Source organism: Malurus melanocephalus, unplaced genomic scaffold (assembly GCF_030028575.1).
Source record: "Malurus melanocephalus ecotype Western Australia unplaced genomic scaffold, MMel_1.1 scaffold_229, whole genome shotgun sequence".
Classification (NCBI taxonomy): domain Eukaryota; kingdom Metazoa; phylum Chordata; class Aves; order Passeriformes; family Maluridae; genus Malurus; species Malurus melanocephalus.
In genome coordinates, this window is record NW_026623461.1 from 675,271 (window position 1) to 747,359 (window position 72,089).

The 72,089-nt window shown below is 38.1% G+C and overlaps 1 protein-coding gene across 3 annotated transcripts; it reads left to right on the top strand.

Moving 5' to 3' along the window:
- Nucleotides 1-10,155: 10,155 nt before the first annotated feature.
- Nucleotides 10,156-54,770, top strand: NDFIP2 (Nedd4 family interacting protein 2). Of its 3 annotated transcripts, none has more exons than XM_057374575.1 (9): nucleotides 10,156-10,318; nucleotides 28,248-28,404; nucleotides 29,845-29,972; nucleotides 33,712-33,771; nucleotides 36,855-36,942; nucleotides 44,765-44,889; nucleotides 47,883-47,949; nucleotides 51,264-51,369; nucleotides 52,163-53,063. In XM_057374575.1, the coding sequence occupies exons 1-8, from the start codon at nucleotides 10,283-10,285 to the stop codon at nucleotides 51,365-51,367; spliced, it is 765 nt and encodes a 254-aa protein (XP_057230558.1). In that variant the 5' UTR covers nucleotides 10,156-10,282; the 3' UTR covers nucleotides 51,368-51,369; nucleotides 52,163-53,063. The 3 variants fall into 3 exon arrangements, with proteins under 3 accessions (XP_057230558.1, XP_057230557.1, XP_057230559.1); XM_057374574.1 differs by lacking the exon at nucleotides 52,163-53,063 and adding an exon at nucleotides 53,223-54,770 and having other exon boundaries at nucleotides 10,157-10,318; XM_057374576.1 differs by lacking the exons at nucleotides 33,712-33,771; nucleotides 52,163-53,063 and adding an exon at nucleotides 53,223-54,770 and having other exon boundaries at nucleotides 10,159-10,318.
- Nucleotides 54,771-72,089: the final 17,319 nt, after the last annotated feature.

Below are 72,089 nucleotides of genomic sequence, written 5' to 3' on the forward strand. Positions count from 1 at the left end.
CTTTTCCTACTCATGCTGTTGGGAAATAAGCCAGTCACTAACTACTGCTGCCATCAACTGACTAACTCATTGCCATTTTGGCCTTAGTAATTTGTTTTTGTGTAGGCAGCATTTTTTTTCCTGATAGAGGTATTTAATCTAAGTCTTTCCAATATGAAAGCTCTTATAGACAGCCTGTGAGATGATGATCACATTAACCCGTTCTAATGGGGTTTACAAATAGGGGCACTAAATATAATCATRTGCTTTTAGTGGCAACAATATTACTAGTGAAATGAAGTAACAATTTGATCTATTGGACATACTAATTTGACAGCCAGATTTGGACAGAATAGCCTCTTTATCTTAAAAAAATAGAGGATACTGGCACTGGTTTCCTGAATTACTTCACTATTATTCTCTCTGACATATAAATCACTACATTTTTCACTAATACATGTCAGGTATAATGTTTAGAAACAGCAGAGTAACAAGTTATAYCAAAGACCCCTACTGCTTTGTCCTTCGTTAAATGTGAACTTTGTAYGCTGGTGATAAGCAGCCTTCTCAGAACTAGCAGAGGTTAATCCCATGACAGATCCCTAAACTTCCATGACAAAAATATTCCCTACTTAAGTACTAACTTTCAGAAAAAAAAAAAAAAATTAAAAAAAAGCCTGAAAAGCTGTATTTTTAACCCTCTTAGCTCTGGTCTTATGGGCATCTGGTTCAGATGGAGTTTAGTGTCTYCTAGTTCATTCAGACATCTGGTGCTAAAAATATGCACGCCTTGGTATGATTCCATTTTTTTTTTTCCGCATCCATTGGCTTCTTATGCCAAAAAATATATGAGGAGTTTATATGAAAGGAACTTCCCTCCTAGTGCTTACTCAGAGTTATGACTGTATCTCCAAAAACTGCTGAAGGAGGAAGAAAATTGAGGTTGTATAAAAGCATTGCAACTAGACTGAATSGCACAAAAAAAGCCCCACAAACATTTAGATCAGCATCCTCTCCATGCCACCAATCAGAATTACACATTCGACAGTGATTTTACATCGAGTTTCCTGGAGTTTCACTCATCCTTGTCTAAAGTTAGCAGAGAAGCCCTTCTTATAGCCAACAGAGAGAACAGAGTTAATGTTCTCCAGCTGAAACAGAKTCTCCATCTTGAGAGACACCCAAAGTTTGACTGGACAAGGCCTGAACAACCTGACCTTACAGGGCCCACTTTGAGCAGAATTGGCTTAGCTGACCTAGAGTCAATAGAGTTGGTAGTTGCATCAAGTTTTAAAAATCTGGGCCCACAAACTAGGTTCTCCATAAMCTTAATACTAATTTGTTGCATTTGAATTACAGCTTAGATCACCCTTGCCAATTTGGTACGATACAACTTAACACAGTTTATGTGTGTCACATACATTGAATGTAGGACTGGGAATTTACTGCTAGTCTAATTAAAGTTTTTATAGTCTAATCRAAGAAGTTTTATTAGTCTGAACTCAATGATACTATCAGTTATAATTCCAATTATCCAAACATTATGGCTCATCCCTGTAATCATACAGTGAAAATCAAAATACTCAAACTTCACAGTAATTGTCCTTTTCTCTCGAATGACACTCACCTTTCCACCATCACTCTGGTGACACAGAGTTCCTGTCCTAAGGTTGATGGCTTCTGTCTGGGGAGGGGCATGTCATGGCAAGATATCCATGGAAGAGGTGTGATGTGGGGGGCTTCTTACTTCTCTTTACTGAAAATACAATGCTGGTACTAATGGTTTCCTCCTCCTCATTCTTGGGTCTTCTTAGTGTCCTTATGATGTACTTCCTACATAATTTGCTTGCTCCTTATTAATTGGTTCATAATTCCATATTACATCAAAATCTACTATGTGCAGTATGTTTTGCATATATCAGATCCTTTTTTTTCTCCTTTTTTTTGTCACCCCTAAATTGTTTTACCCATTTGCCAAGGTTGTATTCCTTTGGCAGCCAGTAACTGGTTGTTCCCAAGTTGTTTACAACCAAGGACCTCTGTTATCATCCTCTATCTCCAGTGTTAAGGCTCCAGTTATCATCCTATGCCTGTACTTCTCAACCCTGTATTTTTATTMCAGCATCATACATAGATCACTAGAGAAAGAAAAACTACATCTTGTATCTACTGCCTATAAAAATTTATATTGCAATAAGCAATATACCTTGCAAAGTACATATTGCAATAAGCCATATACCATTCACAAAGTACAAAGCTGAGCAAAGGCTGAAACAAATCAGGTAGCAGTCACCTGGTTATCAGACAACTGCTGTTACAGCTCAACAAACTAACCTCAACCTTCAGGCATGTCAAGAAAAGTCCAGATAAATCCTGATATGTCTTAATAATTGTGTTGTCAGCTTAAAAAAGAGCCTGTAGCCTGCCACTTGTGTTGGTACTGTATGTTCTGGGCTGTAAGGCTGAAGAATYTGGACAGATAAGTCAGCTCAYCCTGAAACAGATGCCTCCATTTGAGGCACCCAGTCCTGCCTCTAGTGTCCTGAAAATGTTCTGAATCCTGGTGATGCTTCCATTGGTCTTCAAGGAGAGTGAATTATTAACATTTACTTTACCTATTTCTGATAGTGCTACGATGAAATAATGTTTCTAACAGTCATCCTGAAGGGCACATGCTGGGCAAAACTGTTTTGAAATGCAAATAAGATGATCTTATCTCAGATGCTTTACTTCAGCAAGAGCTCATAAATCAGAACAGCTGGTATATTCCACAYTTGAAACCAGGTTTTCTATCACTCATAAGTCCTATGTCCCAATGAGCCCAAAAAATACCACRCTTCCTTCATAACTGGGACATCCGTCATAGAGTGTGAGTTGTTGGGACCAGCATATTCTACCAAGTGGACATTTGTGTGCTGAGCTGAACAAAATTCTGTGTTCCTTGTTGACATCAGTGTTGAAGTCCTGTTCCTGTAGTACTTCCTGACTTCTCACTACAGCTGCTACATGCAGATTCACTTTTACTGGGATTCTGGCACAACTCCAGTTGGAAATACCAGAAAAAAATGCTGTAAAACACTATGGGTCCCATTCAGCTCACAAGTCCTGGCTTTGTTTCTATTGAAGCATGGTATGTTAAATATCAAAGGCTAGGGAATTTGGTATAATGCATGCCTGAGTYTGTCCCTCAAATGGAGCTGGGATATGGTCAAGGGAAACTTGACCTAGGAAAGCAGTCTTAGATCTCTACATACTGGGAGCAAAGGCCTATTTCTTAGTTCTAGTCAAACTCTCTCAAAGTATCAGCCAGCATCATAGGCAATTTGGTTTTTCCCATTTCTTGCTTTCCCATTTTTCAGTGATGCCCAAAGACAGGACCAGGAGCATGTATCTGAGAATGAGATGGATTGCATCATGAAAGTGCCTGTTTTTCTCAACTCTCGATGAAAAATACCAAGATATTTTGATCTGATGCAGACATCTGTGACAGAAACATCTAAATTTAGGTGAGCTAACTTCTCTATAGTAGAATAAATCAGGGCAACATTGCTGACAAATATTTCAAGATGAGTGTTCCTCCTTTCAATTAGCTGAACTCACATGGGTATATGCAGGACCAAACTCTTAATGAACTTCTTGGTTTAGAGCAATTCTGCACACTCCCAGCAGCATTTAAGACTTTCAAGCATAGCACTGCCTTCTTTGCCTCAAAACTGACAGTCATGCTGAAATATCATSCCTGAAAGCTACCTATACATACTACACATGGAACAAAAGCTAGCTTCAGTGGAAATCTCCACTRAAGATTATTTCTCAAAATTTGTTTTTCCTTTCTGCTGCTGCAGCCCTAGGTCAGCTTGAATGTTGATGGACACTTCCACTCAGAGTCACCAAACTAGATACTTTTTTCCAGAAACCTACATACTTTTCAAAACAAAAGTAGTCAAAAGACCTGAGCAATTTTTATGTGTTTGTATATTACTGGTTCCTGAGCAATAAAATGGATAAAATTTAGGCAACTGCCTCTATTTGAAATAGCACAGTGTATTCTGACAGTGGGATACAATGTTGTTTGACTGTTAGCTTTCTGGACCAGTGAAAAAGAACATTTTTCTCCATGTTTAGCAAATTATCTGTTGAGGTAAGTRGTCATTTTCACATGCTACCTAAGCTCGTGTCGTTAGCTAATAGCTAATAAAATCAAYGTACATCAGAAATCCTCTGAAAGTCATTTGAAGAGTCATTTGAAGCAAGACACAGAATGCTTACTCAACAGGAAACTCGAGGCATGGGGCCTTAGCCAGAATTTAGGCTGAGTTAGCATTGTAGCTGGCTAGGTCTGGTAGATGATCTGGTGGTTAACAACATTTCTGTTATATTCTGCTCTATTTCTGTTTGTATTCTGAATTATGTTCAAAGGAGACCAAGCTGGCATTACAAGGAGCCACYGTAACAACTTAACAGCTCTGTAATCACTGTGTGGTTTTTAATGCAGTGTCATTACAAATGCAGAATAAAAGGGGGATTCCTAATCAAAGATATTCATAATTTATGCAGAGCTTTATTTTTTGTAGCAGAAAATCAACTTGGGCATAAAGCCTGTTCAAGAGCTGTAAATATGAGAAACATACACAATGATAAACAGACTGAAAGTTATTTAGGAAATAARCCACTACCAGTTCTGTGCTGGGCAGTATCACAACACGTCTGATTTGAATGATCAGCATCATTTGGATACTGAAAAGATAATTTTCATTTTATAGMTTTTTCAAACAGATTTTTATATTGYGTTATAAGTGTTARGAGAAATGCCAACACCTCAAATCTACTGACCTAGCAATAAATTATTCCTTGTGTTCCGATAGGACAGAGACCATGCTTTGCAGTTAAMACTCCACAGCAACAGTGGCACTATAAGAGCATAGAGTTATTTATGTGTCTCTTGCTTGGTCTTTCCTCTTCTAGCTGTATAACAAAATGATTTTCAGTTAACATCAAGGCCTTAACTGATTAGATTTTGTTTTGTATACAGAAGTAGCTTTAAGTGGAATAGATTAACAAATGTTTGAATAATTTTTTTCCCAAGGAATACATGCTAAAACTGTTTTCTGCTTCATCGTGCCTTATTGATGTTACTAAAATGACAAGTATTGCCATGATCAGAATGCAAATATCTTGTCCAAATAATACTTCATAACAGAATTGAATTTCTTCTCACAGCATCCATCTGTATTGACTTTCAATGCACTAAGCCTACAGATATCTGTTTTTTCTACCATTTCCTCCATTTCTCTCCCAACACATCTCAAAGGCTTGGGGATGGTTTTCTTGATCTCTGTTTTCCATCTGGAGGTATTTTCTCACATATTTCCCACATTCTTTCAGTTTGGTATATATTTACATTTTTTCCTCTGTATTTCAACTTTACTCTCACTAATTTTATTGACTAACTGATTTTTGCACATTCCATTCAACCTCACTTGCTAAATGAAAACTTCAAAGCCATAGGGGGATTTTTTTGTTTGTTAAACATTGTGTATTTACATAACAGCACATGTTGGCAACTATCAACAGCAGGTTTTTAACATTAGACCTGTAGCTGAAAACACACTGAAAAACGAGGCCATATAAATTTTAAAAAATTCTGTTTACTTCTTGGCTTTTGACATTTGTGGTGTGTTAAGTTAGTGTTCACCATCAGTGTTCATTATACACAAATATTTAAACCATATTTCATTACAAGGGATTTAAAAAAATAGATATAAACTCACAGATTTTTAAGAGACAAACTMGTTTTAAAGAGAACTGGTACACACATGTGATTCTTCTGCTTTAAACTGTTTCCTCTCAAAGTAGCTGTRTCTCTCCAAAACGGTGGAACTTCACAGGTCCTTTTTACTCAATGTTAGACCCTCCTCTGTCACTTGTGTGAAACACCAGCAGCCTTTGCATTCACTCTTCAGTCTCAATGTGTCACATTATGTGGAAATATGACTTTTTAGAATCCACCCTGAGCAACAAGCACATGCTGCCTCAGCCTTTATTTATGGACTCTGTACCATTTCCTCTAGACTCATAGCTTACTGCACACAACTGGCTAAGCAATCATCTTGCAGTGGCAGCTCACTATGCTCTTTTTTTTTTCCTGCAAAACCACTGAGCTGGACTGAAGAAGCTRTACTGCTGCTAATGTGAGCATTGGCTCCCTGAAGCACAGCTATGTCTTTTTGAAAGATGATGTTCCTTCAGTTCCGTGGTCTCCTGCTTTAACTGTGCTTGCAGTCAGCAAAGGTAATAAATGTAAGCTGTRAGGGAGACAACAGAGGTGTAGGATCTAAACCATGTTAGCACCTTAGACAAAGTACAGCTGTGCAATGGACAGCTCTGAGGAGATTGTCAGAATATACCTGAGCTAGTTCAAAACTGTTACTGTGACTTCGCAGGAAATAGCTGTGGCAGTAAGRAGATCCTTGCAGACTGCAAAATCTGTCCTAGACCAAGGCAAATATTTGAGATGTTTCCCAACCTGAGCTTTGTGTTGCAGCAATGACTTTTAAACCTGGTTCAGACATATCTGTATGGTATTTGGACATATCCAAAGACCTGATTTGCAAGACTATACACATGTATATATGCACTGAACACAGATAATGACAATGCAAMTGAAAATCTGTTTGGCGATGAATTTGGCGATGAAATCTTAAAGGTAGCCCAATGTTCCTGCTACTGATGGCTCTGCCATTGCCTATGTTGCCTAAAAATGAAAAGACGAAGAAAACCGAGCCAAACTCCTGCTGTTTCTTCCTAGGAAATTCAGTCTCAGTAGTTTGTTTAAGCCAACTTCCTGATCAAAGTAACTATCCAAGCCCATACAGAGATCACAGATTTTGTGCAGTTTATGCAACCAKGAACATAGAATTAAAACCAAATATTTTACTAAAAGAGTTTGAAAACACAGAGGGAAATAAATAGAGTCAATAAATTCACAGCTTGCTTTAGGGTCAGTCCATGAGTAAATTAGGTACATTAATTTAATTAGAGTTAAATTTGGAAGAAAAATATTTCTTTCTCACTGACATTAGCTCTATTAGAKATTTAAAAACACATACTAAAATGTAAAGCAAAGCTACAAATACCTAGAATTTTACTTTGCTTCCCAAGTTTTGAATAAAAATGTACAGCTTTTATTTTTAAATTCTWTATATGGTACAGCAAGTAAAATATTATAGTAACTGCTATATTTACTTCAAATAGTACMAAATTATAGAATAATATAAACATGCAGTATTTGGTTTATGTAATTTTATTACAATAAAATTTACTTAGTTCTGAAATCTACCTACTCTGTAACTTCAATAAGAAACCTTAGAAATTTGAATAGGTTTTTACAGGTGAAGAAATATAAAGATAAATATTGCGCTTTCTTACTTGCTGGCCATTGACTGAATAATGAATGAAAAACAATCAGTCCTGTACTGCTTGCCTTTGTGCAATTATGTTCAGGCTTGTCTGAATTCAGAYGCCATCCTTCAAGACAACTTTTCGCAGAACTAGGCTTGTAAGAGCCGTTATTACCAACAAGATACTTTTCTTGGCTTGTTTTCGTGGTGGAACAAAGTTTAAACTGTTGCAAACTTACTGACTAACAGCAATTAATTGTTTTTTTTTCCTAAAAAAAAGAAACCTGAAGCAATACTTCTTTTAAATTTAAATTTGAAACTATTTTGATTACATGCTGTTCAGAAAACGATTTCTGTTTCTTTAAATACAGTTCTTTGACAAAAACCAATGTTCTGCAGGACCCAACAGTTCCAACCATTACTGTCATTGTAGGCCTTTAAGGTTTAAGAAAGGTCAGACTAAAACAGTAGAACTTAAAACTAGCATTCTAGTGTTTTAGTCAACAGGACAGTTTAGAGTTTTTTTTTTTAGAAGAAAACGCTCTGGAGTGAATGTTTCCTCTAAAGAAAAGTTTCAGCAATCCCTTCCCACCAATACAAAATGAATTTTCTGGATGAAAGTGAAACCACCCCCCTCCTTTTATTTAACAAATAAGGTGCCTGCAGGGCACGGAAAACAGCTAATAACTGGTAGATATTGAACCTTCTGAAAATAAAAAGATTTGAAACACATGCATAATCTTCTTTTTTCAGCCTTTTATTAGTACAATGACATAAGTTCCTATCCAGTTACACAGCTTTTAAAAAAATTATGTTCCAGAAAGAATACAAACCAAAAGAAGGGCATATTTAAAGCCTAAATTACTCACATGGCCTCTCTGATATAAGTCWAATAAGTACATCAATATTCCCAAAGTAAAAGAAGTTTGGTCTCTCTATATAAGCTCTATAGCCGATCCAAAATTTGTCCCTAGGCATGAAACTCCCTCTTCACACACAACTGTAGTATCTCTGTTGAGTCTGCTGCTTCCTCTTTTCCCAAGCACTATGGAATATTTTCCAGTTTTCCTATTAAATACACCTAGGTTCTTGCCTACTGTCTTTTCTTCCCTTAAAAGACATGATTTGCACCAGTTCAGAAGTGAAGGTTTCATCTTAATAAGTGCTTGTTCAATTGTATTCCAAGATTTGCATGCTCGAATTCCATTTGGCAGCTATTAACTAGTTGGAGTTTCTAGGACAGGGTATTGCAAAGCTGAGATACAATGCTTAAAAAGCCATGAAGAGCAGGTGACAACTTCCTGGGCTGAGACGTTGCATGCAACACTCCAGAAAAAGTTTACTTTAGACATAATTGTTGCTAATGATACAGAAGATGATAGAAGTTAAACTATGGTCCAATTTCCATGTTCCATGAAATCTAGAAATTTAATTAAGAGATTTTGGTAACTGAAAGACACTTCAATATCCTGTACAAACTTCCTTAAACTCAAGATGACCTCTACGAATAACTGTTGCTCATGTTAAGAGAATAATATGAATCTATTTCTAACCTATATTTCTCTGCCATCTTTGTTTCCCAACTGCCAGGGCTTTTGATGTGCAGCAGAGTTGTACAAGGAACAAAATAAATGCAACAAACAGAACAGGCCTGAACTTTCCAAACGTGTTTTCTTTTCATTTGGATAGCTTTAGTAACTGCTGTATTAGCCAGGTATGGGCTACAAGCAAAGTCCCAGGCACACACACAAAGTCTCACGCTTCCACCTCCTCCTCCCTTACAATCCTGCCTATCTTCACTCCCACCCCATCTAGAAACCTAACTCCAGTAATGGAGCTGGCTCTCCACTTCCCTGCCTTCCCACACGCACATACTGGCACTTCACTGCCGCCAGTCCTCACCCGGCTCACCAGCGATGACTGCCTGCACAAAAACACTAATCCTGCTGCTCAGGTCAGCAGGTAGTTATGTGAACGTTATATAGCAGGTAGTTATATGGCCTGAGCTGCGGGATAAAGTTCTGCGTGCCGGCCATTAGTGATAGCGAGAAGGCACTTTTGTGAGAGCATTTGCCTTGCAGATCAGCTACACAGCAGCACATGCAAACACTCCTYTCCGCTGCAGGCAAGAGCTGCATCTGTGGCTGTTTGAAGTTGCTGCGCATCACAGTTACACATCTGGCAGCTCGGGAACCTAGAAATGAGTCAGCTTCATCCGATACACCTTTATGGGCGCAGGCGTTTTTAACTGGTTTTACACCAGGAGGTCATAAACATCTGAACATTGAGTTTTAGGAGGAGGAGAGAAGAGGAAAATCACGACATTTTCTTGTAATGGAACGGTGCTTTGCCCTCACAGGAACAGCAGGCAAACGGGCTCAGGACTCTGAATTCCTTCAGGCAGATGCCTATACAAAATCGCTCTCCAGGTCCCCAAGATGTCTTCTGTGCCACATAGTACTTCTTGCTCCGCGGTCATCAGCAGCGATAAATACCTAGGCAAGGYCCTGGGCTTGAATGTAGCAGCCTCACACAACAGAGCTGCAGCGAGWAGAGCGGGGAAAGACGAGGAAGAAGAGCCGCTCTCGGCACCCCSGGTAGCAGCGGCCTGAGCGGAGCGCGGCCGGAGCAGCACCGGGGGCGGAGAGCGCACCGCCCAGCCCCGGGCACAGGGAACGCGGCTCCCGGCGGGGCGGGGCCTGGGCCGGCTGCGACACCGCGGGGGCGGGCGGGGGGCGGCCGCAGCGGGGCAGAGCCGGGCCGGGGCGGCGCCGGGCGAACGGGCGGGGGAAGGAAGGAAGGAAGGGAGGGAGGAAGAAGAAGAAGGGAAGGAGGGAGCGAGCGACGCGGCGCCAGGTCGGAGGAGCTGCGGCCGCGCCCGTGCGTGTCGGCGGGCGGCCAGGATGGATCACCACCAGCCCGTCAGCCGCTACCAAGTGGTGAGTGCGGCTCCCCAGCGAGGCCCCGCTCGCCTCCCCCCGCCCCCTCGGGCCGGCGCGGCGGGGCACGGTGTGACCGGGGCGCCCTTCCCCCCGCCCCGGCCCGCGGCTCTCCTGCGCGGGGTCTGGCAGGAATCGGGATCGGCACCGGGACCAAGCGTGGCCCGTCCCACGGAGGGGCTCGGACAGCCGGGCCTTGCTCGGGCGGCTGGGGCTGCCCCCCTCGGCCCCCCGGCGGCCCCGGCCTCGGAGCGGGCGGCTGTCCGGCCTGCTCGGGAAGCCACCTTTGCCCGCCTTGCTCTGCCCTCCCCGGGCTCCCGCGGCGGCCTGTCCCGGCCCGGGGTCGGCGGGTTTTCCCGGGCGCCTCCCCCTGCCGGGAGGGGGTGGYGGCTCCTGGGAGAGCGTGGCCGAGGCTGGAGAGCGGGGCGCGCCGGGGAAGGAAGGGGCAGGGGGCCTTGTCTCTGCTAAGTACGTGCCGCGGAGCGAATCTCTGAAACCGTGTGATTTCTAGTAGCYCCTGGCTGGCTGGCTCAGGGATACAGTGCAAGGCCTCTATGAAGATTAGAGGGAGGGAGGGAAGTGTAAAACGCAGGGAGGAGATTGACCTTCAGTCTCAGTTGTGTGTGTGTGTATGCACATGCACGAGCACACTCTCTCAAGAACAGTCTGCAGTTTTGTGGGTCCCTGAGATATATTTTTCTTTCCGTCCTGAACTTAACCACAGAAGTAGTTACTTAGAATACAAAGATTTTCATCCTGCCCGAATTGATGGTCTTGTTTGTTTCTCGCCGTCATTAGTTTAATGTCAGTTACATAAATCTTGCAGTCATTAGCTTMATGTCAATTATACAAAATATATAAGCTTTGCTGATTATTTGGTGCAAAAATGACTTAGGTGCAGTCAGTCTCCTTGAAAGTTTCAATTTTATCTTTAAGTTCCTTGTACTCTGAGGCTTTGCTAAGAATGTTAAGATAAGGAAGTCTGAAATCTTTGTTACTGTCTGTGATTCAAATTTCTACTGCAGTCTTCTAGCTAAATCCTGAATTACTTATCTTAGTGTTCSTGTTTTACAGCTTGACTGGTGAAAAGAATGTCTACAGAAGTAATCAAACTTATTTCTGTGCATATGTAAACACTGGCACATATTCAGATTGTTTCTAGGTTATGATTTAAGGCAAAACAATAGGAAACGCTTATTGTATTTGAAATATGTATTTTGATAGGCTTACAGCATTTTAAGTTTTTGTACGCTTTTGGACACTGAGATGCAGGGATTGTCATAGAGCTGATGAGCACACCACGCACCATGTGACGTATGCCTTCAGGATGGCAGTTGGTTGCCAGCTGCTTTAAGGGCCATCGCTTTCTAGCGCACTTCTTTCCTTGCATTGTGCTTCTGCAATTTGAAATGAGTGGAAGTCGTAAAGTCATTCCTTCTTTGCAACAGAGAAGGAAAATGCTGGCACAACATTCTCACGAGAGCCTACMAACACTGTCTTCCCCGAGGCCTGAGGTAACCTGGGAATGTTTTAAAAGGCCTTGAAAGCATATGTTATTAAAGGTCAGGCAGATAGAAGGGAAACTTTAATTCAGACAAGTACAAAAAACACATGAAGAAATAATTTTTCTCTGTGATATTTTTATCTTCTGCTTGTTAGGAACTYCCAGTGGTGGTGCTGATGCCCAGCTTTGGGTAACCACTCTTTGGCGTGGTTACCAAAAAGGGCTTATCCTAGTATTTGACTGCATGAGTTGGCCTCCTCAGTTCACTGTGTATATTAAACTGTGTGTCATTTGTTGTAAATCAGTCTGATGTGTTCCAGTGTTTTAAGTACAGCCTTACTGATTACTGTCCCATAGGAAGGAGTGTATTAGTTTAGTTTCTTTGTTATATCTGACTGCTAGAGATTGAGATTTTTGTAATGTTGTTTACTTACTGTTTTGGGTCAGAGAAAGGAAGGAACAAGGCAATTGCAGATATACTTAATTAGGAGCTGATTATTCAAGCATGTGATCTTAAGTGTTGTGATGTATTTGCTTACATAATGACTGTGATAGGTACTAAGCAATAGATCATTGCAGATTTTATGGTTGTGTCCTAGTTTTTAAAGACAAAATACAGGAAAAAAATTACTTAATGTGGCTAATATCACATTTTATGAATGTTTTATGCAATTAGTTTTATGAAATCTGGTCAGTTCTGCAGTATTCACTATATTTTTTTCTTTTTTTTTTCCTTTCTCCCATGATTATTAATAAACACTTCCTGCTTGTACCCATTCTGCCTTYACTTCTAGCTGATCTGTTTGACTCTATTCAGGGCAAGTTCTCTTCTAAATAGGAAGATTTCTAGGTGTATGTTATTATCAAAAGAATTATTGACTTATGTTTCTGTTCCTGGCAGTAGCATTTCAGTGAAGTTGAAGGAGCTGTCTTTCTCTTTTTATTTATAGTTTCTTCAAGTAAGCTAAACRGAAGTACTTTTGATTGGCAGGCAATTTAGTTTTGACTTTAAGCACAAAAAGCCAATTTTTATAACTGACTTCTTATGAAACAGAAAATGTCTGATCRTGAAGCTAACCCTCAGCTTTTCTTATTTTTATCTCTGTTGGAAATATCTCTAAAGCTTCATTCTGCATCTTGTTCTTCTTTGTGTGTCTGCATTTTATTTACAAAGCAACTTACAAGTGTTCAAACCGGGCAGCTGTTAAAAGCTGGTACTTGGAATTGCAGCAGAGTAAGTGTTGTGAGCAAAGAGCAGGCAGTACGTCAGCATTACGTAACTATCTGCCGCGGGCATGTGGGACTTGTATTGCTCTCTGCCCCTCCTGTTTTGTCTCTCTTGCAGGGCAAAGAGACAAATAATTGATGGGCAAGAATTTGTCATGCTTCCCTGCAGGAGTATGACATTAGAAGTAAATTAGCCAACCTTTGTTGTCTTGCTTTACTTCCTTTTTTTCTTTTCCTTAGTCATTTGCATGACTGCATTCCTACTGGTAAATGTGTCTTAAATTTTATATTTGACATTCTTTGCAGGTATAGTCAGTGCAGCTGTATAATTTACTTGCTGTTCTAATTTTTCTGTTTCTTCCCCTATTCTCTTTGTTGGATAAGGCATCCTCTTTAGGAAAACTACAATAAAAATTCATCAGTAATCATTCTTCTGATTTTTACCTTCTAGCTCTTTGTTATCTGACCCTAATAGTATTACTGTCTGAAACGTTTCCTCCTAGTCCAGCCTGTTTTCAGAAAAAGTGATTGGAATAATGCTTTGTGAATCTGTACTGAAACAAAAGGAAATGTAGCTGTTTTCTGCAACACATAAAACTGAGAGAGCAACTAAGCATTAAAGATTSAGATTGCCTTTTTGACTTAGAAATGTATTTTTCCAGATAACTGAGTCATGAGGGAAGACTTCGTGTGCATATGAGTGATTTAGGCATGGAAATTGTATTGAAGGCTTCAGGATTTGCAAGCTGTACTGCTCAAAGATTATAATAACCGGTCTTTCTTGATTAAAGTTTTGGGTAACCAGTTTGGGGTCAGGTAGTCTTGAGTGTTTGACTTAGGGTTTGGTCAGAGCTAAATAGGTAAGTGGTAAAGTGCATAGGTARCAATGCGGATGGAGCCAAAGGCAGCTGGCTGCACAGATGTCAGTTCAGCTGTTACTGAACTTGCCATGCTACTATAGCACTTGGGTTTGGTGGGGTTTGTAAGTGATGTGTGAGGCAAGACTCTGAGATGGCAGCCTGATGTTGTATAGCACTACAAAATTATGGTTTCTGAATGGGATGTTAATCTTGTATGAGTGTAAACTGCGTGTTTTTTATAAATGGAGCTAAGAGATGAAAATTTGTACTTGTAAGCACTACAGCACAGCACAAGCTCAGCTTTTGTATCTGTGTTTATTTCTGTATCTTTAACTCCCTTGTCGCTGGCTCCTTACTCTCACAAGATTACTGGGGTTTTACCTTGAGCTAAGGTTTTTCGCTTGATTAAAGTCATCTTTGTAGCTCTTCTGAAAGTCAACCTACGCAGGAAATGTGAACAAAGAAAAATGTCCTCCTTCTTACTTTCTTTTAAGGGGACTGAGCCTAACAGTGATTGGCAAATAAATGCCCAAGTATGGGTTATTCTGTGCTTTGGTATAAGACCACTAGCTTATCTCAGTATATCTACTGTATTTTCTCCAGTGTTTTTTATCTTAGGAAAACTCTTACRTAATTGGTGTTATTGAACAGCTCAAGCTAGCTTGTGTTAGGGAAATTCTGTCGCTTTCCACAGATACGGGGTGATGTCGTAACTGGAAGATAAAATACTGCATCTAGAGGACTATGTTTATAATACTGAAAAGTACTGAGGGGAGATGCATTAGGTGATAAGTCTTACAGTTATTTGCTTGTGACAGTTGCACTGATATTTTCAGTGATAAGAGCTTCAATCATTGAGGATACAATTTTTCATTTCACTGACTTTTTGCACATGGCACACCTAGTATAGACTTTTAATAGCTTAGAAAAGCCAATGAGGATATCCTGAAATTAGGCAAATGACACTTTCAGACAATGATCTGTCCTTGCATCTTAGTTGTTTTTTGGAATGTAATAATAGACATTTAAAATTTTTGATTTATTTTTGTGACACCTGTGATAGATTTCTCTATTAAACAGTAGGGGGATTTTTTTTAAGGAATAGCTTTAATATTTTTGTAAACATTTTTTCCCTGTTTTTAATGAAGAATCCTGCCACAAGCAGGAAGAAAAGAAAAAAGGAGAAAAATGATAGAGGTAGACATTTGCAGACACAGTAGGGATACAGTAGGGACTACATTTTACTCTTTTTTTTTTTGCTTTTTAGTTAAGTTTCTAAATACTTTCTCATTTTATAGGAACAAGGAAATAAACTTCAAATCTCTCTGTATGTTGCTCCAAAGTAAAATTGGTGAGGTACTAGACAGGTGCAATACTTTTTGTGTAAATTTAAAGCATGGTGGTTTAACTGTGTATTGCATGTGCTGTCTGATATTTGAATCACTTTTGGAGGGCTACACCCTGCTCTGCAGATTCATAGGAGGAAACACTGGCTTACTGGTACGCCAGGAATATCAGTGGTTGCAGTAGTTTTCTGGGTTTTTATGTGGGCAGTTTCCTTTCTTTTTGGTGTGGGCACAGAATGACCTAAGCTGTTCTGCACACAAATTGGCTTAGTTTTATAGGGCACCAGTTTTACCATACTGGACCAAAAAAAAAAAAAAAAAAAAAAAAAAAAGTTACTCCAATCGGGTTTTTCACCAAAGGTCTTTGTAGACCAAAATCTAAGGTTGGATCTGTGCAAATGTAGTACAGGCGGAGAGGTTGGCAATGACACTGGCTTTCTAGTGGCAACAAGATCTTGGTGTGGCTGATCCTGTCTTGTGAAACTGGGGGATTTTTAGGTTCTTGAAAGATRCATGAAGCCCAAAGAAAGAGGCACCTACCTGATTTGTGCAGTGAYATGAAATCACGTAGTGTAAAAAGGCAGCTTCAGGCTGTGGCATGCTTGTCACATCTAGTAAGTCTTCTAATCCTTTTAGGAAAGTTCAGTAACATGAATAAAACTACTTCAAATAACAGGGTTCTGAGCAGGAGTTGGTTGTGTTGTGGCCAAACTAAATGTTCTTTCCATCTTACTTTAAAAAGAAGAAACTGTAAGCCTTTTATCAGCTTGTTTGTCTGAAAAATGTGGTAGGGACTACATCAGGATAATCTCAGAAATCAAGCACGATGTTAATACAGTGTTAGTAGCACGATGTTAGTAGCAGTCTTCTAGATAGGGAAAATGAGTCACTTTTGAAAAATGGCTAATTATAGTCATATTTTGAAACTTTCTTCCCGGTGACAGTGTTGACAAAATAAGGAAGATGTGGCAACCAGTAATGTCATCACACCTAACTTTGTGAGAACTCAGTGTTCAGTTTGCAGTCATAGATTTGAGTATTTGCTAAAGTTTCATAGACTCAAATCTTCTAGATTTCTAGCTATTTTGGAGAGAGGAATGAACAAAAGGATATATACCAGTACACCCAAATCAGGGAAGCCATTTTCAAAGGAAGAAGAAAAGTAATCCTAAGCAATGGAGTAAAAAAAAAGAAAAGAAATTGGCAACTTGTTAGGTTGGAGAGGCACTGCCAACTTTTCCTACTGAAATTGAGCTACTACAGAGCCAAGACCTGTGGGTTTGAGCTGCCTCAGGCTTAGGTCTCCCACTTCCTGGGCAAGTACTRTCACAAGTAGCTGGTTTTAGTGAATCAGGCACCCCCTTCTCCAGCTGTGCTTTTTAATGAGAATGACTAACTTTTTCTGGTTTGTGCTTAAGCCTTGTCAGGCATAGCCCGCACTCAGAGCATGTCTAATTTACAGCGAAAGTGAAAAATTTATTTCCACTTTAACATTTAACTGTTTATTCCACTGAAGTATTGTTTCCATTATCGCAGGCTAAGCTAGTCKAAAACTGAAGTAGTCTGACTTTCTCCTCAACCACTCCATAGATGAAACATTATTACATCGTCCCCCCCAACCTCATCCATGGCTGTGCCTCCAGCTGTGTTTGGAATGTGCAGAACAATTTAGAAAAAAAAATCCTCTGAACTTTGAGTGGTGTAGACACAATAAAATCTGGTCAATAAGAGGTGTATTGCTTTATTTTTGTTTGTAAACCCATGTTTCTTTTTCTTTAGTTACTGGATGCTTGGCAGAGGTTTGTCAACTTCTTGTAAATTGTGGATTTCCCGTTTAAAAAAAAAGAAATAAAAAGTTGGTCTCCTCACTATTGCAGGGTAACTTAACATATTCACAAAAATGGTTTGTCCATTTTAGCTTTGAACAATATTTACCTGTTGGAAGTAATCCTATTAATGTTCACTGCTTCTTCTTTTAGGGGAGGTTAGAATCATGTCCTTGGAAAAGATATATATGTAGCTTGAGTTACTGAACATGCATTTGCTTTTCCCTGATTAATCTGAAAAGGTTATGTAGAGCAGCCTTGAGGAAGGGTTACTGACAAGAGAATACTTACAGTAGCAGTTGTTTCCTTACTGCAGGAAATAAGTTTACAGTTCTTTTAATGTGGCCCAAGCTCATGGTTAAGCATTGCTTTGGTAATTGTTAGTGTAATTAACACTTGTCATCTTTGAGGATTAAGTGATGCCTTTGGTAAGATGTAAAACAATTGGGATAGGCGTCTTGGGTGATACTGAGGCCAATTGTTCATTTTGATCATGGTACTTATGAGTCAATTGTCATATTTTGAAATTTAGCAGGAACAGTCCTGAAGATATTTTTCAAGGGATGTACTGAAACATTAAGGCTTTTAATTGAATCTCCAGAGTCRTGGTCATAAAATTGAGTTGCATCAAATACATGGAATAAATAGTTAGGAAAATGGTTGCACAAGCTGTTTGCTCTTTAAAATYTGTTCCAAATTCTAGAATGAGTATGTAATTCAAATAAATGAGCTGGCCACTAAAGCCTTGCAGTGCAGGGCCACAGCTGATGTTGAGCAGTGTGGCTTATGTTCCTTTCTTATGTGCCTCAATGTCTGCTACTTTTTTTCTTCTTTTTTTCCCCTCCTTTAAATACTTTCTATGACTTAGTGATTGCACTCCTTTTACAATGTTCTGCTGTCTTCTAAAGATGTGAACATCCTGAACTACTGCTTTTTGTTTTGTTTAGCTGCCTTATAATCAACCAACCTGCTGGAAAGTGCCTGTGTTCAGATGTTTGCATCACCTCTCTGGCAACTGAGAGGTCCAGAGAATTGTCCTTTGTGCCACATACTTTGTAGGGTTGTTTTAAAATGCTCAGTCAGCCCTCTTTAACAGTAGGGTTGAAAAAATTACATACTATCTGTTGAGACATAAACATGCTTCTTTTAAATGAAGGACCTTGAATGTTTATYAGTGTTGTGTGAGTYGCAAATCAAAATGAAAATCTTTTCAGTAGAGCTATTCTTGCAATTCACAATGTGTTCAGGTGGTGTTGTGTATGTGTGTGTTAATTGCATTTCCAATTACTAAGAAAATGAGTTTTACTGATAAAGTCAAGCATGATTGACGCACTAATAAGACTAGAGTTTGCTCTTATTGATTAGTAGTATTCTCTGATTTATTATTTCATTTTGGGCTACTGAGTCATATTATTGAGTAGGAAACTGTTCTGCTTGCCTGGTTTTATYTAAGTACACATGAAATAAAATTCCTGGGTTGTCAATAAACTTGAGGCTTTTWAAGTTTTTTTGTAGTTCTCTGAAGATTTTTCAATGACACTTATGCATGGTACAGGAGACACAAACTTGAGCCATTTTTTCCTGACTTCTTTCAAATAAGGGCCTTAAGGTAAAACTGCRTGCTGCTTTTGCAGTTCAGGTTCCATAACACATCTCCAGGAAAAAAAGTCCTCTTCATCTTTGTTACTCCCTTGTAAAACACACTTATCATTTTAGTGTCCTCCTGCATTGTCTTTAAGAAACTTTTATGCTTGAGCTTTCCCATTATACTTTAAGTGAAATATGTATTTATGTATATTTATGTATATGTATGTAAATATGTATATTTAAAGTAATMTTCAGCTTTTCCAGTCAACTTTGAATTTTGCAGCCCTGTAAGCTAAAATGGAAGCTGAAACTAATTGCTGAATATTGAGTTTGCTCTTGGTGACATTTCCTAATTTTGCAGGCTTTCCGGTTCCCCTTACTTTTACGGTTTAYGTATTGTGTATGTTCTGCGTGACTTTAGAGTAGCCAGGATCTACTTTCTGTACTGATTCTATAAAGCTGCCTGTAAGGAAAGGATGTGACCTGTGACTGGTGGTTTGTTGAAATTGTTGGCTAGTGGCAGCTGCCAACAAATCCTGATGAAAGATTGRCCATTATTAGGGAATGTAGTGAGAATGAACAGAGGAAGTGTCATTGTAGGAAGCACAGGACCTGCCCCTGTGTTGGGTTTGGTASGAAGCTTTGGTTGCTCAGGTGGAGAGCTACAGAAAGGAAAAAGAAATCGACTTCTTAAAGGTAGTCTGAGGTGGTGGGAGTTGGAAGTGACCAACACTTACAGAGTCACCAAGGCAGGGGATAAAGCAGTTGTGGAGCTGTAATTCATCRAATAGTGCAACATTAGAACTGTAGAGTGCTCTCTGAGTTTTGATTTAGAAAGGAAACTACACAAGGAGAAGTGAACATATGTGGTTTATTAATACACAAGATTATACAGGCAGATAATACTAGCAGAGTCAGGAAAACAAACTCACATGCATCAAATCCATAGCAGCTGCAAGGGGTATAGGCAGAGATGTACACTTCACCAGCTGTAATGGAACTTCTGTGAATATTGGGGAGTACGAGGAAAAGGGATGTCAAGTGATTAAGGTTCGTGTGATTATGATTGTATTGGAGACAGAACACTCCCTTAGAYTGACCTCTGGGCTCAGTAATATGCTCCTATTTTGTTACTGTGTTTCTTCTATCTATCTAGGAAGTGTTCAAGGAGGAGAAGCTAATTTTATACTTTGTTTATAGAATTTAAACCAGTTCCTCAAGCTGTTCTCAAGTTACTATTTGACAACCAGAAGGCTACATGATAGGTGGTAATGTTTTTAGAACTACTTCGGGAGTAGGTCAGAGTTGCAAAGCCTCATTGTGTACAATCTTTAGAGTAAGCTTTTAACAACTCTTTTTTTCTATAATTTTTTTTTATACTCGTCTGAAGATTTGAAAATGTTCGTCCCATCCATTGTTGTTATTAGTATTTAGAGACACCGTTTTTTTGTTGTTTTTTTTTTTTTTTTGATTTGTTTTTTTTTTTTTTTTTTTTTTTTTTTTTTTTGGGAAATGTCATGATTAATTCCACTAACTATGCGATAGGAAAAACTATGAAACAATGCCCAATTTATAATTTTACAATAAATATGAAGCATGTATCTGTTTGGATCATGCCAAAATTCCAATATTCAGAATTATTGCCGAATAATTCTCGAGTAGACAAGAAACCTTCAAAAAAAGTGGGAAGGAATGGATRTATATTGAGAATAAGACCACACTTCTATTATCATTAGTGTTAGAGTATTTACTTTTTTAAAAGAGTTCACAGTTTAAAATATTGACACAAARTATATTCTCATATTCACTCATAGCTGTACTTTTACTGTTAATGTGAGGGATTGGAAGAAATGCATCTCAATAGAAGCCATCAGAAATRAATGCAGGTGTGTATGTTGTGCAACTAGATGTGTCATTAATTGGTTAAATCTGTATTATAATCCATGTAAAATGAAAGATGTGAGTAGTAAAATRTAACTAGTAAAATGTTATATGTGAGTTAGTCTTTGGGATGGAGAGACAAAGACATGTCTATATAGATCTATCAAYGCACAATATAATGTTTTTTTTCTTTTCCTTCTAAGTCCTGATCACCACTGTTATTTAGTTTAGGGTTTTTTAAATCAGATTTGTAAGAATCTTTCAAAAAAATCTTGAAAAATCCAATAGTATAAAGATCCCAAGTTAAAAGTGAACTAAGATAATTAAAGTATCATTTAAGTGCATATGAAACACTTTCACTTGCTACAGATGACTATTTTTGTTCAAGGAGATTCATTCTTGTAGAAAAGCCATTCTCTGGCAACTTATTTTTCAACAACATTCRGTATAAATCTCTGGATTCTTTTCAGTTGAAGTTTGCCTCCAGAGGTTCTGGGTTTCCATGGTATCTAATCCCTGTTTAAAAGACACACTTGGTATTTCTACACAGCTGTGGAATGACAGCCATGGACTTCTGTTCAGCTTTCCTGCTTCTAGTGCAGATTTTACACTTTTGACCTGCTGACRTACTAACTACTGTTGAAAACTTTCTGCAGAGATGCCTCATGAAAGAAAAAAAAAAAAAYGAAACCAATCCACTTTGAAGGATATTGCTAGATCTGGGTGTTGGATAGTTGATGCTTGCCAAGTGATGGGATGGTGAGGAAAATGATGTGCATCTGTTCTCTGCAGTCAGGAATTCTAATCAGATTTGATCACTTGGTTTTGAATACATAAAAGCAAAAAGAAGCTGAAAGTTGCTATCCTTCTGTGTTTTACTGAAGTGCTTTATAAGCTTAATTGCTTAGTACTTAAGTATTTATTAATCTGAAGGTTCACTAGTSCTTAGAGGATGGTGTTTCTTTGGAGTGCTGTGGCCAGGATTCTATTTTATTAAAGTGTGCATTTGGTAGTGAACTGCAAATAGTTACCYTCTTGCTACCTGGTCTGTGTGGGTTCATGGTAGATTGGTGTTAAAACAGGCATTTGAAGAAAATGGCATGTTGTAACCTACCTATTTGTGGAGGATAAAGAACTGATACTGAGGAGAAAACTAGTAAGTTAAAATACAATATGATTTGTTTGGTCTCTCATAAATTCTTGTATTCTAGAAAATTGTGAAATATTTCTTTCAAAAATGTGTTGTGGATATAGGGTTTTGTTTCTGAATAAATAAGAAAAYTAAAATACTTATTTTGCAGAAGGATTTATTTATCTCTTCTGCTCTTAAAATCATTCTCTCAGTGTAATTACAGATTATTGGTTTTAGTTTCGATTTTTCAGTGGCTACTAGTGACCTAAATCAGAATTAATTGATCTTAGCACTTGCCTTCAGCAAGTTTGCCCATGACACCAAGCTGTGCRGTGTGGCTGACAYGCTGGAGGGAAGGAATGCCACCCAGAAGGACCTTGACAGGCTTGAGAGGTGGCTGGGTGCAAACATGATGAATTTCAACWAGACCAAGTGTACAGGGTCCTGTGCCTGGGCTGGGGCAATCCCAAGGACAAACACAGGCTGGGGGATGAGAGCAGCCCTGCTGAGAAGGGCTTGGGGGTTCTGGTGGGTGAGAGGCTGGACATGACCCAGCAATGAGCACTCACAGCCCAGAGAGCCAAACGTGTCCTGGGCTGTACTCAAAGCAGTGTGGGCAGCAGGGGAGGGAGGGGATTCTGCCCCTCTGCTCTGCTCTGCTGAAACCCCACCTGGAACACTGCACCCAGCTCTGGGGGTCCCAGCACAGGAAGGACATGGAACCTGGTGGAGTGAGTCCAGAGGAGGGCAACCAAGGTGATTAGAGGGATGGAGCAGCTCTCCTACAAGGAAAAACTGGGAGAGTTTGGGTTGTTCAGGGTGGAGAAGGCTCTGGGGAGCTCTTAAAGCAGCCTTCAGTGCCTAATGGGGCTGYGCAAGAAAGCCAGGGAGGGACTCTTTACAAGGGCATGCAGTGTCAGGACGAGGGAGAATTGGCTTCAAACTGGAGGGAGGGTAGGTTTASATTAGGTATTAGGAAGAAATTGTTTCCTGTGAGGGGTCGGAGGCACTGGAACCTRTGCAGAGAAGCTGTGGATGCCTTGTCCCTGGAAGGTTCAAGGGCAGGCTGAGTGGGTCTTGAGCAATCTGGTCTAGTGGAAGGCGTCCCTGTCCATGGTAGGGAGATTGGAACTCTGTTATCTTTAAGCTCCCTTCCAACCCAGCCAATTCTGTGATTCTGTGAGTGGTGAATATGGTTTAATGATATYGGTTTTATGCATTTTTCAAGAAATAAAAAAATGATAGTTGATAGTATGAGCTGCTGATGCTATTAGGTGGCATTYAGAAACAAGAAACGATATCATGTATTTTTCTAACAAATTCTATTTCAAGGTCTCTTTTTTTGTCTTGAAAATCCCAAGATTATGATTTTGCTATTTACAGATAAATCTTATTTTTAGACTACTAAAGCTGAAAAATGCAGTATGTGGTTACAAAACAAGCATTAAATTTGCAGCCTGTACTTGTTGAAGTGAAGTTATTTTTATGTAGCAAGAGACCTCTGCTTTCATGCCTCACTTGTAGAGAGCAGTTTAATACAGACTTACAAATCACTACCAGTAGGCAAATGTAAAAGAACTTTGAATTTTTCAGCAAATGAAAGCATCAGGTCTCAGTAACAGAGATCTGAGAAACTCCCTGTAAGCTTAATGAAGGTGATTTTTTTTTTCAAGCTGCTGTTGGTTTCACCTCTCATATTTACAATGTTATGATTTCTGTGGAAATATGTGTGTCCCAGTATGCAAGAAGTCATCAATCTAATGGAGAAATGTTAGGTCTTTTTGTGCTCTGCACTGACAATCTTTAGTCCGTCATGCCTTTCCCTCCAATGCTACAAGCTGCAATAAATGGATATTTGAAAAATTGATAATAGAAGGCCAAAGTAACAAGTGAAGATGATAAACCTCAGTTGCCAAGAGTGTTGCTTTTTGTGAAGGAACTGTATCACTGGACTGTTTTGCCTACACAATGGACTGTTTTGTTTTTAACTTGTGTAGCAGTGTCTCATGCATAATTTTGTGCTACACTTATGAAATTATATAAGTAGCATGAAAAAAGTATCTGTTTATAAAAAAAGGATTTTTAAAATGTCTGCAGTATRCTGCTGAATGTGATTGTGTTGCAATAATTTTATAATGTACTGGTTTCCATAAGTCATATTTTACAAAAGGAGTAAAGATCAGCTTTTGAAATGTAAGTTCAGGTAACAGAAATTGAGTGGTGTTTGTGTGTTACACTATGACTAGAATTGGTGTATGCTGCTTCAATGCAGTTTTTCAGAGTGCATCATTCTAATCTGGTGTATGTATGGTAAAGGTGACACAAAACATCTGATTTTATCCTTTTCCCTTGATTTTTTTTAATGGCATAATTGAATAACTTGCTTATATTGTCACTCTTGTACAATCAGTCAGTTCATCAAAAATGAAGCAAACTCTGTATAGCCAGGAAAGCAAAGTTCTCTAGGTCAGATAAAGTTACTATATGCAAGTACATGAAAAGTGTTAAACAGRGAATGAAATCTTCCACTTTTAAATGTTTAGGCTTATCAAAATAATAACTAAAGTATATGCATCAGTCTCCTAAGCAAAAGCTTCCGTTCTAAGCACTTTCTCATGGGCTGTGTTTGTTTGTAAGGTGTCAGCTGATTTCACATGTTGCCTCTGATTACTTTGGAAATAATTACACAAAATAACAGACTTCAAAAAATCAATTGTAGAAGGAATAATTGTGTACATTGTAGAAGAATAATTTCTTCTTTAAAGATATTACTAATATAAAAGTCGAAAATAAAGGTAGCTGTGTTTTATACAATATTTTGGTGTTGAATGGTCTGGCATTGATTTTAACTTCTTCTGAAATTAAATAGTGAGTCACTATTTTGTAGATCTTTTCTGGGAAGGAAACTGAAGATAGGATAAGGTAAAAATCATACTGAAGGAAACTATTATGTTTTCCTGTGCTGTGCACCCTTTAGTAGTTACCATGAGATTGAGTCATTGTTGGCAGAAGAGCCATTGCTCCTCAACTGATTTTTGAATTTTACATGTCGTAATATAGATAATATGAGCCTGTATAGTAYTGTAGTCTAAAGGGCTGCAAAAGCAGGGATTGAAATACTGACATTAACAGTTTAAGAGTAATTTGTCTAATAGCAAAGTACTATTTTTATATAGTAAAGCTCCATATAATCAGCCAGATACCCCAAGTACAGACKAAAACATGAAGGAAAAAAAATGCAGGGTCATTTTAAAATGGGAGGGAGGGAATAGGAGAAGATATTAATTTACAGTTGCGTGTGGTTTAATAGGTCTTGGTAACTGTTTTGACCATTATCTTGACAAAAGCAGATATATTGCTTACTACCAAATCATGATTCAGTGGGGGCTTAGGAGGGATTGAGATAATGAACTGTGAATTCTCTTTAGTCCTTTAATTAAAAAGTAGGCAAAATATTCTTACTACTGGAAAAAGAAAATCTTGGATACTAATTATATACTTTTAATGTTAAATGCTGCTTCAGGTGACATTTAAGCACATAGCATAACTAATGCCTTAAAACAGACTTTTTCTGTTCCTTTTTGGGTGTTTTTAGCTGGTTTCTATGGCAATGAAGCCTATGCAGAGTGTCAGGCCWCTTCTTCTCCTGTCTCCAAAAATAACTTCTAAATTTACCGCCAGTAGAAGCCAAAATTAAATGTGAAGGGGGAGGCTCAAAGGTGGTCAGATACCTACTGGGTTCAAGCAAGCTGGTGACTCCAGAGAGGAGAGTCAGTGCTGTATGAAGAGAGGGCAGAGTTGCTACAAGACAAAATGATATAACCACTGCTGTCTACTCTGCTTGTGTGGGCAAAATTTCCAGTTTACTGGGGCAAGTTCTGTTGCAATTGTGGATTTTTGTTTTGTGTTGTTTTTTGACCCAGTGAAGCAGACCTCTGGAAGGAGCTGGTTACTGCCTTGAGGAGAGAGTAGGAGACAGGACACTTGAACAAGAGCTAACAAAAGCTGGTTTGTGTTCATGGAACAATTTGTGTGTATTATTCTAACTGTAAACATTCAACCTACTTTATCCAATTCTTGTGGTTTTTTTCTTTTAGTTTTGTTTTTTATTAAAGGGGTCAGGATTTTTCTTTAAGTTGCTGCATTAGGATAACCTTGGTGCTTTTCAGAATTTCTGTGAGGCTTCTATAATAGAAGAGAGGATAAATAGAAATACTTGGTTACTGAATTAAGTTTTACAAAATAATGACACTTGGAGTTCACTAAAGGGTATAATGGGTCTCTATTGTATGGAGCCCTTAGGATGGAATTTTTCCATTTCCTAATTGCAGTTGCTATAACAATTGAATGACTTGTTAACTTTGTCTTTGAAGGCAAGAAGTCTGATGTATATTTTCTTGTCTGATCTTCATGTTAACTCYATCATCTACTAAATTACTCCACTGTTAGTATATTACAGATAATTTGGAGTAAAACAGCTTTCAGGAAAGCATGTAAAGATGTAAAATTAAATTTCTGGGGAATGTCAAAGTGGGTTTTTTCGAGTAATATGCTCTTTGACCAATGATGTGCTTGTGGATCTCTGTATCTTCGGAATAGTGACTGCACTTGCTGTGGCATGGTAGGAAAGAAAAGTTGCAATGATTGAAGTGAAGGGTGACAGGAGAGGAAGAGTGGAAGTCAGAGATCCATTTAAGTTGGCTTTACTTTTTCCCCTGCCCAAAGATCAGGTTGTTGTGGTGGGGTAGTAACAACTACACACTCATCTCAAATGAGGGTCACTGTACTGGGAAATAGTGTAAGAACTATGCCAGTAGTGTTTTCTTATTTCTATCCAGCTGATTGAATGACARTTTTATTTAAGAATGGGCTTATTTTGGCTGTGTCCTTTGCAATACTAGATTTTTCTTGTGAATGATTGTTCTTAATTTAGAACCATAATAGTTGTAGWTCTCAGGTTGTTTTTCTGATCTGTTTGATCTTTTTAGAGTTGAGTGGTTTGTATTCTCACTTGCTTTCTGTATCCCAGAATATATTACGTTATTTTGAAGTGCTTTTGTTTCCTTTGGGTTTAACTACTCTAAATGGCTAAAAATATTGCTCATATTACTGCTGTTTCTGGATCACTGATTAGGCATTAAATGACCTGATTGCTCAGGACCCAGAAACCCTCAAAAACACCTATCATTTCTGTTGAAGGTGACCTCTGAGCACCAGGAAACATTTTTTTTCACTTTTTTTTCTCCTTATTTTTAGTAATGTGAAGGTGACTGAGCATTGAGACAGGTTTTCCAGATAACMTGTGTTATCTCTGTCCTTGAAGGTATTCAAAAGGTGTTTGGATGTGGTCTCATATTTCCAGCTGTATGTGTCTCCTTGAGTAGACAGGTTGAACTAGATAGGCTCAGAGGTCCCTTTCAACCCCAATTATTCTGTGAACTTTGATATAGTCTACATATTAAAAGAATTTTGGTGTGGGTGTTACACTGCTTAAATAGAAATTTACCATTCTTTCTTCTCAGAGTGCACTTTTCCCTGTAATCTGATTGTACTTCACCTAATTGGAARTAATTGTAATCATATTCTTAATTTTAACTGAAATAATATTTTTTTCTGTAAGATGTTAATAAAGTACCAATTTCAAGTTATATAATTCTTCTTTTAGGTATGTTCAACTTACTCTTATCTTCTGGTCTGAGTTTTACATGTGGTGCTTCAGTTGTTGCCTTCTAGGCATCTTGTAGCTCACACCACTGGGAGATAACACTTTTTTGTTTAATTCTAGTWCTCTTTCTGTTTAAAAGCTTGTTATATTCTAAGCACTATCAAGTTAGCTAAAACAATCAAAAATGTCTTCTCTAAGAAAAGATATTAGATGCTCTATCTGAATTCCACGGTTTTGATCGACATTCTTGCTTATCCAAATTYTTATATCTGTATATGCTTTATTGGACATGTCTTGTTAAAACTACATATTAATCAAGCAAAAAAATCAACCAGCAACTTGAAGTTTTGTAAGGAAAGGATTGTTTCCAGAGTGTAAAGAAAAGCAGAATATTTTGAAGTCTTAGAATTTGCATGGAGAAACTCTTTGAAAAGATGCAAGAGAATGAAAGCCTCACCTACAGAAGYAGAAATCTATCTTAATCTTTCTTCTTCTAGATCAATACAGTAAATGATAGCATTTCTCACCTGATGTGTTTTAGAATAGGTTAATACATTTTATGACTGTATATAAGAASAAAAATGGAATAGTGTTAAAATATTCATGTAATAGTATTTTCCTATATAGCAAATATTGAAAACTCCAGATTAAGACTCTCTGAACATCACTGAGGAGAAGAAAACCATTTCTGGAAAAAAAAAAAAAAAGGAAAGCAGTTAAGATAATCTTTAGCTAATTGCTGAAAAGAATTTAGCTGGACTACTTCAAGTGGTCACATGCTGTTTCGTAAATCATTTGTTGATCAGAGTAATCTTGTCTCTTTATGAACATGTCTCTTCAAGTATTAGGTTGTCATGTCCCCTGAATACCTCTGAAATGTGTGTGTTTTTTTTCTCCTAAGCTTCACAATGAGGATGATCCTCCAGAGTCTTCAGCTGCTGCGCAGCCTTCCACGTCTACAGAGACTCCGCAGCCCCCGCAGCCAGCAGCCTTACCTGAGGCAGATACTTCCCCTCCACCATACTGTAGCATAGCTGTGGAAGCAGCTGCAACCTCAGGTATGTTTCTCACRTAACAGCTTGTCCGGGAAGAGTGTGTATGAATCAGCACTCTGTTCAAGGTGGTCTGATGCTGCATTATTTTTTTTTCCCATGTGCACAATTGCAGTGAAGAGCACTCCTTTCATGTGCAGCCCTTTGGTTTGTTCAGAAGGAGCACATTTGTAAATTACACTGAATGTTCCAAATTGCTAGACTAAATGGATGTTAATTAATTAGTTTAATAAGTTTTATTTAAGTCTGCTTGTAGTTAATTTCCACATTTAATCTACATCTTTGAGTAGTGCTCCATTATTAGAMCTCATTAGCAATTTTCATTGCCTCTTTATGAAAAAAACCCTCAGACATTTTAAGTGTGTGACGTGATTTGGTGAAAATATTGCCATGAAAAGGTTAATTTTGCTTTAAAGACTCTTGATAAAACTTCTCATGGAAAGTGAGTAATGGGTCTCTACATCCATTTATTYGCTGCTCCCTTTTTTAGGATATTGTCACTTTTCTTGGGGATATGGGAAACTTAACAGCAGGCATCATCCAAGTTCCTGTTTAAGTAAAGCTGCACAGATTTGTGTCTCCCTTGTGCCAAATAAATATTTTAGAAGTAACTGCCAAGCTAATTTTTTTCATGTTGGTTAAAAGAACAGTTTCCTGTCCCTGTTGGTTGAGACAGTGTTTGCAAGTATAATGCAGAGCTGTGCGGAATTATCCCTATATATAACATCCTTGTGTTGGTGTGCTATCAAATCTGTTGACCACATGACCTGTGCTGACAAATCTTTACCACGTAAGCAGCCTCGTAATTACCTACTGCTGGCTGTAGGAGGAAGCTCAAGGTGTATTTTAAGTACTTTTGATTAATGTTTTTAATAATTCTATTCTATGTGGTGATGGTTTACTGTTACAACACAGAAGAATRAAGTCTGTGGTCCATTTTGATGGAAGAAACACTTTGAAAAGAATGTGTTGAAATTGAAATGTTGGAAAGATGGTTTTCAGAGAGCAACTGGAGTTGACAACAAGGCCACTRATAAGAGTATAACATGACTATTACTGTTCTGAAGTGACAGATTGATATTGATTCTTAAAAGCTTTTTTTCCACAAGTATTTTGTGTGTGTGTTTTGTATGATTGGATTAAAAGCATTTAATTGGAATGCCTAGGGRTACAACGAAACAAATATGATTTTTTTGTTCATAAATATGTTGAGTCTTTGCCAGCATCTAGGTTAAGGCTTCTGCCTTGGGTAGCAGCTATAAGTAGCATCAAGCTGTTAGAAGTTTTTCTTTTAAAAATATTTTTAAGAACTTAAAATGCAAATACCCTCAGTTTCAACTTCTGTAAAAAAATATACTTTCAAGGTAAATAATTATATGCACATAAAAGTTAATATTCTTGACAATTTTCTGGTTTAAAAATAAATAACTTCTTTATTTTGAACAGAGACACAGAATGAATTTTATCCTGTACCACCTCCATACAGCGTAGCTACCTCTCTTCCTACCTACGATGAAGCAGAGAAGGCCAAGGCTGCCGCAATGGCAGCGGCTGCAGCTGAAGTTGCCCAGAGAGTAAGTGATAGAGTTATGCTGTATTTTGATTTTGTGAAATGTGTTAGTCTAATTATTTATAACAATCAGGCCTGTATTATGACCCATTGCTATAATAATGGTGTGCTGATGATTTAAATATTTTGGATGTTTAGGTTTATATAGATAGTGTAAGTTGGTTGTAAAATACTGTGAAAAGCAATAATATTCATTCTTTTGAGCAATATAGCTGCTGTATAAACAGCTTTAAAAGCCAAATTTTGCCATGTTTTAATAGTTTATCCTGTATTTAGTCAACTTTATTAGATATCCCATACTAATATTACTTTGTAGAGTTATTGCTGATAATTTAGTGTTTTAGATGATAAAAACAAGATAATTACCAAAGACCTTTAGAAAGGAAGGGAGAATTCCAGTGGTCTGAGAGGGTCATGGCCCCAAATCACGTTTGCCCTATTTAAAAGGAAAGGTTCCTGTTGTTTGATCTAGGGAAACTTAAATACTGTGGTTCAAAGAAATATTCCAAGTACTTTAAAAAAAAAGCACCTACATGAATTGTGGTGGACAGTAAATAGGCATATATTCAGTGTTTATTGTTTTGTAAGAATTAATCTTGTGAGAATACAGTCTTCAAATAGAAATTTGAGGTTTGCAGTTAGTGATAAGTGTTAGTTTTGTAAGCAAGTTTCTTCTTTCATCTCAAGTACAGGAATGCGGAAATTCTGCTGCTTGGTAGTATTGAACATAATATACTATACCCAAAAAAAGGCTTCTAGTGCTTTCACTAAAAATCTCCTCCTTGAGATCAAATGTAATTACATTTGATATATATTTAAAGTCTTACTGGCTGCAGTGTGCTTGTGACTGGGAAAAAAATCTCTGCTCACCCAACTGGAGGCAGGTCCTTCCTTGACTGCTACACAACACTGACAGTGCACAACACTCATTTTAAGGTATGCACAGCTAAAGCTGAAGTGGATTTGTGTAACATCACAAGTGAAGGTGTCACACAAATTAGTTGGACTGAGTGCTGTAGGAAACCACAGACATTTGAATGGTTACGTGAGGGGATGGTCTGCWTTGTAATGTTTTATCTGCTCTAGCAGGAGCATGGATTCTTTGTATCCTGTCCTTACTGCTTGTCACATAAGTAAAACTTTTGCTGAAATACTGGTCTGAATGAAACCTTTATTCTGAAATTACAAACTTGGAACATTAACAACCCAAACCCTAACTTTCAGAGTACCTCTGATGCTGCAAAGGATATGCAGCTCTCGCAAGATTCTGGGTTTAATGTCGTACATCTAGAACCTTATGAAGTGCAAATTTCAGACATACAGGCATTCTCCCTTGACAGCTAGCAAATTTCAAGARTAAAGCTAAGCAAAACAAACAAAACCCCAAAGCAAGAAGATTTTTTTGTCTTGTCATTTTAAGCTTTTATTTACTGTTTCTTACAAGTTTAGGTCTCTGACAGAAACATCTTTTGGCATTCCTCAGACAGTATGCCTGGTTTTGGTCAAACCAGAAATCAACAAATCTCCTCAGTTGATACATATATCTTTAAATTTTGTAAATTCATGGAGATAGTCTTGCAAAAGTTTAGGCTGCTCAAAGCTCTGAAGGTACGGGACTTAGATGTGCTGTTCCCAGAGAACATTCTCAGATGTTCTGTATCAGAGTAGAATTACAGAACTGAAAGCAGATACACCTTATGGCTGCTCTTGACTGTTTTTKCTGAAAATATTAGACCTGAGAAAAAGTAATTGCTGTTTTGCCCTGAAGCAGTTTTATTATTCTTAACCTTCAGTTAGAAGAGAACGGGAAAGCTGCTAGATTCAGCTGTCTTTAGTAGTGGTTGGAGGGAACAAGGACAATGGCTGAGCCTCTGAACCTTGCATGGCTTCTCTTGTGGGAAGAGAAGTCTGGTTTTGGTTGAGCAAGGAGGTAACTGGGTCTGGTAGGTATCAGAGAGGATGGGTCTAAGTCAATATAAGAAAAGGCAAGGATGGATGGAGAGCAATGGTATGGACAGAGTAGAAGGACTTCAATGAGAAACAGAAAGGGAAAATATAAACTGGGGTTGGTGAAGAATGGAACCTAAGTGGGGACAAAATAGTACTGGGAAAGGAGCTGAAGCTGTTGTATGACAAAAGAGCAGGGAGGGAAAAGGAATCTGGAGTTAGGAGGCAAGAGAGTGTCGATGCAGTGATGAAGTGAGAAACTTTTTCTGTCTGCTTTGCTAGAACATACAGGAGAACTTGACATTCAAGAACTATGTGCTGACACAAGAATTCCATTTTTTATGAAAAATCAGTAGGAACACGCTATCCTTTCCCCAAAGCAGAGATTGACTAAAAAGTTCTAGAGTTATGGCAGTTCTAAGTATCAAAACTCTACACAGTGTGTCTGAAGGTCACATTCTTGCTGACTGCTGTAGAGCTCAAGTTTGGCAGTAATTATTCTCAGTTTGCTTCTGTGTTTTTTTGTTCTTTTTTTTTTTTTTTTTTAATTTAAGCAAATGCATGCACATTCACAAGCTGTATTAGAGAAACAGTGTTAAGGTTGCCAAATTGGGATTTGGGGAAAAAGTAAGAAATGCTGGAACTGGGTTTCAGTTTTGCAGATGATACTAAAATAATGTGCCAGTGCAGTTTTAATTACTGCCATTTTAATTATCTTACCATGTGATASTGTCACAAAATCCCTACCTTATTTAATACCTCTGGACTTCTTCTGAGATGGACTAAGACTTTGTAGTAAGACTCTTAATGTGGCAGATGGCTGGAATAAGAAAGAAAGGTTTTGTTACATTTGGAGTGGTGGTTTGCARTCTATAGGGGAAAGATTTATCTCTTAATATACCCATGGAAGAACAGATAAGTAATTATATAACAGTAGTTCAAAGTTTAATTGTTTTTCTCACTTTCCCAAGTGACAGCTGCAGACATTGTCTGACTTGCATGTTGCACACTTTGCATAACATAGACAAATGATGCAACATAGATTTTTCAGTTTTTATATTCAGCCTATGAAATTAGTGCTCTTACAAATATGAACTCTGCTGTGTTCTATGTTTCTGGTTTCTTCTTTGTAAGCTGAGGATATATTATATGGATATATGTATAGGATATATATTATATATTATGCCTCTTTACTGCAATAATGTGAATAGCTGGTAAAAGTTAAATGTTACCTTGAGTGATGTGTAAACTGATAATTTTCATGGTATACTCCTAAGTGTGCAGTGAAGGAGGTTACAAATCTACTCATTAAGGAAAAGAGAGGAAAATGACATGAAAGGGCAGCACATTTAATAAGCATCTTTTGTATTTTTTCCCCCAAAKCATGTAGGGCTCTTAAAAAAAGATCTCTAATGTGATCGTATTAAATACTTCATTACAGGCCCTGTATTAACAGATAATATGAACTATCTAAACTTCACATTTGTTGAAACTTCCAGTAGTTTTACAATTCTTGGTGTAGCTTGTCTTACAGGAATAGATTGTGTATAAACATGTATTCCTTTCAAATGCTCCCAGATATCTCATTGTATCAAAGAAATTGTACCAGCCCTGTGTCATCAGCAGTGATAGCATTAGTTATCCTGGCTTTTTCTTTTCAAATTCTCGAGGTCAGTTTAAATGGGCAAAAATATTGCTAACAGTTTAATAACTTGTTTGTATGTTGCAAAGAATGGCTTTTACTTAATGCTTTTCAGTTGCATTTGTCTTATGTTTTTCTGTTTTTACATGCTTAGCACGCCCAGTTTAGGGAATCTAGGAGTCTGTTTGATGAAATATTCCTCAGTCGTCCAGAGGTATGGTATAGTTCTCTCTAGTTTAGATTTTGCTGTGAATTTTCTTGCTGGCAAACAAATGCTTCTGGGGTTAATTGTACCTTTTCCCCTATCAATTTCTTCATATTGGTTTGTATGCTGAAGGTAACATTTATGGGGTTTATTAAGTAATTTAACCCTTTCCTCAGAAGTTTTTCTCTGTAAACACTGCATTGGGAAGAGTTGTATCAGTTTAGTGGTTCTTTACTTGATTAAAGGTGATTGTCTCACTATATGCCATGCTAGATTTCAGTCTGATAAAAAGATAAATATTGAGGAGAAAAAATAGTCTTCCTCTTGCAGAATACTACAGAGAGCACTGTAGTTTTTGGCGAGTTAATAGATTCAACTTCAATAGATGCTGGGTGCCATTTGATGTTCCTTTGCTTAGAGAAATTACTCTGTATGACATGCCATTTATGTTGATAATATAATTTGCCAATTAGATTTCTGTGGTCATAGGAGCAATAAGTTTTCTRTTCCTACAGATGTCAGCTTATTTAGAAAGCAAGAAATGCTGTCTGTCTTCCTTAACTTTGCTAAATTTGTCAAGAATCAATGAGATACTGAAACAGTGTTACATATCTTACAGATTTGTGTGTGTTGTATTACAATCTTCTCATTAAAAAGAAAAATATATTTTTAAAAATAAAATACACAATATAAAGATAGAAAAAATATAATAAAATACACAATCTCATTGAAAAAAGGTCACTAACAGAAGTATTTTATAAAAATGTTTAACTCTTGGCATCAGCATAGAGGACAGTTGTTCTTCATTGCCCTGTTTCATTCCTCAGTGCATGGTTACGAACAATTATATTTTGAAGACTAGGGCAGTTGACTACATCAAATGAGAGCCCTGAAAGACAGCCAGTAATAGTGGGGCTTGAGCAGCGGTCAGTTAGTGTTTTCTCTTGCAGGTCTGCTCATAAAACTGCATAATCCTAAATGATGTAGATGTAGGCTGAATGTGATTTAAACATGGCAAATTATTTAATTTTTTAAATATTCTCATAATTTTTCTATGCCAGTTTTTGGAGACAGTAAAGAGAACTCAGTTTCATCTTCCTTTTTGACATTGAGTGTGATAAATTACTACTTGTTCACGCTTAACATAACAGTCCTTCTTGCAAATGTCTGCTCTCATGTTCCTGAGTTCTGTTTATTGACCTGTATTTCTCACCTGTGTAAGCCTCAGAGAAGCTTCTGCTAAATTTGTTACAGCTGTTGAGCAGAATTTTCTTTTTTCTGAGGCAACTTTTGCATGGAGCATAATCCACTAATAGTTTTGGAAATGCCAGTGTGAAGTACAGTACTTAGTTGACAGTTTAAAAAAAAGTCCAAGAATTATRTAGGGGGTTTTGTAGACCTTGTGAAAGTAAAATTGAAGATACCTTTTTTTTGTCCAGACTTGAAAAAGGAACTTTTATGGCATGCATTTCAGAGATAAACACATTCAAATGCAGCTCTTAGTTTAGTGCCTTTTCAGCCTTTCCTATCCTTCCATTCCCCTCCTCTCCATCAGTCTTGTAGCTGCAGCAAAGTTGAGCTAAATACATGAATGCTTTCTTAATCACTTAAGATGACTATTAAGGGATACCTGACATTATGTGGAGTTGAATTATAGTCCCTTAAGATTGTTGTTTAGCTGGCTTTTTGTGCATCCCTTGGAATTGTCTGTGTGAATAGCAGTGTTTTTAAAGTAAGTTATCTGATACAGTGTCTTGGTTAATTAATCTGAAATACAGAGCACAGCTGGAATTTCATGGCCATGTTATTAAGGGTGAAGCTGACTGCTATGAGTTGATACAGCAGTCGTTTGAGCACATTTTTGACCTAATTGCCATAGCCTGTTAATTATTTTGCTCTGTTGACAAAGGGGAACATGAATCACATGACAGAGCTTTAGGTCACTGTACTTGGTTAATGCCCTTTTAGTCATAAACATTATTTCTGCAGTAAGTGCTTGTGGATCAAACAGCCAAGTAAATTTCACTTGAACGGATCTCCRTTGATTTCATTTGATTTTATAGGTAATTTCTTACGACAGTTCTAATACATTGTGTTAATAGCAAMAATTAGGAATGTTACCTATGCTTCTGTTTAGACCATATTACTGCTGCTACTGACAACACTATTTAAMTTATGTCATCCTCCATTGTTTGATGTTACTCATTTAAGTATAAAAATGGTGTTTAATTTGTCTTCGTTTTCATCAGACTCTTTAGGAAGTGCTGGTCATTATGAAACCTTTTGTGCTTGCCAGATACTGTTAGAGCAACATTTCACCTGTCCATAGAACTGCATATRTAGTATCTGTCAAGTTTTGTTGAAAATTGAGTACTGAGAAACAAAAGAACTCTCACTTTGAGTGTTTTAAGGTTCAGCATTTTGACACAATGGGAAAAATCTTTAGATCATTTTGACTGACATCTCTTTTTGCTTTTGTTTAACTTCAAGTACTGTGCTTTTTGAGTTTGGAAGCCTTTTAGACACTTTTAACGTGCTCGCGCCCTCTAGTGACCCTGGAGGTGTTCTGTGCCTTTCTTATGTTTTGCTATGGGATATAAAATTGGTTAGTGCAGTSCTGTTGCATCAACAATTGATTTTAAGATACTAACCTTGTTCTAGAACTTTTATTTTATATTTAGGGAAGCATTACAAGACCTTTCCAGCTGGAAAAGTATAAAGCATACTATGACTTTTCAAAAAAAGATTTAATAATTTGGCTACATACAAAGATCGTTACAGTAAAAAAAAGAGATTTATGTTGATTTTGATTGTCAAAGTACTAATTGAAATAATTTTAGCTTCATTTTAGATGAATAGACAGTATGTATATATTTTTTACAGAAACTTCTGCAGAAAATTTGGGCTCTGTCAATATAAGCAACAAATGAGACTTGTTTTAGAGTTTTAAATAATTTTTTWAAATCTTCCTTGATGTGGACATGTTAGAGAAATGTCAATTTTCTTCTAGCTTTAGAAACATGATARATACTTTATCCTATAGATAGCTATTCTAAAGTTTTCACCAAATTAACACTAACCTGTAAATCCAGGAAGAAGAGTATCCRCCACGGGATGATTTCAGTGATGCAGATCAGCTTAGAGTGGGCAATGATGGCATCTTCATGTTGGCATTTTTCAGTAAGTTATCTTGTATCCCAGACCTACTGAGGTACCTTTTTCCTGTGGAATATAAAAAAGAGATGTGGTAAACTGCATTAATGTACTGTAATGAACAGATTTTTCTGCCTGTGAAAAGATATAAACACTTCCTGTTCCAGATACAGCAAATACATTGTTTTCTTTTTGTGTGGCTRTCTGTCACAGATAAGGGGATAAAGCAAAATCATAGTAAATGCTTGAAGGTCTAGCACTGGAAATTCTGTCATCTTCTAGTTGGACCACCAACTTGAATTAAAGGCCAGATCATGGGAATCTGGCAATTGATTTTTAACTAGAAAAGAACTGAGAAAGGTGATGTACTGTATAAAAGTTGCTATGTTAGTGTAGTGAATAAAATAGCTGTGGTTGGATTTTTGGAACAAATTGAACCGTACTTATTTTCAGGTTGAACTAACCACTGTCATATAAAAATGCATTGTCTTCAGGTAACCTCTGATTGCTACCAGCCCTCCTGTGGCTCGTCACATACTGTGTGCACACTGTGCATGCCTTGTAACTTGTGTACTGCATTAAGCAAAGCTAGATTTAACAACTAGAAACTGTTTTCTAYAAGGAAGCTCTGTTAGTTTTACCAATTGCTTATTTCTTTCTAATTTCTGAGGATTTTTTCCTGCTCTGAAATAAATGTGTTTGGCAGCCTGGATGGAAGTTTGGTGTTGGKGATATATCTGTTCTGCGGAGAATTCATCAGGTTTAAAGCTGAGTGATTATCCACTGAAATCTCCATTATGTTTTTTAACCTATGTTTCATAGTAGTTCTTTCTTCTGTAATCTTTTTTTTTCAATCTCTTTAACTGTTACAGATGCAGGTTACTATGATTTCACAGAAGCTTTTTTTCATGTTGATGTATGATATACTGGGGCAGTGTGGTGTTTGCATCTTGCAATAAAAACGTGTATCTGCCTTGCACAGCAAATCTATAAAGACRTTTATAGAGTAGCAAAGTGAGTTTTGTAGTCTGCCCTTGTTCTGTAGGTGGGGCATAGAAAGAGTGTATTCTTGGGGGCAAAGGCATGTGTGACTTCATTTTTGTTTTTTCCTTTGTTTTCCTCACCTTTTCCTATGTGCTATAACTTTTTGTTTTTAATCTCATTAGRTCCTTTATTGTGTGAACTTGTTCTGACTTTTCAGTTGTGGTTCAGGCCTTCGTTAGCACTGCTCTTAGAGGTCAAAGAGATTGTTGGCTTTAATATGTCTAAAGTCCTGAAACTCACAATTGTCGTGAATTGCATTCTCAGAGCCTGGTGTCCACCTTCAAGAGTACAGGTGTTTACTAGGATAAACTGGCAACTTTCTCATTTTTTCAACATTATTTATATATGAGTCTGGCTGCACAGAACAGTACTTTACATTGGACAAAAATACTCTGTAGATCATAATTTTTCTYGATTGTTCTGAGACTTTTATTGCAGACTTTGCTTGCCTGTGAAGGAAATGCATAAAATGAGTGATTATACATTGTAAGATATTTGTGCAAGTGTATTTTTAATTGGGATCTGTTGGCTCTTATGGATACTGGTTACATAGGGAAATTGATGAAGTTTACTTGTTGTTTGTGCTCATAGTATGAGGAGCCACAAAAGCACAGTCATAGATAGTAAYAGACCAGTAATGTTAATTTTTAGTTATTTTCATTAGGAAATAGAATTAAATGAAAAAGGAGCTTAACACAATGAGGGTATATGGTAAATAGTGGGTGGTGTATTCATGTTCATCCAATAAGGAGAAAAGTCTCCGTAAGGTTGATGTATGCAGATTTAAGAGCAATAATAAAATGAAATTTACAGTAAGACTGTCTTTTGGGTTTTTTTTTTCCAGGGAAGGATGTATTTAAACGCTGCAAGTAGAGGTGGCAGAAAGCCTCAAATAAGTTCACCTGCATAGTTAAAATGTAGGAGAAATGTATCAGGAACTGTTCTCTAGTGAGGGGATCGTGARCAAATGGCTTGTTCCAGATGTGCTCACCCACCTCTTCCCCTGACTGTCAAGTACAGCGTTGGAAGATCTTGGGGATGGAAGTGGAGGCAGATAGATTTRTTTTAAGTATAACAGTAAGTTAGCATTCTTTACTTGCATTTTATTCAAGTGAAGTATAGTAAAAAAAAACTTTTTACCGAGCTTGCCTGCGTTTTGCAGTCGCTTAGTGATATGTAGCCACCATCTAGTGGTAGCCGCCCATGTTGCATGAAATTGCTGTCTGGAGGCCATCTAGTGGCCAGATCTATTTGTTGGGGGGTTTTGATTGCTTTAGGAGCCTTATGCATGCCAGTTACAGATCTTTTTCCCATCTAAGCTATAAAGTGTTGTTCTGTTTAGCAGAACTGAACAGAATGAAACAATACATACTGAAAAATAGAAGTCCTTTGCATGAGGAGGTGGGCTTTTTTGCTTGATGCAGAAACTTGGTGAAAGAATTGGAAAACAACCTATTGTATTTCTAATATACGGTAAAATCATGTTTCAAGACACTGGTGGTGTTCTTGAAGTCTGTGATTATGTTGGTGAGCTAAGAGTCTGCAGTCTAATGGTCAGGGCTGGTGTCTGCAGCTTCTTGTTTTGAGGGAAATGAATATGTATCTGAATATATTAATTTTGCTATGAATGCAAAATGGAAAAAATGCTATCAGACCACTTCATGGTTTTTTTTCTATTATGTGTTAAGTCAGCTGTGCCTTATACAGAATAATAGAAATTTTTCAGAATGCATGAGGAAGTTATTGGTAAGTGAGTTTCTCAGAGTATTTTTTTTGTATGCACAATAAAAGGGAGGAATTTCTGAGCTGTTTCTTTCCCAATTGTAATTGTGATAGGGCAAGAGACTGTCATCACCAAAGGGTTTGGTTTTCATCTGCTTGTAGTGGAAGTCTTTTTTGGGGGTTTCTTTTGGGCTGAAGTTGGAAGGCAGGATTGTAGCATGAGCACAGGATGRGCAAAACTTCCTGGTGTATGCTTCCTGAGGGGTGGTAAGTATGGTTGAATTTTCCATGGAGGATAAAGTTAGGAAACCTGACTTTTGTGTGTCTGCATCACAAATGTTATGCAGATTTCCCTTAGTCATGCAAGCTGAGGAGAAGTCACTTCATTAAAATTTTAAATGTTGGAAGGYGATAGAGGAACTTTTTTGAGTGCTTATTTCTCTGGTTATTAGGGGAGACTGACTCCATACGCAATCACCGTTTTTCTTACTGCAGAAACAATTTGATTTGCATARTTTTTCTATATTTGTTGGATATAATATGAAACAATTGGAATGAGGAAGTGTTTAGTTGGGTAATAAGAAAAACTTAGCAACACGGGTAATGAAGAAGTGGGAATAAATTGCCAAGGAATATTTCTGAACATTAGTGACTAAGAAAAAAAATTGTTCTTATTCTGTGGAAGCTGATAGCCAATACTTTTGGTGATCATCATSAGTATAAAGGTGAACCCTCAGGATGCAGCAAAGACATTTTCCAGTTAAAGAATGGAAGAAATTCTATTCAGGAAGAACAATTTCTAGTGGTGCGTGAAGATCTGGAGAGGGTTAGTTATTGTGGTGTGCTTAGAAAGTCTAGGCCAGGTATAAAGCATTAAGCTCTTTGGTGTTTGCTATATATTAAAATAGTAAATAAATGAGCAAACAAATTGTGGAATAATGGCTATAACTAAGCATAGTTGCTTTTTGTTATGTAGTTGCTATTATAATCTCATTACAGGCTTGAGCCATAGCTACAATTTAGGATCAACATAAGTCTTCAGATCAGTTTTCCTGGCTTCTTTTCATGATACTGAATATAAAATGAAATTATTAATGTGTAGCTATAGAAACCTAAGTAAAAAAGATCAGCAGGTGAAGTGCTAGAGCAGCTGTGGGAAAAAAATGATGTAGTGTGCTTGTTGTTATAGTTTCTGACGGATTTCAATATGTACAACTCAGAAGTCTTGTACTTTGTGTTTTGGCTGGGATTATTTTACTGAAAACATTAAGGAGAAATACAGCATACATATAGGTGGTGCATTGGGTATCAAGAACAGTCTTTATTAAAAAATACCTTTAGTCCAACCCTTCTCCTCCCAAAAAACAATTTCTTGTGTTTCATTATGAGTTTTGTTGTCATGAGGAGATAATGCCAACGCTTATATTCTTTTTATGTGAATTACATGACTGTAGACTTACTCTCTCCTCTTGCCATCACCTCAGGAGTTATAAAATCCAAAACTCATACTTTTAGTAGTCRCATTTGTATAAATGGTGCTGGAGTATGAAAAGAAGATACTGAAATCACAATGCCAGTGCAGAGTGAGTTTCATCTAAATGTCTGAAATTTATTAAAGGAAAGTTGACAGTATTTGAAAGTTGGACTCAAGTAGGAATGTAATCACTTTTGGGATAGAAAACAATTCTTATTGCAGAGTGGTTTGATTTGCAGTGGGCATCTACAAGATGCACACAGAACCTGGCTGAGTGAAGAGAATGGGCGAGCTGAAGTTAAGAATTCTTTTTTAGTTAGAATCATGATGTGGTTGTAGCAGCTCATTAGACTTTTTTTTCCTCTCTTTTAGGAATGGCATTCCTTATGATAGCATGTATTAGTGTCACGGCAGGTACATTGTGTGGGAATGTCATGGAAGCTGATGCGGTGTGAAGGACGAGGTCATCTCATTAACAACTGAGCAGTGTCACATTTTACAAAGTGAGTGGATGCAGAAAAACAGGATAGCATTTGTTACAGGGAGGAACTTGTACGACTTAGTTGTCTCTAGTAGAGAAGGAAGTTGGTAAATTTAGAGAAACTAGTACATAGTTCCTTTTACTGGTCACTCCCCTCACCAATCTATTTTCTCCCTGATCATGATGAGAGAACTTTTGCTGCSGTTTCTCTGTGGCAACATAGGGATGAAAATCACAAACAACTTTCATTGCAATAAAGAGTTGAGACAGAAATTATACAGGAATTAACTGCAGTAACTCTTATCAGATGCAGTATAAACTGTAAAGCTCAGAGAACGTGCATGGCTGACAGAAAGAAGATACACATGGATGCACATGATGGAAAAAGATATACAGATAGGCAAATGAGGTTAATCTTGATGCAGAGAAAAAACAATTGGAAGGAATTGTAGTCTGTTCAGAAGCTGGCAGTGCATTTCTGAGGTCAATATTTTTTTTAACCAGAATGAGACAAGGAGAATGATTTTCAGAGTAGCAGTAGGATAAGGGATATGAGAGAAGTAATGGGAAAGATAGAAAACATGTAGACTTTATTTTTGCCCATCTTGAGTTTGTTAAAACGATGAAACATGAAGGCAGTGTTAGGAGAATCTCCCTAATACATTGCTTGAGTTTTAGAGAGGTGGAAGTAACATATTCCTTATGCTGCTCAAGACACAGATTTTTTATTAGGTCCTCATTGTACAAGTTTTCTAGCAAATGGTTACAGATAAAAACTTTAATAATGAGGCTCTTCTGTAGGTACCTCAGTTTTATTGGGAGTGTGTGAACTTGCATAGTTTACAGCTTTTATAAGGTTTATATCTTTTCTGCTTACATTAGCTACTCATGTAACTTGATGCAGCAGACTGATTAAAGACAAAAAACCCCTTGCAGTGATCAGGACTGGAACATGCTGCTGCCTTTACTTTCAAGAGCTGGGCAAATACCTTGATGTTAAATATCCATCAAATACTTACCCAGTGACTGTGGATTCTATATTGAATATTCCTTTAGTACAACTTGAAAGTATAATTGTTAGTTTTCATCTTTAATGATAAAAAGTAATTTTCCCCCCCTCGCGTATTTTTTATTAGGAAACTTCTGATTTTTATAAGGCATTTACTAATTACTTTTTTTTTTTTTAATACATATCTATTAAATTTGTGCATTTCCTGAGAATTCCTCTAGTCCACATAGACAATTACTGACGTATCTATCCTGTGTCCTTTTTACCACGTGTATCTTTGGAATCATAATCAAAGTCACAGGTTGGGTAATGGGGAGAAAGAGCAGTGTGTTCTTATGCTTAGACAGCATCAGAGAATGCATTGAGTAAGGGGCTTTTGAAATCTGTTACTGCTAAAAGATACTGAGTTTGGAGAGCTTGCTTAAAATAGGGAAATCAAAACAGTTTATCTAGCCTCTCTCAAATGTCAGTACTTTATCTGTGTCTTGGAAAGATAGGTAAATGTTAGGGTCCCAGGGTTGTTCTGTTGGGGTTTTTTTTAGGTTGGTTTTGGTTTTTTTTTTTCCCTCTGCATATGCCAGTTTGGATCAGCATCTGCTTAAAGTTGTGGGTTCTTTTTTTTGGGTTTTTTTTTTTTTTTAATTTTTTGGGGGTAATTTTAGATTAGTAATTTGTATAAAGGTAAGAATGCTTGTTGCCACCATATATTACCCATGTCTCTGACCAAAGCAAGATTTTTTTCTCACTTGTACTAAATGACTATGTTTATGTGGAGCCTTCCAAAACTTCTCTTGGAATTTCTTTGCAGTTCATGGACTTCCACTCCAGTTTTGCAGACTGATTTTCTATTTGTGAGCAAATCATTGCATCTTCATGTGGATTATTGGAAGAGTTGTTACAAGGACTTCAATTATAAAAATAGTGGCTGTTTATAGATAATACTTCAAAATGTTTTAATTAAAGAAAACTGTTGAGCAATTTTCTCTTCCTAGTTGTGTGTTCAAACTTTAACTGAAGAGACAGACTTTTTTTTGTGTGATGATTAATGTCTGAATTTGATGTAGCTAAGTTYGAGATTTTAAACATTAAGGTTTTATGGGCAGAGGTTTTGTTCCCCTCTGCCCCTTTTCAATTCCTGTTTCCCTCTTCTGTGATTGTGTTTACTGTGGAGTTCTCTAATGTTCTCAGTTTTCCACTGTCGTATCTTCTCCAGAATTCCTGAGTCGTCTTCTTCCAGCTCCACCAGCTCTTCTGTTTTGAGGTTTTCTTTTTAGATGCCCTCACTGATTCCCAAGGCTGGGGCATTCCCCTGACTGTGAATTCTCACACTCTGATGTAATGCATGCAGCCTGAAGTCAATACAGATGATGATGCTGATTGCCGAATACATATGCAGAAATGAAACTTTTAAGTTGTTAAACTGGGGGTTGTGTAAAAGTGTTAATTGAAGCAAGAGTGGCTGTTATACTCAATGTCATTTTTGTTCCTTGATTTCTTCAACTTTTGTGCAAAACTTTGAGGCTTCTTATGCCTTTATGAATATAGATCTAAAAGAGAACACATAAATACAGATCTAAAAGAAACCCATGAAACATCAGCTTCTCAATTGATCTTCCTTTATACACTTATGTTTACAGAGGGAGAGTGGATACTTTTATTCTGTTCAATCCAAACTGGATAAAGCTGACTATGCAGCTTTGATACATTCATGTATTTGTGTGCATATAACTATATTTTTTGGTTATAAAAGTGTAGCAAGGGTTTTTCTTCTTGGTTTTAATCCAAATCTTGTATGTTACAGTCCTTTTTGTGACTTTACCCTTCATGTCCAGTATAATCTGGTTAGGTGTCTATTGCAGTGTAATACTTCCTTTTATGTTGGAATTTTCTCTTGTGTAAAGTAGTAGGTTCCAGCCTGTTTACCATTTGCTTTGTCATTAAGTGACTATACCATGGGGAATGTCTGGGTTCAAAGTCAATCKCTGAAAGCCTGAATTACCGGAAGGGAATTAACTGACTGTGTAAGCATGTCCTTAGTAGTTTAAAAGTGAAATTACTGTTAGCTCTGTTTGCTTAGCTATACAGATTAACAGAAGCTACTGTTTCTTTTATTTTATAGTGGCGTTTATTTTCAACTGGATTGGATTTTGTTTATCCTTCTGTATAACAAATACCATAGCTGGAAGGTATGGTGCAATCTGTGGATTTGGTCTCTCCCTGATCAAATGGATTCTCATTGTACGGGTATGTTTCTTGTTCACATTGTACAGACTCTGTRGAACAAACCCATAGCAGTTATATAATGAGGAAATTAAAAATCTGTATTTTTCCTATTTTTACCTAACATAGCATTTGATGTTCACATTTCCACTAAAATAAATGCAGAATGACTCATTCCTTGCACAAGTATTTAACAGTCTACAGAAGAAGTGGAGCAAGTACCTGAAATATCACTGGTATTGTAGTGTCCTRTATAAAAGAACTATAAATGCCTGTTGGGAAGAGACTATAAGAAAGCATTTCTTCCTTGTATTTGATTCTTTTATTCCTTGTAAGATACATTGGATCAAGTCCAACTTGAATATGAAGTTAGTTGCATTTTTGCCATTTGAAATTCTTGATATTTTCACTGCAAAACKAGATACTTTTCCAAAAGATACATTAGCCAAATGCAAGTTACTTAGCTGGCTAAGCGGGTGCTAGATGAAATATTATGCTGATTTCAGAACTTAAATTCTTCGTAACTGTGAGGCACAACATTTAAAATCTCATCCATTTTAATGAAGAAAAAGATTTTGGACAACTTAGATATCTTTTATGTTCTGCCATCAATGATTTTTAGAAAGAAATTCATTTCCTCTGTGTGTGTGGTTTATTAACTTGATTGGGTCTTAGCACGACAGTAAAAAAGCCCTAGAAAGATTGTATGGTCCTTCCTGGACATGTACTGCATCCTTCTTAGAGCTTTTTTAAAAATTCCTTTTTAGCTCATTCAGAGCAGGGGAATGCTGCTGGACCAGATGAGATTCTGGTGTATTTGTTGGAATACAAGGGCTGGGATGGACTTGATCTTGAAGGAGAGAGAAGACATAAATTTTTCAATTATGCATTCATTGGGGATATTCAGCTTCCCTTAAGGCATCCTAAACAGAGGGCAGAACTTGCTCATTATGTCAGTTTTATTGCTTCTCTCTGCTTRAAAATGTTCTTAAAACAAACATAAAAATGAATATATGGTAAACTTCCTTGAAGAATTACTGTGTTCTAGACTATAATTAAATTMTTGTATGTAATCTGTTACTAATTCAGAAACATTAGAGCTGGCTGATTCCAAGGCCTCAGGGTTGAGGTTTTTCTCCTAGTGAAGGTCATTATGTTCCTCTGTTGTCTCCTTAGCTAGAGATAACTGCAGAAACCTCTTGAGGTGTTGAAGTCATTTTAATGCTGACACACAAGCAGGCCTGTGCCTACCAAATTATTCTGTTCCTTTGTTACAAACTCTTTTGAGGGCTTGCATCACCCTTTCTCACTGAGGGTCAGTATTAGAAAACTTTTTAGTGTCTAAACAGTCTGAATTCACTTGTGCTTGGTCTGTATCAGCTTTTACTGGGGAGAAGGAGGAGCAGAGGGAACAAAAGYATGGTCTTACTATTGGGGAAGTTCTGTGGTGTGGCTGATTCTGCCCAAGGAGAGTAGGAGAGGACAGTAATGCACGTGGGCAAGTGTTTGGTTTTAGTAAATCTTCTTTCCAACTAAATGAAATGGTAACTTTTGGAAAAGGGTATTGATATATGTATGTGTCTATATATATATATATATATATATATATGTATATATACACACATGTATAATGTTTAGAGAATTGAAAATATTGACTAACAAGTGAGATGGGATCAAAGTCGGTGTGTTGTCAAAACCCTGGAAATTGAGTATTAATATAGAGTTAATGTAAATACCAATTCTTTAGTTCATCTTATTATTTCTGTTTCTTGCCTTTTTTTTGACTAGTAATTAATTATCCTAGTACATAGGATTAAACCCTGAAAGAATTTGCATGATATGGCTTTATTCTGGAGAAAACATGTGGATGATTTAATGAAAAAAGCCAGCTATGTCTAGAGTTCTTATAATGTCTTGGATTTTTAYCTGATTGCATATGTGGCCCAGTATCTTTTGTTTGGCTGGTTTTGGTTTTTGTTTGGTTGGGTTGTTTTGTTGTTTTTGTGGGGGTTCTTTTGTTTGCCTTTTTTTATTTCCTCCCCACACTTCTTGGTTGATATACTGAAATGTCCTAGAAAGGGCAAATGGGAAACACTGTCAGGATGCAGTAAACATAATGAATGATAGCAGGGTAGAAGCGTGTGAAAAGTGTGCAGAGCCACTAAGTAGGTTATTTTACGCCTTCTGGCAACTCTTCACACATCTCCCCATTTCTACTTTTTGTATGGGTTTTGGAGACATTTGATTAGCCTTTTTATCAGTGAAGCATGAAGTTTGGAGTCTGGTAAAGGCACAGATACCTGTCTCCAGTACGATCACACCCTGCCCTCCAGCTGCCTCCCACATCACAGGGARCACAAAACTGTCTGCCATGGTCACTCGAAGGAACAGTTGAAATGGCACTTCAAGGTTCATTTGGCTGCGTTCAGCTCACTGCTGGGAACTGAATGCTGGTTTGAAAATGAAAAGACTTTAATGAGTTGGGGGTCTTTATGGGGCTGGTATTCGTGGCAGCGATTAACAGTAGGGGGTATACAGAAGGTCAAAAGCTCTTCTTTTGCGGGGTCAGCAGAACATCCCTGTCTGATAAGATTAAACTATTGTGGCTTTTCGTGTTAATATCTAAAGCAGCAGGCTGCTGTAATGTGTTTGGAATGGCAGGCATTGGGGGGAAAAAAAAGGAAAATCGACAAGAAGTGATTCATTATAATAAAAAACATCAGATTACTGGCAAGTAATACAAGGGCGTTTTCCATATATATATATATATATATATATATATATATACACACACACACATTTTTTAGAGATTTTTAATTACTTTGCCACAAACTGACATTAGAAGTATTTTATTTGTATATTAAAGTGCTGCACAAATACCAGTTTTGTATTTTAGTAGGATATATTACTTTTCTTTTAACTTGCTTTTTCCTCTATGCTTTCTCTGTTTGCATAGTGCATTACATATGTCTTAGTCATCTATTTTACTACAGCTAAGCTTCATATATGAATTTCAGTTTTCAGATTATTTTACTGGATATTTCAATGGACAATACTGGCTTTGGTGGATATTTCTTGTACTTGGTAAGTGGCAGTTGAATTAATTTCTATTTTGATGTGGAAGTATTCAAAAATGAATCATGTCATTGTAAACAACAGTTTTGTAACATGTTTATTAGCTATGTGCTTTCCCTTTGCTGCTGATAGTTGTGTGTGTTATTTTTATTTCCATAGTATTAATGAGTTTATCGATTACCAGTGGTGTTATTATGTGAACTGTGGACTCTTCAAATACCCTGCAGCTCAAAAAGTTTTGTTCTGCATAAGTGATTGTGTRTAAAACTGAGACTCGTAATTTGTGCTTTTTAAGCTGCTTATACTGATCCAGGGGTGCAGAACTATATAATGAAACTTTGGCTTTATGTAGAGAACATATCGAAAAGTGAGTGATATGTAATATTTACACGTATAAGCCTATATGTCAAGTATTAAATTTTAAGAAGTGTGACTGAACCCAGGAAGGTGGAATGTGCTGTCTTGTGCACAGGTCAAAATGTCCTTTTTGAGTCTTTAGAAATGCAAACTGCATCAGTAGTTGCTCAGTAGGATGAGAGAACGGCTTCATGCTTGCTGATCACAGTGGTCCCATGATGTCAGCTTTCTCTTGAGTGCCCTGCCTGCCCATGTTCAAAGTCTTACACACATCAAATTCTGCTCTTCTGTTTGTTTTTATTGAGGATATACCAAACCCCAACTGTGCTACCTTTTCTCCAGCTGTGGATTTTGTACTTTGAATATGGAATCAGGAATGATTTTCTTTTATAGAAGTGAATGCTGCTATGCATTTTAATTTCTATTTCCAGCTCTGGAAGCACGGTAAACTGTTGCTGGTTCAGTAGATGGCACTCTTCCCTTTGAATCAATTGATTCAAGTGACTAACAACAAGTGTTAGAATGAAGTATTGAGAAAATTAAGAAAAAACACCAGCTCTGAGATCCTGACTGTGACTTGCTATTTCTCTTGCAAAAAATGTCAAAAGTTTTAAACAACATTACCTAAAACGTTTTCTATCTGCCTTTTAATGGTGTTCAAGGGCATTTGTGAGACTTTCTAATGCGCACCTTGCTCTACTGTTGTACACTTGGTTGCTTGTAGAAACCTATAAAATGCAAATCTTTAACACATAACAGCATTGGTGCCTTGAGTGTCTTCGTATTGTTTGAGGTTATTATATTGAAGTGGGTGAAATCACTCTTTTCAGGCACAAACATCTCCAGATAAGTCTTTAATTAAAACCAAGCTCTGTGGTGCCTGAGATTGAGGTTTGGCACCTTTTTTCACTAKGATGAAAATAGCTTGTTCTTCCCCTAGCACTCCCCCCCACCATGTCTATGGAAAAAGCTATAGGTTTTTTTTATTGGTCTTTTGCACATGTTCAGGAAGTAGCTCACTTTAATTTGGGAAAGCCTTATTGTTTTGTCTGAATTGTTTGAGGATTTTTTATTTTTTCTTTAAATCACAAAGTTTATAATATGCCCTGGAATAAAAGACACTCTGAGGTATGCACTATGCATCCAGCAGTMAGCATTCCCTTGTCTTATGTATGTTTTGCATGAAATATGCCAACAATGTTTAAAATTGATAAAGGGGCTACATGGGACTGCTGGAACACCACAGAAGGATTTAATCCAAAAAGGCTACTTAGCAGCACACAGAGGAGTATTATCATGTCAGGGTAACACCGCCAACCAGATCTGTGTTTTGTTGTTTTGGATAACCCTCCCTTTAGAGCACACAAAATTGTATGTTCAGCATTTCTGCAGAAGTGTATGTGTTGGAATCTTCCTTTTACATAGCCCTTTGACATCTTTGAGCCCACCTACTGCCATCTCCTCTCTTCTGGTTTTCACCAATCTGTTTCTGCTTGTTTTCCTTCTTGCAGCATCTGGAAAAAATCTGCTTATGTGTCAGGGAAAAGCAAAATGGTTTACTTCGAAAGAGCTGTCATGTACAGTGAAAAAATTGGGGAGAGACATTTTTAAATTTTAAATTTAAATGTTAGCCAGTGTTTCTCATTGAGGAACACAATGGAAAGTGGGAAGTTTGKTTTTTTTKGTTTTTTTTYYCCTTCTCTTAACAGAGAAATATAAAATAYGGATTGAACTTGGACTGGTTTTCCAAGATGCATAATGCAGAAAATAGGCTTTCAAGTACCTAAAGAGCTGCCTGCCCTCATGTTGCTGTTTCAGMTTCTTTTCTCTTGAAAAGAATACTACCTCTGGTAGCCTAGGACTAGCAGGTTTTGTAGTAGACTTGCAACATCTTACTGCATTCTTTGTGCAGAATTCACCACAGTCAAMGAAATATGTCCAGCTTAGGTAAAGTTATACTGGTGAGCAAAGCATTCTCTGTTGTCATTTATTTTGTTTTCATGCATGTTTTAATGAAGCWTTGCCTTAAAAAATCACAAGGAAAGTTTAAAAAATCACAAACAAATAATTTAGAGTAGAAATTATCATAGGAGTAAATCAGGGGCTCATCCACAACTSCAGGAAGAAAAAGTGCATGATGTAGGAAAGAAAATAATTTARTCCTTTACTGAACTTGTTAAACCTCAGTTTAGTTTTTCATTTGAACCTTTGRAGTTTTAATGCGTGTGTATATATACACACAAGCATGTATCTTCAAGGTACCGTTGTTGCAAGTGTAACTTCTCTGTGACTATTGTGTACATATTTTTCCTGATACTTGAAATATTCTTTTGAATGCAGTTAAATGTAAATATTTTAAAAGRTTCTGAAATGTGGAGTTGACAAAAAATGTAATGCTGACATATGTTGGATAATTTTCTTTGGCAATTGTTCTTCCTCCTCTTGGACAGGTGTTTTTTCATAGATTGTTAAATCTCAAGTCATAGTCTACTATAATTCACTATTGGCTTCTTTCTAGAGCCATCCTTACTTTGTCTTTTTTTTTTTTTTCCTCTCATCACATGCAGTACATTTATCATACACATTGCTAAAGGTACATTTCGTGGACCAGGTAGTTTTCTAACACACTAGTGAATTTATTTTGGGAATTTCACTTGAAAGGAATTTGCAAATCAGATTCTTTTACTTTTCAGGATTTTATTTCTTCTTTGTAACTATTTCCRTGTAGTCTTTTTAGTAGATGTTACTTGAACTGAAAATCACTAAAATTTCTGAAAAGCCTTCCCTAAAATTGAATCCTTGTATCACAAGAGAAAATCTGACTCGTTGAATTTGTGAATCATATATAAAAGACTCCAATTTACTTTATATAAGCTAGGTTTTAAAAATTATGTTAATAAGAATAATGTGGGATAGTGTGTATTTATGTTAATATACTTACTTTTGTATATTTTCTACACTTTCAGGACTCCTTCTGTTCTTTCGAGGCTTTGTTAATTATCTTAAAGTCAGAAATATGTCTGAAAGCATGGCAGCTGCTCATAGAACAAGATTTTTTTTCTTGTACTAAAGGTAAGCAATTTTTAGTGATGAGGGTATCTTTCCCAGGAAAATGGAGAAGAATGAAATATTTAAAATAAATAATCAAACTTCTGTCATGAAGTAGAAGTTACATGGGTTTTGAACRTCTGTCATTAATATTGTGTATATATTTTTCATGGGCTTGGAGATGTATGAATTCTCTTATTTGAAAAGAAATTATGCATCCTCATTGCTTTCAGTCTTCCCTGGAACTAATGTTCAGTAACAAAAATTAAGAGGAACGTGTTGTTTTTCCTAAGGAACAGTATCTGCTGCTGTCAGGATGCTGTCCTTTGTGTTGGAAAACTGGCTTTAGTAGTGAACCTGTTGTCAGCAAGTTAGGAAGCWCTAATCTGCCTGCATATTAAATCTGATTGACATGGGTCTGAACATGCAAACAATAGATGAGTATTGTCTCTCTTTACATGACTGGATTAAGACAGTCATGTACAAGTATGATTATTGTGTATGCAACAATGTGCTTTATGTATCCTTCAGGTAGCTGACTAATCAGTCTGGCACATATCCATTTTTTTTTTAAATACTATTTATCCGTTAAGTGGATTTATTGGACTTCACTATGAAACTTAAACCAGGGGTCTTTATTTGTGTTCAACTTTTTAAATTTAAATTGCATGACAAGATAAATTTAAGCCTAGAAATACGTATTGCAGCACTTCTTTATTGCTCTGCACTTTACTAAAAATGCTTAAAGACTACCATTTTACATACTGAGAAGCTATGTTTGCTGTAAAAAAAAACGGTTTTTATAAATTTTCTCTAGGGTTGGTCACAGGATCAATTTGAATTAAGCCACAATGCATTTTTGAAGCCTGAAAGCAGAGACAGTATTTGAATGGGGGAAGAAACCGRTTCCTGATATATAAGAAAGTGATCAGCAATTTAAAAACAGCTAATGATGAACATGTGCTATACAATACCCACTTGATTCTGAAAAAAATCTGTTCACAAAACTGTAACATAAATATTTCTTTTCAACATGCCATTTTGTCCAAATTATGCAGTGAGTTAATTAATTGAGGTGTATATTGCCTTTTAGCAACTACTCTAAATTGGCAGCTACATGGCAGTATTTCCTTTTTGCAATAGTTACATATGGCTTATTTTCTTAGTGTTGTGTTCATCTCTTCAGAATACCAAAATTTGTAGAGGAGACTGAAAACATGTTMGCTTTCAGTACAGTAATTAAAAAAAATTTCTTTTACAAATGGTTGTTAGGACTAAATGGTATTTGCRAATTGTAGTTTGAAGAGAATAGTGAGAGTGTAAAATAATGCAGTCTGGGATTCCTTGCTCTTCTGCAGATAAAATTCTGCTTTGGGACAAAACACTGTTTAACCCAGCATTTACTGAAGTTAATGAGTTGTCCTATCTGAATTCAGTAGTTTTTCTTTACCTATAAGCACCACTGAGGTGTAGGGGTTGTGGTCTCATAAGGTCTGTGAAGTGTTTAAAGAGATGAACACACAGGTATTATATTTGTGAAGCATCTTAAGTACTGAAACAAGAAGTTCAAATTAGTTGCTATCACATTAAAATGTCCTTGTTCCTGCATAGGCAAGTTCCTCTACAGAGACTCCTATACAGTGATTGTTTTAATAAGTAACGAATAACACCCCTACAGTTGGAAAATATTCTCAGGTGTTCTTTTGAAATMATAATAAAATAAYAGTAAATTATTGKKTTTTTTTTCYCCCATCCTGACATGGGGGAGTGGGGCCACTACTGTTTTGCTTGCAGTTCAGGTTTGCTGGTCACTTAGCAATGCTGCTTCTGGTGAGTCATGGTGATGAACTGAAGTACAACTTTTTCTTTATCTCCAGACTGCATCGAACAGACATTCCTTTCCTATGCTGGTGTGAAACTTCCAGATGATCTGTATCCCTCCAAGTTAATAAGATACAAGACTACTAAAACCAGAAGGCAAATTAGTGAAAATATGGCTTCAAAAACGAATGGCAGGATGGTTTATGCTCAAGTACCAGTTCTGGTCATTCTAGTAAATATTTATAATTGCTGCCTTTTGTTTTAGCACATTTGTATATGTGCTTGTTAAAAAGATAGTATTGAAGTAAGAACAAACTATCTGTAAGTATAGATTAGGTACTGTCAGACTCAGTTAATCTGTGCTTGTTGTATCTGAAAGATTTGAGTGGTAACTTGTTTCACAGCTTGTATGTACCACTGACTCGGTGATCTGAACTTCTGAGTASAATGAAATGCATTAAATGATTCAGATTAACCAGTTCAGACAGTTTTTTTTATATAATTTAGATTCATCTAATGATTGTATAGAACATTTTTAAGTTTACTAAACCCCAGAGTTCCTTGTCACAAACTTGTATTCGCCAATATTTTATTGAATCCAAACTAATATACTGGTTTGTGCTAAAACTGATACACTTTGAGTCCCCTGTAAATAACTGCATAAATGACTGTTTTAATTGCTTCTTAGGAAATAAGTCAAAATATATTTTGTAACAGCATATTCTCTAAATTTTGTTTAGTCTTAGAGCTATATACATATTTTTTGTTAATTGGCTATTAAAGGTTTAGTTAGTAGTAGATGTAATTTTGGAGGTTTGCATTCTTCAGGTCACTATAAATATGACATCCACACTGAGGGCTTCTCAAAAAAAATCATACAGCTACTTTAGAATGCTTGTTTAGAATAAATACTTTGCCATTTCATAAGGACAAGCTAGTTTAAATGCAAGGTAATTTGGGAAGTAATCTATGAAGGAAAAAATCTTTTAAAGCTCTGAAAGTAGAAAATGTGTGTTTTACCTCTCCCTTTATTCATTTAAGGTATACCATTACATTCTTATAAATATCATCTCTTTAAAGGGTACTGTCTACTGTTCATGCATGTGTGGTTTCTTTTAAAGTTTGTGAAATTTATGCTTCTTCTTAAATAGGAGAAGACATCTCTCAGTCCTTTGTACAACTGGAATCTCAGTTGCAAAAATACATTGGCTGTTGGTTGCACCTTYGAGGAAAAAAAGTACGAATAGTTTCCTCCAGTTTTCTTTTTAATTAGAATTCTCCTTTTTTATTACTAACATTAAAACCAGTGAGTTTTATGTTGTGTTAAGCTAGTGCTGTATTGAGTTTTGTATCTATAATGAATGTTTAAATTTACATATGTAAACATTTTCATTTTCCTAATCTTTCAGAAATAACTGATAGTGACTAAAACTTTAGGGGCACCTCTACTTCTCAGCTTTTTATGGAAAGAAAAAATTTAAGTATTATGTTCAATATYCAATTGGGATTTCCTTCTTCCTAAACTTCTGTTTCTGTGTTCTTTTGCATTCATTGTCCAGATGAAAAAGAAGCGAATAATAAAGCATTGCTTTGTTTTGCTAATTAAGACTTAATGCTTTTTGAGTTTRTTTTGTACTTCATGTTGAAAAACGCACACTGCAGCATTTGTGTCAGCATAGAATTATAGACAAATTACTTGGCAGAATAGGTACTAACCAATCCTCCCTGCCCTTTTTCATCTCATTTTTTAATGACAACAAACTGAGGACATTACTTTTAAGGAGTTTATACAACCATGCAAGGCATGCAATATTGCTTCATTTTCTGTGCTTACCAAAATCAACTAGTACTATTTTTCAACTATATACATTTTCCTATATTAAGTAGCAACTTCTGGTAGAATTATTTCTGTTTGGTCAGTGTGTTTTATCGAAAGCTTCATACAGATACTTTGTGTACTACATTAGAAAAACTCTCATTTGGTCAGAAAGAATATGCAGGGTTAAAAATGCACACGTTATCTAATCCTCTATAGTTGATGCATCAGTTTGGAAGCCTGAAATCTCATCAGCAGGAGGAAGGGAACTGGGACACCATTTTCAAAGACTCTGCAATCTATTCCAGATGTGTCAAATGCTGCATATTTTCCTTGCTATTTCCTGTGAGCTTGGTTTGGAGCAGCTGGCTCTGTGGTTTAGAGACACCTGGCCAGCTTTGCTTTGTGTCTTGGGGRTGCGAGGGGAGAAGCTCCAGTATCACAGTGAGGTTGACTGTAAACAGATTTTATATGAATGCAAATAAGGCTTTGAAGCTTGGGGCAAAAACAGCTGAAGGAGGGGAGGTGGGGAGAGAAAATTCCGGTTTATTTGAGCCAATGRCATTATCATAATTTTTATAGTTTTGTCATCTACTTGTAATGATGTAGACACCACAGGAGGATTGACATCTTGAATATGATTCTGGTAGCCTGTGGGACTCTATTAAACATTTCAGAAATGATCTGTCACTCACACTTCCAGTCCTCTTACAGAGCAGAGGTTGTCTCCAAGCTTCCACAAAACTCTCTCACCTGAAGTACGGACAGTTCTCATCCTGCAACACCTTTTAACCTGATTTCAACACCCTACTCTTTCTGTATCTGCTTCCCTCCCTTTGAACAATGACAGCAGGTGAGGAAAAGTGGCTTTATTCGTGTTTACCATAACATCAGAAAGCTTTTAAATCTCTTCTGYTTTCTGAGAATGTTTTCCCATAATGCTCTGCATTACTCCTTCCTGTGTGGTTGCTTGCATTGTTCACTGGAGCAAAAGAAGTTCATCTCATGAAATTACTATAGATAGCTTCCTGGACTTATGAAGAGAAGACACATAACCTCTGGTATGGAAATAAATCTCTCARTAAGGAAAAAAATATTTCTAATCRCCCTAAAACATGATTAACATGTGCACAGCTGCCCAGAAACAGCAGAGTCCATGGTATTGTTTCTGCGGTGTATGTTGTTCTTTTCCACCATCCAGGGATCCTTATCTTTTTTCTTTGTAATTCTGAATATACTTTTGCAATCTGTATGTTTTCTACTTAGCATATGCTTTCCAGTTCCATGTTCCTTCTCCTTTCTCTGTGAACTGGCTATGCTCCCTGCAAGGATAGGCAGAAGGCTGCTCTACTGCATGGTGGCTGCAGTTAATAAATAAAGCACCTAGCAATTCTGAAAGGATTTTTTCTGTTTCTTGCAGCAATGGTTTGTATCCCCATACATCCGTATTTAATTATTTTTTCTGGTATGTAATTGCCTTCTGCCCCTCAACCATTTTCAGATGAAATAAAGTCAGCTTTCTTGGATTTTTACCTGTGCTATATTTTCTACTTTAGGTAACTGGAATGTACAAGGTTCAAAAGTATTGCACACAACATCAGCTCTCCAGCTCCTGGTCTTTTTTTTAGTSTGTAAACCAGAATGGTATCTATTGTAAATTTTAAAAAGTTTTGGTTCTTTCATGTTGAGAGATGGTCAGTTATCCCCATATTTTTACTGCTGTTCTTGTAGTCTTCACTCCTAATTTTTCTTGTGGTGAAAGAAACACTGTGTTTGTGGGAAATCTTAGAGTAATATAAGAAATTGTTCGTTGATTCTTCATTATACATGGTTACACAGATTCCCATCCCTCTTTAATTTTCTAGGCTGGTGTCATCCTGTGGCTTCCAAATGTCCAGTTACACAAGGAACATGGACTCCTGCTGCTATAAATTGTTTATGAGTAAATAACTACGAAGCATGCTTCACTTGGATGCAGTCATTAACTTGAGTCTGGCAGTTTAATATAATTGCAGTAGCGTTGCTCTTAGTCCACTTCTGCAGCTGCTGTACACATCTGTTTCCTGGAGTCTGAAGTCTCAGGTGCATCTTGTCTGGGTGTTTGAGCAAAGTCTGTTGGTCTTACTGCTGGAGGTGTTACTGGGATAAAGCCAGTGCTAATCATCRTGTCATTGGTAACATGAGCACCTGTGGGACCATTGCTGATGTCAAGCAGCCCTACAGGAGAGCTGGATGGGTATTTTTTATGAGGAGATGTGGGGATAATGGCWTCATACTGAAAGAGAGCAGGTTTCAGTTAGGCATTAGGAAGAAATTCTTCACTGTGAGGGTGGCGAGGCACTGGAATGCCCAGAGAAGCTGTRGGTGTTCCCTGGAAGTGTTCAAAGCCAGGGTGGATRGGGCTTTGAGCAACCTGGTCTAGTGGAAGCTGTCCCTGTCCATGTCAGGGGGGTTGGAACTAAATGATCTTTGAGGTCTCTTCCAACCCTAAACATATATGATTTTATAATTCTTCTTTGATTYTTTGACTTATAATTAATTAATTTGACATGTTCTCTTGCAATTTTTACAGAAAGTTTTGATAGGGATTTTTGTCTTAGAGGGTTTSTGATGGATCAAATTTACCTCTAGAAACAAAGAACTTCTGAATACAGTGCTATTGGTTCACTTCTCTGTGTGCAAAACAATGGGAATAATTTCCACAGATTAAATTGATCAGCCATTTCTACCTGAAATGTAAATCAGATCCCAACTCAAAAACTGCTACTTTGAAAACAGTATGATGCTGTGGTTAAGCAAGAAAAGGAATTTCTGTTGCAAATAGTTATTGTCTGTCAGTTGTAGTGTTACTGTACTTTGGATTGCTGTTTTTCCCCTGAGAAGTCAAAGTTTTTGGAGTTTGGTTTTTGTTTTTTTTTTTTTACTTTGTTGTTTTTTTTGGTAGCAATGTCCCATATGTTAAGTGCAAGAAGCACCGATAGCATAATCCTATAGTTATAAAACTAAGTTTACACATTCAGAAGTTGCATGTTCCTGAATTCTGACTGAAAGCTGACATCACATGTTGGACTCAGCAGGTTACATATGACTGGGCTCAGGTCTCTGCCTGATTCCTCCTGCATAATGATGATGAGTGCTGCTGCACATTGTGCTCTGGAAATGTCATGGATTCAGCTCCTTCAACACTGAAATTTACATTAATGAAGGAATCASTACTTCTTACTTTGTATTTTGTCACAAATCTCATGATGCTGGGCACCTTTCCTAGCCTTTAGCTTGGTGTGGTGCCTACACAAGTTTAGCATTGAAAAATGTGTGTTCCCTCCTTGTATGCTTTTTAAAATCTCAGAGGCGGATGTGATGCATTCATAAATACTTATTCCTGACCTTGGGCAGGACCTCTCTACAACTACCTGGTGTGAAGGGTCAGTAGGATTTGTGACGGGCTGCTTAGGAATTATCATTCCAGTAATAAAACTTGTACTTTCTAAAGTGAAATTGCTGCTTACTAAAAATGTTAGCTTTTTAGTAACAGCAACAGCTGTAGGGGCAACACAGACCAGAACAATGATACTTCTTACTAAACGTGTCTAATATAATACATTTTTCAGTGAGTGAAAAATTTTAAGTACTGTGTTGAATTCTTTATGTTGCAGTGTCATTTTACATGCTTCTAACTTTGATTTTCACATCTAATATGAATGGACGGTGAACATATCTAAATGGTGAATGCTACAGTTCTCAGAGGCTGAGTCACTTCATTGGTTTGTTCTTAGAGGGTTGAGCAGCTTTGAAGTGTGAATTTGAAAGTTTCAAGAGTAATTAATATCAAGAATTTAAGAATCAAATTGATCAAGGAAGTTGATACTYAAGGAAGTTTCATACTCAAGACATGAAACAAAGCAAAAGCCATTGTGTTGTTCACTCCCCCAAATAAGTAAATAGGTCTGTCAGCTTTTTTGTTTTTCACCACTGCTGGTTGTGGAAAAGTAACTTCAGTTCTGCAATATCTTGCCTTGCACATCATTGATCTTAATAAAAACTCAGCAGAAGAAAATGTCCTTCCAGTTATGCCCTTCCAGTTGAATTTGGAGTATTTGTATTTGGAGTCTTCCCAAGTGAGCACACATAATCCAGGATATAAAAATTCCCTACAAAGAAAACTAATGATGTGGTAAGTTGAGGAAAGTATCTGTTTTATGATAATAATTAACTTGAAATTGTGTGCACTTGCTCTTTTCTAAGAAGTGTCTTGGGTAAAGTGTTGGCGGGATTTTCTTTTTACTTCCATGATCACACTCTTCAGTGGGGTGTCATGAAGCCAGTACAATTCTTAAGGCTGGGTATAGATGTTAAATCTGACAAGTATGTGTGATGCAAGATATTTAATATAATGCTTGCTTTTATTTGCTTTTTGCTTTCAAAATGTTAAATAACTGTGCAAGGTCCTGCATGTGGGTGAGGTCAAGCCCTGGTATCAGCACAGGCTGGAGGATGAGCAGCTCTTATGAGAAGGACTTGGGAGTGCAGTTAGGTGAGAGGCTGGACATGACCCAGCAATGAGCACTCACAGCCCAGAGAGCCAAACGTSTCCTGGGCTGCATCCARAGCAGCGTGGGCAGCAGGGGAGGGAGGGGATTSTGCCCCTCTGCTCTGYTCTGCTGAGACCCCACCTGCAGGGCTGCATCCAGCTCTGGGGSCCMRSMMMRGRARGRMMWKGRACCTGSTGGAKTGAGTYCAGAGGAGAGACACCAGCATGATTAGAGGGATGGAGCAGCTCTCCTGTGAGGAAAAGCTGGGAGAGTTTGGGTTATTCAGTGTGGAGAAGAGAAGGCTCTGGGGAGCCCTTATAGAAGCCTTCAGTCCCTGAAGGGGGCTGACAGGAAAGATGAGGTATAAATATTTTAGCAAGGTCTGTTGTGATAGGACAAGGGGTAATGACTGCAAATTGAAAGAGATTAGATTTAGACTAGATCTAAGAAAGAACTTTTTTATTATGAGAATGACTAAACATTGGAAARGTTGTCTGGAGAGGTGGTAGATGCCTCGTATATTGAAATGTTCAAGGCCAGGTTGGAGGATGTTCCTTCTTGTTGCAGATGGTTGGACTAGGTGACCTTTAAAGGTTTCTTACAAATTTTGCAAATGCTATCACAGCATTTTTGATGTTTCTTGTTATTTCCCTGTGGCTTTTGTAAAGACTTACTCATGGAATTTGGGCTATATAAGTATTATACATAGAATTTGATCTCTGTCTGTRGTCTCTATCTATAAAGTGACCTACTGTATTTTATGTGTGGATAGTATACATTGAAGTTCTCAAGAGAAAAGATGGTGTGTGGGGGTTTTTTAAACTAAAAAGTCTACTGAAGTTTGCTTTTGTTTTGCCCCAAACTATTTATTGTAGTGGTAATAGTGATTTTTGCATATTTATTTCCTTGGATTCTTTCTCACTCTTTTTTTTGATGCCTGTGTTAATGCTTGTGCAAGTGTTCAGCCCAGTCCCACTCCTTGTATTTTTTAGAGCTTCTAATTATAGAGCATCTGTGTTACAAAAGTGATTAAACAGCTCATGTGTGTGATTTAATCCAGATTGGGGGCTTGTGAATTGCATAGAATTCAATCCAGTATTATTTGTGCTCCTAATGAGTACAKGTTTGTTTTACACTTGAAATGATAGATATCATACTATTAACTAACATCCAGGGGCAGCCTATCTGCATGGTGAATCTCATGGACTGACACCTGCACTGGTCTTGTTCGGTGCCCGAGTCTGTGCTTGGATCAGTTTAGTCACAGCAACCATACCAGGAGCTAAGAGCTTGGATTTAGGTTTGAGTTTGGAAAATTACCCCAGCACCCAATGTCACTGATCCTGGACTAGTAAGTCCTTTGCACCTGGGCTAACTGCATCCACAGCCATCTTTGGTTTCCTAGACTGTGACAAGTGTCATCAGGACTACTGGGAATCATTTAGATGCAGAAATTTAGATATGGAGCCAATCAGGTGTGATATGGTTGGTTGTAATGTGAGTAAAACAGATTTGGTGAGGTTGAAGCGCTTGCCTTTGGGGCCGGCTGGGCATCAGCATCACACTCTTCAGCACATCTGGAGTATCCATATTAACCAGTTCTTTTTTAATGATAGTAAGAAATGAGTATCAGACGGATGAATGTTACATTTAAGTTCCTTTTTGAAGCCAGATTTCAGTGCATTTCTTGGTTGTACAACAGGTTGTCCTGAATTCCTGCTTTCAGGATTATTTCTRCATCTAGCGTAAATAAAAGTCACCTTTCCCAAGAATCACAGGTCCTGTCTGAGCGCTATATTTAGGTTACAGAGTTGAGCAGCTTTTTGCTTGCTTTCCTTTGGGCCAGTAGTTCCTCACTCACTGCACAATCAGTCATTCAAGTTGGAAGTGACCACAGGAGGTAATCTGGAGTGAGCACCTGTTCAAAGCAGGGCTGGTGCTGAATTCAGACTGCATTGCTTAAGACTTTGTCAGATGGATCTTAAAAACCCCAGAGCACAATTTTCTATGCACCATGGGTGACTTGTCGTGGTGYTTGATTAGCCTCGTTTGTTGTCATCACTGACCAAGTCTTGATRAGGGATGTGCTCAGTGCCTCCTTCCACAGTACCTCAGCTCCACAGCTCTCTGAGTTACTGAGGAACCCTGAAAACTGCTCTGCTGTCAAGTGACAAAGCGCAGAAGGCATTTGGAGGGAAAGAGTGTCCAAACTCTAATGAATTGCTCATGTTTCCAACACTGAGAAAGGATTGTGGGTCTTCCACTATTTCCTGCCAGCTTGTTTAAGCATTGTAAGCACTCAGGGCACTGAATTCTGTGACAATTCTTAATTGTTCCTGAAATTATCTCCCTCATGAGACCTCTTCCTCAATACATGGATGCTCTCCCATGATTCTTGTTTCACACTAACAGTAGGTGTAGGTGCTGCCACAAGACTCATGCAATCTAATTTCATTTGCTTAAAAGTTTGCATGCATTTGCCATTTAGTCTAAGCTAGGGATTACTCTGTCACAAGATCAAGAAATGCAATTTCAAATGATTTTTTTTTTTTTTGTGCAAAACCATAGTCCAAAATGGAATCAATAGAATCAGCATTTAAAATGTTGGGACTGCAAACTGCACCTTTCAGTACCTTTCAAATAAAATGCCTTCCATGTTCTAAGAAAACAATAGCTTTTTGTCTCATTGGAGCTTGCTGAAGTGTTCCTCATTTATTGGAAAATCGCTTTTCTTTCTGYGAAATTCAGTTGTGCAATTTTCCACAGTTACCAGTGTTCCTGCCCTTCGGGAACATCTGTCCTGTGGCTGAGGATACCACAACTTCCAGACTTGCCAGTCCCCTGGGTTCCTCCCGGATCCTGCCTTCTATTTGGCAATAGACTTCAGTCTGTGGTGTTTCAAATGGAATGGTTTGGGCTTTGTGAAATCCTGTTTTCCTACAGACTTTGTTTCATAAGCAAATAAGGATCAGCTGTTTGCTCCCTTCTGATCCAAGAATTGTCAGGACATAATGGAGCAAGTATGCAGATGTCAAAATTTTTTTCACAAAACATACCATTGAGCTGTGGGACTCTTTCCCCCAGTATTTTGGTATTTGTTTTGATTAAAGTGGCTGAGTTTTTATAAAGACTGAAGAAATCAGTTTCTATGGGCARTCTCCTTTTGAGTGTGGCTTGTGGGGTCTTGTGTGTTTTCATGATAGAACTGGCAAGATGTGTTAAGGGTGCCAAGCAGCAAAATTTGTCATGTTCCCAGCTCATTTACTTAGTTTATGAACAGTCTTTACAGATGTTATTTTGGGATTAATTGCTACTTGAGTAGTTTTGAGATTTGGAAGGGTCGCCCAAGTGGTCCGAGGCCTACAGCTCCATTCCTCTGTAACAGTGAGAGGTCTCCCAATTCTGAGTCTTACTTGGACACTTGGCACAAAGAGCAATCGTGCTGCAGGATGCTGCTCATCAGCTAGGCAGCACTTTCCAGATGGGGCTTAGGGACTTGCACTGACATGAATTGAGCTCATTTCCAGAGGCAGCCTGGTGTACCAGGCTGCARTGTAGCTGCAGAAAAGGGTCCTTGATACCCATGCCAGTGGTGCAGAACAGCTTGCATTTGTGCAAATCCAGCAGAGTTGCAGCATCCATGCTGCATATATGTATAAAGCTCAATTGTCCCAGGAGTTCTGAGATATTGTTTGGAGAACTCAGTAGAAGAGAGTGAAAGGGTCTCTTGCACTGCAAAGTGCAGTCTTAGTCGTGCTGCCTGTTGGRAACCTCCTCTAGAATAATTTAATGCCTGAACTACCTCAAAGTCCAGTCAATGGGGAGAGAACTTAGAGCAGTCCAAAGCACAACCAGAGAATGACCTAACAGCTCCTCAGTGCAGAAGATTGAGGCTCCGGTATTTGCTTTCAATCCACAGCTCCTTCACTGAGCAATGTGGGCATAACCTTAAAGCCTTAAAATTCTCATGACACCACAAATTTGCTTTACTACCAGCCCAATCAGCTAAAGCCTGAGAAAAAGCTCCATATTGTTTAAGAAATAGTGGAGACTCATTCTCTCAGCTCTGGAAAACTGATTCAGTTGCTCCAAAATAAGCAAGGTTTTCTTGTGAATTGAAATGTTAAGCCTGAATGTTTTAATCTGTTACATGGAATGAGAAGTACTCCAAAATGGGCAGTGGGAGAATTTAACACTTGTAAGCTCAAACTTGCCCTCCCCACCACATACAAGTTAAAATGCTGTGACTCTGTGATTTCTAGGCAGGTAGCAGAAGGTGCACGTTAATATTTAATTTTCATTCTGTGTGCCATAGGAGTGCCTGCCTGCTCCCACCTCCCCTCCACATCCCATCATCTGGCAGGCCAGTTTCCATACAAAGGAAGGAAGTTTTGAGAGCTCTGAAAATATCCTCAGGTCCAAACAACTCTGAAAGGAAGGTGTATTACCGAGCACACTCGCCCTGACCAGACAGAGAGACCACACTTCGGGAAGTTTCACAAGCTGTAAGGCATCAAATCCTGCCAATGTTAGCACATAATCTTCGCTTTGCATTGCTAASTGGTTCCCCTTCTCTTGAGGAGTGGGGGAGTTTAGAAGAAAAGTTTTTCTTTGTAGGACTGAGATTTCATCTGATTTTTTTGAATCTCAATGCTTTTAGTTAAAGAATACACAGAGAAAATGTGACTTGTTTAATATTTTAGTTGTGTTTTTCCTTTGATTTTCTGTAATGAGGTATGGAAAGGATGGCAGAGCTGTTGGCACAAGCATAAGGGTAACCAGTTGTTTTCTGAGGGGCTGGATGGGTATCTAGAATGTAACACTTCACCTGAGCTTTGTCTTCATCCCTGGTGGTTGTGCCCACCCAGAAGGTTCAGTAAAAACCTGTTCTGTTGTTTTATTTTCCTTTTGCCATTGTTCTAGTGAGAGGAGACTTCCTGAATTCAGCTATATAAAGTTTTAATGAGTGACCTATTCATGAGACTCCTTCCCACATTGGCAAACAGTGTGGATGGGAGGCAGCTCCTTGTGCTCTCTGCCCCACAGCCACCCCCTCCTCCCTGTCCCCTCCCCATGGGGCCTGAGGCAGTGAGAGCTTGACCCGAACTCACCAGCCGAGAAATACAGTGGCTGGGCACGGCGTTTGTGCACCTTGCTCTATCGACACCAGAACAAACAGGGGCCCTGTGGTGAAACTGGTGGCGTGTGCTGTCTGCCCCGGCTGATGAGAAACTTCTCAGGTCCAATGCAAACATCTCTTGCTGAATGCTGGGGCTCACATTGTTGTTGACATAGCGATAAAATCGCCTTTGCACCATACAGCGTCCTTTCTTTCGCTGCTTGTGAAAGGTGCAGCGCGTCCGAGCGCTGAAAAAGTCATGGGCTGAAAAAGCCATGGGGTCTGGTGTGTCATGCTTTGCAAGGAGAGAGCCCTTGCTCTGCGTCCTCCTCCTCTACCTGTGGCTCTCAGATTTGGGGTTTTTCTCAAAACACAAGCTCTGGATTAATTTCTCCATAAAAAGAAAATACAGTTCCTCAGAATAATACCTTTTGCATSCTGGTATTCTTTAGGTGTAATGTCTTCCTGAAAATGGGATTAAGACCTGAAATTGTGGGGGAAGCCCCAAACCCAGATCAAAATAATCCCTAAAAGTGATTGAAAGAGTGAAGATGTAATGTTACACATTCTTTGAAATCCAGATGAGTTCATAGTATGCAGGACAATATGGCAGAAGTTTATAATGAATAATCCAGTTCACCATCTGATATTCCAATAAATAGTGAAAAAGAAAATTATTGCTCAAGATTATGGGGCCAAATACTTTTAATGAAAATAGTGCTGAGTTAACTTCCACAGGCAACTTTGGTCAGATTTGTTCCACAAAGGTCTTTTAAAGAAAATGCCACTAGTTAACCTAAAATATTTAACTTTAACAGGGAAGAGTTCATAGGCTGTACTGATGACATCTTAGTCCTCCATCTCTGACAGACTTGAAAGATATTCATACTGCTGCAGTGAAGATGAAATATATACATTACATATGTTGTAAAGAGACAGCATACATAAAGAGGAGGATAAGCAGGCATCAATTAACATCTGTTTTCACCTGAGGCAGATGTGGGTCTCACACCTCAGATTTGGTTCCATTTTACTGTTCACATACAGGCTTTGCAAGAGACCAGATGCACAAGCTGATGCAAGCAGAGCCCATCTTTCCTGTCCATGTAACTAAGAATGCCTGGTTTGATGCTGTATGCAAGGAGAAGGACAAAACCATGCATGTTTGTCTTGAAGCTGTACTTGGAAAGTGAAAGAAAAGTGCCCATTTCTGCAAGTGTTCTGCAGTGYTGCTCCATTTCCTGCTGGTTTTCCAGTGAGCTACTCCGTAGGCCTATTTGCAGTTCTGCGGAAACTTGTCATTGCATTTTGCATCCCAGTATTTCACCTGCTATTTCCCTACACTAAGTAATAAAAGCTACAAGAGTGATATCCAATGTCCTTGAAATGCCCAAATTTGGTTGTGACAGAGTTGAAGGTTTGTGCAAATATCTTCATCCTGGAGCTTGGATTCAAACATTGGTTTATTCAGCACGTTGGATAGTTTATTTGCATGTGTCTCAAAACCACTGCATCGTTTGGCCTGGGAAGGGAGCAGCAGCCCACTGGCGTGTCAGGAGTGAGGTCAGCTGGCAGAATGGTGAGGAAGCTGGCACAATACCTGCCTGCCACTGGTTTTGCTCCAACTGATACCAGTGCCCCATGCCATCAGGAGCTCTGAAGTCACCCACAAGTCAAACAGCATTAAAGAAACATTGTAGACGTTTATATAGTGCTGTAAACATGAATCAGTTTGTTTTTTTTAATGGAATGTGCTTTATCAATGGAAAGGGGAATCTGGATTTGGGGGAATGGAGGCAGATGGGAGGTGGGCTTCTTTCTGGGGTGGGGTGAAGAGGAGTCTTTTCTTGGAGAAGAGTGAAATTCTTTCCTCTGGAAGGTCCCCACCAGGTGTTTTGTTGAAGTCTTGTGGAGGAATGTGCAGTAATAAAAAATGAGATTCAGTGAACAAACCAGGAGGCAAGGATAGATTTATGTCCTTGGCAGCTCAGGGCAGTCTCCATATGTTGTTAACATTAGATGGTGAGAGAAATTAACTGTATCATACACTGTTGCACAGCCTGCCTGTTAAGCCTCTCCTGTTTAAAAACTATTTAGTACAAATGGCAAAGATAAAATGAGAACTTTTCTCAAGTGAGAACAGATGGCAAAGTTTTCAGGCCCTGGAAGTCAGAGACTTCTCCATGGTCAGGAAAGAGATGGGACAAGGAGCTCTCCTCAGGACACTGTGTCACCATGTTCTGCAGCAGCAGTGTCTAAATCCTCCAACAATGTGCGTTGTGTGGCATCAGCTCACCTTTGGAGCCAGCCATCCCTCCTTTTGCTTTGTTGTGCTTTGAAGCTGGAAATGTTGTGGGCATAAAGTTCCAGAGTGACAGATGTGGTCATTACTCCTGATGACACTTGATTCATCAAGCTGCATTTCCCAGTTCCTGCTTCAGCAAGACTTGGGGACTGTGATGTGGCACACGTGAAGCATCTTGGTCTTCTTCCTCTGTTGTATATCAGGAAATGTAGGAGCTTATTATTAATTTTTGTGGTGTCTGAGTTGCTCTCAGGCTTTCTGTCTCCAGCTCTTCCTAGGCTGTGGAAGATCCAGGAAGCAAAGGAGCTGTAACAGACACTTGTGGGAATGGAGGTATCCTGCCCAGAGTCCAGAGCCTCCAAATAAAGCAGGGAGGATGTGTTTAAAACAATTAGTTCAAAAACTCTGCAGTTCAACCCCAAGTTTATTTAATTTATTAAAGATGTGGTCTGACTTGAGCTTCTTAAAAGCTTCAGTTGCAATTCTTTTCTTTTAAGATGTGAGCCTTTTCAAGGCTCTGAAACAAACTCGAGTTCCCATTTTGTCCGAAAATTCTGTCATTAAAACTCCTGCCAGGGGAGGCTGCAATTCTCATTTTACCTGCAGGGTTTTTTTAAATCCTTATCCATTTGAAACATGACAATTATCCCACCCCAAAACAGCACTCCCAAGTGACAAGGTGTCTAGGGGCTATTTTCCCAGTCCCTTATGATAACTTTTTTCTTACACTATAACAATTTATTAGGTCTCYGAAATAGCAACAACATTAATGAATTATTTACTGGTTTGCTTTACCTCCCAGCAGAGTGCCCTAACTGATAGGCCTTAAAGTAATTTCCCTCTGTCTTTGTTCAATGTATATTTAAGTAATTACTTTATACAAAGGAGTGGAACAGCTCCAGGAGCAGAGCTTGGCAGAACAGGGCTGCTTTGTCAGGRCAGGCAGGATCCTCTCCCATGAGATGACTGCTGAGGATTCCACATCCTGAACCAGTATCTCCCAAATCCAGCATGCAAGCTGTTGAATAAAAGTGCTACCGCCTTCATTTTGCAGATGATGCTGAAATGCAGCTGCTTGAGATTTTCATTTGCCCCAAAACAGCTTGGTTTATTTTAATGTCATTGAGGACACTGCTCTTCAAGTCTCATTTCACTTYGGAAGAAATGCCTTTTAATTTTTTTCAATGGTTTACTTCCAAGGCTATAAGTAAAATGAAAAAACCCAAGGAATTTATTGACACATCTATAGCTTGCTGGGCCTTGCAGAGAAGAGGCAGAGAGGGAAATGCAACTGCAGGTTGATCCCTGCAGGGCAAGGAGATAGCTTTTCATTTTCTGTCTGCYGCAAGATGATGAATTTCAGTTCATCTGGAAAACAGTCGTGGCTGTAGGAWCTCAGTTCAGCTCTGACCTTCTGGGCGGTTCCTATCGCCGCAGAGCCCGGGGCTTTGGTTGGGTTTGTAATCACTTCTGCGCTGCCTTGCGCTCAGTAAACATTTTGAAAGCTGACGGCAGCTCTAACTGCTAGAGACTTTATTTTCCAATGTAATCTGAGATCCAAGGCTTGTTTTGCAGAAGGGTTGAGCTGTGGGTGCTCGTGAAATGTACAGCAGAGGCTGCCATCGCTCATGCCGGTGTTCCTAATTGCTGTCAAACCTGGTAGCAGCTAAATCGCTTTATAGCCTCTGCAAATAAGAACAACTGAAATACCAGGCCTGCCAAATGTTGTGGTATGACTGCAAATAAACTGCAGTGTCTGGGTGATTTTGGGGTGGGTTATCTGACTGATCAAAATTTCTAAGGTATAGTCTATAGTACAGAATCTGAATTTCTCAGCAGTAAGTCATCAAAAAATTGAATGATTGGCCAGGAAGTTAACTGTTTACACTAAAACAGCTTTCTTTCAAGACTTTGGGTGTGGATGAAGCATAATATTTATTTAAAGATGGAGATAAAACTTCACCATTCTCACATAATCTCRTATGTACATCTCTGATGTAAACACCTTCTTATCCCTAGTGCCTCTGACTGCTGTAATTGTATATTGCACTATTTGTACAACCAGGAAGAGTGAAAAAGAAAATCCTGTACCTTTTTTAGGGGTACACGAAAGCATCCAAAGCAKGGAATCATCACCTTTATTTTCAGATAGATTTTGTGGGTTTTAATGAAGAAAATGRCCTCTAAGCACAAATATTTTTTTCTCGCCACATAGTTTCTAGCAGTTACAGTATAGTTTATGCCTAGAGAAGACCAGTCTAGACTTTCGTTCCATCTTTGTAGTAACCATGGAGCAGAGGGCTGTGGGTTTGGTGCTGTTTGCTGCCCTTGTTGTGCTGCAGGCAGGGGCTCTGAGCTGCAGCCCCGTGAGCTGCAGTGAATGGCGCAGGGATTGCTGCGGTGAGGAGCTGCTCAGCAGGCCAGTCCCAACAGGGCCTGCTTCTCCCTTAAACTTGTTGACTGGGAAAACCCTACTTGCCAGAACAAGATCTTTTTACACACAGCGAGAACAATCTCCTATTGTCTCCGGGGATGAAATGGTGCCAATAAAAGATAAAAACCCCGTGCCAACACGGTGATGCATAAAACTATGTTAACTGCTTCACCACTATATTTAACTATGAGGTAAAAGCCTCTGAAAGAGGTGTTTTTTGGTYTCACAAATCCAAATAAATGGAATGTAGTAATTACACCGAAAAACCCCCAAATGTTGCATTCACAACTCTGTAACTATGGATATTACCCTTCCTTTTGTTTGTTTGTTCTTGTGCCCTGGCTGAGTGTCTGTTTGGTGGGGTAGGAGAGAACATTCAGCTGTCCCCTGCTGCCTTCCCAGCTTTGTGGGGCTGCTGTCAGAAGTGAAGCATTCATATTTTAGTTCTCCACATCTGGAAAGAAGATGCTATGACACACTTCAGTTTTTCATGGGAATGTGCCATTTCTTGTGCTTCCTCTCATGGWGCTTCTTCCCTCTGGAGAAATGGAGGCTGCCTTAGTCTCCCCCTAGTAGAGCAGCCAAGCTCTGTATGAGCAACAGCTCCCTGAGGGTACCTGCTTGGTACAGCTAGGAATTTTCAGGAAATGGAAGGAGACTGGGGATGGGTCTTATCTAAGACATGCACTGACTCGAAAACTGTGGAAGCTGGTCTGTCATTTCTGATTCCCTCTTCTCAGCTTTATGTCCTGACAATGGGTCTGTAGAGTAGGGTTTTCTCTGCCCTTGACTCTTCCTCCTCCTCCAACTCACACTCTGAAGTGCCCAGGGAGAAGGGCAGTCCAGTGGCAAGRTACTTCTTTTCACCATGGGCTCTTCAGGTAAGCTGGTAAGTGAAGCCTGAATCACTGACATTCACAGAATCACAGAATATTCGGAGCTGGAAGTAACCCCTACGKATCATCGAGTCCAACTCTTCAGGGAATGGCTCATACAGGGATTGAACTCACAACCTTGGCATTATTAGCACCATGCTCTGATCATGTGAGCTAAAATTGTGCACAAAGGACACCAGAAGTGTGTGCAAAGGGACCCTGGATGCAGCAAGCACCTCTTTTGAGAGGCAGACCATTTTAGTATCCCAGGTCTGTTATATTCAGTAGCCCAGGTAAGGTCTTGCAGAGCCCCTGTGGAAGGTGGATGCCTCTTCATGGAGAACAGCGTGCTCAAGGCAAGCAATTCTGGAAGCTCCCAGGCTCACCAGGGAGATGCTGGGAGAGTGTAGGATCCCCAGGCTTCAGTGCTGCTATCCTATAGCTTTCAGGATCCTTTGGCTGCTTGGATATAGGTAACCACAAGGAGAGTCTGGTGGTCTGAATCTTGCCTTTGCCTGATTTTCCCTACAGAAACTGATGATTCTGCTGACAGTTTTGAGACCAATCTGTTGCTATGATCTCCCACTGTTCTCTTGTCCTGCTTAAGCCCATTTTGTAAATTAGCTGGATCATGGTACTGGCATTGCCTTTGAACAATCTTCAGATGTTTGCTGAGGTGTGGTTTATCTTGARCCATTACAGCCCTTTCTTCTCTTTCTCTTCCCCCCCTCCCCTGCTCCAGCTTCCCTTTATTAAGCTCAAACAATGTATCCCCTAAAGATCAGGTGGATAAGCAGTTTGTATTGTATGAATACATATGTACAGTACACATATAAATGCATGGGTAGTGCATATGTACACACACAGAGCATGTATTTATATGTGTATGTATATGTCTGCATGTATAGACAACTGCAGAAGTGCACTCTCTGGATGMTCCTGCATACAAACACCCAACCCCTCTTTGAAAATCTCTTTTTTAAAGTTTGGATGTGCTCATTGTGGAGAGCTGGCCCCATTATGGGGCTTGCCCTTTTCCATTGATTACGTGGCACCAAAATGTAGAATTGAATGCAAGWCTAGGTTCATGCTGAGAAAACCCTGCTAACCTCAGAGAGAAAGCATTAGTTGGTTTTGGAATTTTAATTTGGTCCCAACTGTATTTCAGCTTTWTTTCAAAAATCTGAAAGCAAAACAATCAGGAAAAACATGCTACATATATCCATGCCATTGAGTTAAAAATGTTTGTTTGGAATAAATAAATGGAAGTGCAAACCACTGCCAAAAATCTGGTTGCAGATTGTTGTCAAAATTATATACACACATGTATACRTTTTCATTTCCTTCCTTGCAAAGATAAATTATTCTTTAAGCTTCTCCTGTGGAACACATGTGTCTCTGGAATTCCAGGGAACTGAAATGTGTGGAAATGCAACATGTGAAATCAGAATTACATCTGGTTATGTACTTTTTGACTCCAGTATAGCTCAGTCCSTTGCTTCCCAACAATGTTTAGATTAAGCCCTCCAAAATGAAAATTTRTTCTCTTTCTGTATCTGAATTTGCAGCCATGAGAATTAAAAAAATAAAAGTCAAGGAAGACTTTTTCTGGTGTAGTGTTTTAGTGTTTTCCTCTATCGCTCTATGCTTTTTTTTTTTAAATTGTTAAAATCAGCTGTTATGACAGAGGCAGCATGATAAATAATAAGCAGCAAGCTGTCCAAGTAAGAGCTTCTTTCTCACACTATTTCCTGCAGAGTCAGATTGTATGAATGCCTGCAAATATCTAAACTTGGGGCAGTATTTGAACATCCCTATTACCTTTCCGAGCTTTAGATCCAG